The following is a 54,640-nucleotide window of genomic DNA, read 5'->3' on the forward strand; positions in this document are numbered from 1 at the left end:
GGAAAACAAGACGTTTGTTGAAATCTGTTATGACAGTACTGAAACCCAAGGCCTTCAGTCATTGGGGATGTCCAGTCACTCAGAGCCACAGAAACATGACCAGAGCACAGTCATCTACAGCATGTCATAGACTCAGTGGGCAATTTGAGGGGGTATGAGGGGGAACACCAACCACCTTGTTAGCAAAATGAACAAAATGCATCCCCCTTGTTAACCTGCCATCCCTCTCCAGGTGTGAAGGGTTGTTGAGCGTATAGTTAAATACCTCGATCATAGGAAGGGCTGGATGGTCTACATACCATAAAAGTGTTCCACACTGTGGTGGTGGCATGCCATTCATCAAACAACGCCATTTACGCGATGCCTAGATGACTATGCTCACAGGCCTGCTGCAACCCCACCAGTTCAAGTCAAATGACACAGAGGAACCATGACTGGATATTTTTTTATAGCTTAAGTAAACATGCTTTCTTTTTCAGTAGGCTACATCTGTTGTAGCAGTTGTCAGTTTCATTTATTTTCTGTTGGCTGCTATGTTTTTCATGTGTTGTTCTATGTAACTTTGAGAGTCATGACATGTTTCATGTCGTAAAACTGGCCCATGCTATGCCTCATCTGATTGTGACAGCATGAGTTTCAGTGTCTGTTGATTGTCACTAAACACTTCTGTCTTAAATTAAAGAAAACATTCATTTAAATTCACGTGATTAAGTTATATGGGAAATTTAGGAAAACCATAGTAAAGGCAGAAAGGAAGATGCAATATTTTTATTTCATATTTCACAGCACTTACTGTGGAGTGTTTCATGACATCTTTCATGAAAGATGACATGACAGCTTTCAGTCTATCTGACCTTCATCAGAACATACATGCATTGTATTCATACATTGTGTGCTCTGATGAAGGTTGAATAGACCCAAAGCTCAGCAATAAAGTGAGACATTGCATAGATGTAAGTGTGCGGAAATCTTTTTCTACCAATCTGGACTCATTGATGTTTTCAGCACCTTGCCAAGACTGAGCCGGGTGGAGTGGTAGCTATTCTGGATTATGACATCTTTGGGAGAAATACTATTTATTCTCACACATGAAAATGGATAGTTGTAACTTCTTGGGAAGCAGTAAAGTTTTCTGTGCCAATGCAAGTGTCTGGCTTACAGAGCAGAATTATTCAGTGATACTGATTTTCTCACCTAATTTAACTTGCCTGAAAGTTACAAGTCTGAGAAGTGGCACTACACCAGCACTGGCTGGTAGGCTATACAATCTGGTTATCTGCAAGAATTAAAGGACGGTAAGTATGAGGGAACAACATTGTGATGAATGTTTTTTTTCATCACAATAAAATCATGATGCACTTAAAATGCATTAGATCACATAAACAACATGGATCCAGAATATGATGCAACATAATACAAATCAGCTTTCCTGGTTATTTCTGCTTCATGCAAAGAACCAAGGCTATGATATTTGAATAAGCAAACTAAAGTAGAGATAGTATTTGCTTTGTGTAAGAAAAACAGTGGGGTAACAGTTGAGTTGTAGATACACTGCCAGAAGAAGGATGAATGACAGGAGTAGGTAAAGGAAGTAAAAGGAAAGAAAAAGCAGTACAGTGAATTATAAGACACTTTTTAATTAATAATATTTGAAGCTATTTTAAGCATGACTAACACTTATTAAACTGTTTATTTATTAAACTGTTTACAGCCGTTTCCTTCTAACGTCACAGTTAATGGTACCGGAACTTGCTTATGTGCTTGCGTAACAAAATAAAAGCTTGTGTGACCGTTATGAAGCACTTTGAAAAGAACGTTAGAAACGTAAAAAAAATTGTATGTCTTGTCTTAGTTTAGTGTCCAAACATCTTAAAAATTGAATTTGTTTAATTTTGTTTTATATGGAGTTATGTCCGTGTTATTCAGCATAAATCGCCCGTTGTGAGTGCTGTCGTCCCTTTTTTTTCGAAAGCTAGCACCGGAAGGTGTAGCTGTGATTGTGACTAGCCTGACGGCGGTTGTCTCAGCTGGGTATCTGGCTCTCCTCACAAGTTGAGCAACAGCGGTACGTCGGGAGCGAGCAAGTTGCTGCACGGATTTCCCGGAGCTGCACTTAACTTGAGGTGAAGTTACACTTAAAGAGAGTCATTCTATAGAATAGTAAATGTATTTTACAAATACTGCACGTCTTCAACCTTGTTTGTTAGACACAAGTCGAAAGCGGTTCTTTGTAACTTAACGGTCGCAGTGCGGGTTAAAACTTATTCATTGTATGTGGCTGCCTTACAACGGTTGTCCGCGTCGACACCGCAGACAACGGGTTTTAAATTTCGATCCAAACGCCGTCGTGTCTGGCTGGTTTTGTGCTTAAAAATCCACACGACGTCAGAAACAGTGATTTGTCTGAGCTGAAACTGGAAGCGTGTGATTGTGTTTGGTTTGAGCCCGCAGCTGAAAGGTGTATGGTATGGTTAGCCAGGGTCCAGCAGCGTGGTGCTTTCTGGAAGTTTTTCCACTCTGCGTCGCTGACTGCAGCTCTACCACCAGGCTCCCTGCGCACACTGATGTGGTGCCAAGTGCCATGGTGGCAATAACTTTACAGGCTTACAGACCGATATAACCTTCTCTGTCCAAGCGAGAGCCTTAGTCTTAATTGGCTGTAAACATTTGGCGCTGTGTTGGCGAGAACCCCGCTGCTTTGACACATGGATATATGGGGGTGGAGGCGTTTCAGGACACCCTGTTTGGAAAGTTGCTCCCAAACTCTTCCAACTGGCAGTGGCACTGACCATTTTAGATGATGGTGTTGATTCTTGTTGTTTTCATACACTGGTCAAGTATTCAGTAGGTTTCAGTAGTGTGAGAGGCAGCTAAGCTCAGATATGCTGATGCAGCTGTGAACACAATCCTTGGCAAATGAACGTAGTGACATTTTTGTAGTGAATTTAAGAAAGCTTAACAAGAAAACATTCTTTGTAAGCCTTCTGTAGCAAATAGCTGTGCAGAAATTCCAGTTTGGATGTGTAACTCCTAGAACAGATGGGTTTTACTAAACAGCACTTCAGCAGTGGTTGTTGAAGATGTTGAATGACTCAGTGGCAGCTCCTGCGCTATTTCCAACCAGCTCTCTGTCAGAAACCTAAACATACTGGTTTAACAGACTACTCACTGACTGAGTCTCTCCTTGTTGTAGTCATCACTGGGAACAAGTATCAGAAATATATTCTTTACAACTGTAAATGGAATGACTGACACATTTTAAAGGGAAACACCTGAATTAAGATTTCCAAAATGGTGTTTCTACGACCCAGGAAAGGTTAATTGATATTTGTGAACATGAGCTACTCCCTCTCAAAGTCTCAAACTTGTGATGCCATTGGGCACTAAGTCTGCAGCTGCTCCATAGACAATGCATGGGAGCCCAATTTAGTGGACCTATTTATTTTTATACCTAAATGAGCTGTATTCTATTGTAGCGTTCTCAGTACTGAAACAGAAAATGTACCCATGTACCCAGAACATTCCCCTGGGTGCTCTCAGTGTCATCTAGAATAGGGTTGCAACGGTATGAGATTTTAATGGTATGATAATCATCTCAGAAAATATCGCAATTTGAAAACGGAAATGGCTATTGTTGATTTAACGAATGTTTTATTACTATAATTGGAACTTGCAACCATTTTGTTAATGGGAGTATGTGTAAAAAGTCTGCCCTTAGAAAATGACTAAAAGAAAGGAGGGATTCAATGTTCAGTTTTGAAACATGTATATCGTTGCAACCCTTATCTAGAACTTTGGTCTGTAACCCTTATGGTGTCCTCAGAGTTACAGGGGGCGGGGGGGAGTTATTGTTTGAAAATATAAGTTTCAGTTTACATTTTTTGTTGTTGTTTTTTTTTTACACAGCATTAATGCCAGGCTAATTGTTAGGCTAGCCATGAATCCTTGTGCAATCTTGAGCTAGTTAAAACTAAATTACTGTGTAGCATTTAACCATAAAGGCGAGGTGAACTAGTTATCCAACATTTATGTACCAATGAATCATATCGGCCAGTTAGCTGTATTATTATGCCAAGTGTACGGATATTCTTGTGAGCCACAATGAATCATTTTATAACTTTGCCAATAAGAGACTCTGACACACTTTCCAACTCAGAAACCACTGCCGAAAGAGCAGAGGGTGAGGCTAACACACCGAGCCATGCTACAGCTGCTGCTGACAAGCGAAGATCTGACAGTATTCATAGAATTATCTCAAGTGCAGCTAAACTTTATCCAGTATATGTAGTAAAGGTCCCTGCTTTGTTTCTCTTTGACCTAAGGGGTCCTTGGTGTAAAAAAAAAAAAAATAAATTAAAAATTCATTGTCTGTGACAGCTCCAGACGTCATACTTGATATAACCACAAATTTGAGTTTAGCACCTCAGTGTTTGGATTTGGCAGAAAGTTGTTCATGTTTACTAATATTAATGAACTAGGAATAACATGTATGATTTTTGAAAATGGCCATAATTCTCCTTCGAAATCTTGAATAAATCTTCATCTATAACACTCTCAACTAATTGGGCTTTACTGCCTGTAAATAATTTTATTATTATTGATGAGTAATATCTAATTAAAGCATCTATTATTGGATTGGGGTTAAAATATGAAAGGAAAATAGAAAATAGGTGACACTGCACTGCTTTTGTGTCTTTGTTGTGGAGTAACTTTTTATTATTTTGCTTACTTTAATCTCACTTTGTAAAGCGTCTTTCTAATTTTGATTTCTTTACTCAGGAATGTAAACTACATTTTTTTATTAGCAAGCTGCAACATTCTTTAAAAGTTTCCATGTTTTTGTGTTTGAATCTGTTTTTTTTTTTTTTTTTTGGCTTGTGCTAGACCCTTTGAGATTCAAAGCCCACATTAAGAAGGAAGAGGATCAAAAGGTTAAACAGCTCTAACCCATGACAGAGGGACTTTTATTGTCACCATGACCGTGACTCTGCCGTTACACAAAGACCTCTTTCCCCTCTCCATGGACCACTCAAGTGTGTTATTCATTCTACCCTGGAAAATAGACTCTTCGCTTTAGCCCTGTTGACCTCGGCATCTCTTCTCTTCTCTTCTCTTCTCTTCTCTTCTCTTCTCTTCTCTTCTAATCTCTTCTCCCTGTTTATTTCATTTTTAACAGCCCTGCAACTTTGTTTTCCTGTTTAAAATTATTCAAACTCTAATTGAGTCCTCTGTTAGTCTGTGTGAAACTAGTTTTCCATGTGAGATCCCTTGGGTGTACTTCGTTAGCATCATAATAAAGTATGACTACTAATAATCGGCAGCTAAGAGTCATTCTGATCAGAAAGGCTGATCTCAGAGCAGCCACATTTTTAGCACTAACTACTTGCTGTGTGTCGCCCTAGGAGGAGTTTGCGCTGCTCTCTGCAGAGCTCATCTGCTCCACAGTGATAGAAATGCTTCTTCGCTTAGGATGCTGTGGCTAGACCAGCTGGCTGTTCTCTAACTGCTTTCTGACAGTCTAATATACCCCCAAGCCAAGCGCAGGATAATCACCCACCGTCGAGGACACCAAGCTACTTAGGCAGACTGAAGGCTTTGCAGTTTTAATCAGTCGTAGGCTGTTTATCTCCAGCTCCGAGTGCTCTCTGTGCTTTCTGTGTGTACCTGGATTCTCAATGAATTACACTCACCTTCTGCATATGTTTTTTGAAGACAGGTGGTGGATTATGTTGTGGGTGTGATTTTTACCTACCTCTTCCTAATGGGGAGGGCCCTAAGAGCTTTTTGCTGGAGGGGCTTTGGGTTTTTTTTTCTTTCTGTTAAGCTCTGTGTCCTCTTCAAAGCATTGTGAGCTGCTGTTGCTCTGGTATCATGTGTAGCCATGAACAATCACAGGTATGCGATCTGTACAATGGTTGTCTCTCACATCAAGTGCAGGAGACACTCACTTCAGTGGGAAAGTGCTCCTTTATGGCTCTCATGACAATCGGGTTTCTTTACATTGCTTTCAGGTCTAAACTTTCATGTCCTAGTTTAGTCAGGTTACTCAAGTTGTGGTGCTTTAATAGCCTATACTTTTATCTTTTTTAATAGTTTTTGTTGTGTATGTCACAGAAGATTAATCCTAGTTGTTGCTTATGCATTATATGACTTGTTGATTTTCTTTCTGCAGCAAATTAGATGAAACCTTGTCTGCACTTAAGCTGGACCAAGTGCCTTGGGATTTTATGTAAACTGAGCTGTTGGCTTTATATTGACAGAATCCGTCAGGCTGCCGCTGTTTTCTTTGTCTCTGCATGAACTCCGCTGTAGTTCATTTCTCAGATATGTTCAGTGTATTTTCTTGTTTATCTTAAGGCAAACTTTATTCAAACCACTTGGGCCTCGCACATTTACTGCTGAAGTGAATGTGTCCCTCAAGCGCTAATCATTGTAAAAACAGTGAGCTCATTTGTTGAAACAGGAGGGAGGGGGGAGAAATGGTAATGGTAAAAGAAAGTTGATGGAGAAAAAAGTGTTAGATTTTTTTATTCTGTATGTTTTCTCCTGGAGGACAACCACCACCAATCAAAAGTCAACACAACACCTGCTCACAGACTGGGAAAATCTTGCAAGTGCTGGAATGCACATTATTAGACCACCATAACTCACTAACAGCGGGGGAATGGGCTGAATATTAAGCAACCTGTCTGGTTCCTAGATCTCTCATTGACGGGAAGCAGAGGAGCGCACACGTTTTTCAGAGCTCTCTGCAGGCTGCGGGGTCAAAGTCCAAACAGTTTCTCTGTAATAGTGCTCTGCAGCCAGCTGGGTCAGAGAGAAAGACCGCTGATGGGCTCCCCTAATGGGCCAAAGCTAAAAGAAAAGATGACAGCTACCCTACCACCCTGGAATGTCACCTCTGTGACACTGTTATCATTCAGCGTTTTCATTGTTTTTGACATTAGGGCTGCTTTCTCACAGTTGCTCCTGGGAGTTTTACAGACCAGTTTCCTTGTATGTTATGACAAGGATTTTATTTAGCATTTGTAAAATATCTGTTTTTAAGCATAATTTATTGAGAAATATAACGTACAAGCACCTCTCTCCCTGTGGCATAATGAAAGTCCTCTGACAGTATGATGTGCACGGCTGAACCTCTGTCAAGATCAGAGTTCCCTAGGGACCACTACCAAGATCATGGCTAACTTTAATTGGTGTGAAAAGGTGAAGGCATGTTCAATTCAGGCATCTAGGTTATCCGTGTTCTTTTAATATCTAGTCTGATTAAAGCCATGAATATTCCTCATCTTCTCTTCAGTTTTTCATGAAATTGCTCCATGCCAGAGTGTGTGGGTGTGCTGGCACTGGCTCAGTTCTCTAGTGGCTTGCTTGGCCAACTGGTTTTCTTTTAAGTCCTAATTTGTTGCTTTGTATATTTGTCATTCAAACTTGATTGCACTGTAACACAATGGGTGAAATACGGCTACTGTGTAGAGTTGGGTCAATTTAACTGGATTGACTTTATGCAAACTGGCTTAACATTAACATTCATCATTATGGCATGTTTTGGCAAATTGAAAATAGCCTACAGCACCCTGTGCCAATGGCATCACAGTGCTAAATCCAACTTGTATTGCGTTAGTAATAAGCAATATGACAACATAATTAACATACTTTGTTTATAAATGGACTAATAGAGCCACTGGTGTCTGACAGACCATGCACAATTTACTGCCAAGTTAAGGCTGGCAACATGATGGAGATCAAATTTTAGTAGAGGGGGGAGGGGTGAAGATGTGCACAGTGCATGTCATGTTTACTTGCAAGTAAGGGTGTAATGGTTTACAAAATTTACAGTTTGGTTTGATACAACACAGTGGTGTCATGGTATGACACATTTTTGATACAGCAAAATAAGTAGAAATGCCATTTCTTTTTCCTTTTTTTTCTAATTAAAAAAATGTTATTTTGATTAATTTATTCATTAAAACTAAAATTATAAAGTATGATTCTTTTTTTTTTTTTGTCTTTGAACAATAATGGCGCTATACCAGAGTGACTCATCTTCTTGGGTGTCTTCTTTGCAGCATGTACAATAAAATCAGCTCTTTATAAAATATAAAATGTAGTGTTAACAATGAAAATGAAAGAAGCTATTCTGTTTCTAAAATGTTAGAAAGTATTATTGTTTTTTTTAATGTATTAAAACTATAATCATAACTTGGGCTTTTGTGTTTTTTGTACAAAGCTGGTGTTATGGCTGAAATGGGTTTGTGAAGGAATATTGTCACGGGCCTCGAATACATTAGGCCTGTTCATACAGCCTGTATGTTCCTCCATTGATGTGGGTCTCATATCTGTGGCTATAAATGTACCAATCGTTGATTTCTCTTGCCATATCTGAAGCACTTGGGAATGGTTGCCTAAATGCTGCAGAGATCATGTTTGCTTGTAGCGTTTGTGTTGCATTTCGTTTCCTTTAGTTCCAAGGATTACCGCTTGATACACTTGGGTGAAGTCAGCATAAATGAGCTGACATGTTTTAAGTGTTCCCACTGATGTAACCATAATTGACCTCATAATTCTCAACAAACCCGAAGTGGCTTCAAACACCAGACCTGTACGTTATCGGAGGATCTTCTATTTCTGGTCTGGTAATGGTGTTACTAACTGCATTGCAACGAGGTAGCTTAACGTAGTGTGCCGCCCAGCGTGTCTCACTGGTTTGGGGTGGGAAGGGCAGACAGCACGTTACCTGTTGACACTGTGTTGGCTTCCTTATTGAGCACAGTGGCACTGGGAACACTATAGTAAACACAACCGAACCTGTGTTCCATATGTAATAAGATACTTCAAGGCATCGTTCGGTTTTTAATGCATACTCGATTTAAATATGTGTTTTGTCACACCCCTGCTAGAAATTTCAGTATACCAGTCTAGTCTGGTGTTTGGCTTAATATCAAACCAGTTTGAACACTTTTTTTGACTGGCCAAACTTAGTGTGTAGCAGTTTCTAAAAACAGAATAATTTGGCAAATTATGAGAACACATAAGTGGCATTCATTTGGAATGGCTGGCAAAAGTAACTGTCGACTAATTTTTGTCTTTCTCCTTTCTGCAAAATGCAATTTTAAATGATGGAAGGATACTCTGTCTTTTTGTTAACGCCATTAAAACCAGATTGAGGCAATTTCAGTGATTGTTGCAACTGTCATGTTAGAATGCAAAGCTTTATAATTTTGGTTTAGAATGCTTGAAGTTTTTTAAGACATAATCTGAAGCAAAATGTTGCTTTGTTCATGGAAATTAGACCACTGAAGTGTTTCCACAGTCCAGTGTTTTTTTGTCCCAAAGAGCCTCTAACTGATCTCAGAACTTACCAGGAACTGCAGCTCTTCCTGTTGCTTTGCTCCAGTCCCCTTTTTTCTCTTGTCTCAATACTTTCATAAAGTGGAGTCCAAAAGCCTTGGGATGGGTGCAAATTTCTGTAAGCCAACATGACACACCTAAATTGCTGACCAAACTATTGGTTGTTGAGTTGCATTGTGTGTAATGCAGGCGCCTAGTTTTAACAAGGAAGAATGCATGAACTAAAAAAAGATGGTATCTCTGGTTTTGCTCCATCAATTTTGATCCCTTTTTAAACTGTGCAATGTGAGTCCAACAATGTTAGCAATATTTGATCTGTGGAGTAGTCTTTTTAGTGTATCAGTAAATTGTGCAAAATTCCTGGTGTCAGACAAGTTCAGAATAAGAATGGTACTGGCAGAAGATCCTGTTCATAAGGAATTAATGTATGTCATCTCAATATCAGGACCTCGCCTCTGGTTCTTGAAAGTGTTGTTGAATGTACGCCTAGATCCTCCTTCATCAACTCTATCTGAGTGCTTTTGAGAAAAAAAAAAACACAAAACAAAACACGTTGCTCGTAGCTAACAGGGCGGCACTCACTTCCTTTCTGGCAAGAGAAAACAACAGGCCCAACAGTCTATTTTCACTCTTTCACTCACACCCCCTCTGCCAGCTTAATTGAATTTACTGACTTTACTTAGTTCTGCCCACATGGTTCAAGTGTGGAGGGGACTGCATGGCACTGAAGGCAAAACAGCCTGAGGTCCGGTTCTCACGAAAGGTGGGGAACAGAGGGCAAACGAGCCTAACGCTTTCCTGTAATTCCCCATTAATGAGAAGCACTACTTTGAGAGTTTGACATGGCTGCTAAACCACAGTTGAAGTCCAGATGAGACAAGTACAGGCCCTGCAGCAGGGATAACACAGGCTTGTCCTTAGACATTTTCCCATGGTGATAAGGACTTGGCCAGATGTTTGCAATACATATTCACACTCTCTCTCTTTGACTGAAGTCAGAGAAGCCCTAGAGAGTGTGTTAAGTGGCAGATCTAGAAAGGGCAAATCTGGTAAGGCGTTTAGTGTGCCAAATTATGAATGACCCTGCCACCTCCTGATAATTCCTTACTGAAACTACCAGGGAACACACAGCCAAGGGAACAGTGAAAGGTTTCCAACTTGAATTAGCTCTCTTTGAAGTTTATCTCTGAATGGGAAAACGGTATATTATAAGATACCACAGTATTCTCTTTCATGTAGCAAGCTGAAAGGGATGCTATTGAGTGTTTGAGGGAGACCTTTGATATGTGAGATGCTCTGTGCCTTGTGAAAGGATCAAGCTTATGATTTGAGTCAATATGTGTGTGGATGCTTTGATGCCTGCTCCTGTTAGTTGAGTGTTTTGTCAGAAATCTTTGGTATAGCAGGCTTAGGGGATCAGCCATGATGGTCCCTACAGCTCACGTGTTAGAAAGACGCCTGCTCATGCACACATGTGTACAGTAACACACAGATGGACATAGCCACATCTAATGAAATTACTGTTCCACCCTAGCTGGCGGTAAACAAGGTCTCGTTTGTGAACTTGTTTGGGTAGTGTGATGTTGAGCGATCTGTCCAAGGTTGAGAGGACATGATTAAAATGAAGGAAGAAAAGATTTGTCTTGATTACATGTTTCTCCAGTTGGCAGGCTTTTTGTCTTGTAGAGCTGATGATTGACATTTCTTATTCTCCCAGAACGCCCAGACTGTTAGTCTGTATTTATGGGTTGGGCACACAAAGATAGTAACTTTGTGAAACGCTTCCTATTGTGTAATTGTGATGGGTTTTTTTTCTTTTTGCTCCGTTATGTTTTTGAAGAAAAGGCTACATTAAATTTGATTACACTGCCACTGCTGAGCACTTCATGACTGTGGACAGGATGTTTATTAAAATGTATTTAAATGTGTGTGCTCAAGATTAAGCATATGTGGAGGGTCATGGTGTGTGTTTATGTGTGTGGGTTCATTCCTTCCTGTATGTGCTACTGGTTTTAGAGAGAGAGAGGACTTTGCCCTTCGCTTCCATCCTTACCATCTGGTTTGTGTAGCATTTGACTGAGGCGTTAATCATTGTGCCTTGGGGCCACTACTGCTCTGACAACAGCTGGAAAAAGGAAATGGACCTGTTGATGGCCATATGTCCTTATGTCTGTCAGTCCTCTCTATGCACTGCTGTATAAACTGTATCCATGCAGCTGGAAGGTTCATGTCCTTGGTGTTTCTAGTTTCTTGAAAAACACCTGAAAGGCAGGCCTCCCTGACACTATTTCTATTTCTATACGTGATGTCTCTCAGCCCCCAACTTCCTATAAGTCACCATGTTTTTTTCCCCCAAGTATTTTCTGAGTTTGCTGACTTGACTTGATTTAAAGATTGCACAAACACTGTAGGGGCTAATTCGTGCTTGACACATGCATGTATCTGTCAAGTCCTAGATGTGCTAGAAAAGCAAACTGGATGCTTGTTATGTGTGCTGTATGTATGCACTGTATGCTCTGTCCTAGGTCCTATTCTCATTAAGTGGTTGATCACACCATTTTATTTATTTGACTTTTTTACCTGTTGGTCAGCTAAATACAATAAACAAAGGAGCTCTTGATGTTGAAGATGTGTGGAACTGGACTGTAGACGCCTGATAGTAGTATAGAAACTTGTCCACTGTCTGCCTGCAAGTCTGCAGCTCTATGTGTTTACATCCATATTGAGTTATGAACAAAGTTAAATGCCTCCACTTGTGTCCTCTTCCTTGTCGCCAAGAAAAACCCTCACAGGCTAAATAAGACTTGGTTACATAGACTTATGGGCTAAATTGTGTATTGGCTCAGCATCATAAATGCAATGTATGTGTATGCAATTGTCATATTACAAACAATGCCACGTATAAAGTAGACTTGCACCGATTACAATGTTTTGGGCTGATACCGATTTCCAATGTGTGTTTGGATGGCTGATTCCGATTTAAATTTTTAAACGACTTTACAGCACACAAGATATTGTAGTATTTTCTATCTTTCCTTTTATTAGAACATTTTAACCTATTCAACCAGCTTTTCAATAATCATCTCAAACAAACAAACAAAAACAGTGACACAGGTTAAGAAACATTTTCCTTTTTGCTCAAATATAGCTTCAGGTACAATATTACAATAAATAAGTAAAAAAGCCATACATAAATAGAAACATGGATAAATAAAATAATAATTCTTGATGTATAGCATTTGTGGGTAATTTCTTGAATAGACAAAAAGTAAAAATATCTCCTGTGGAAAATTCACACAGGTCTTCAGGACATGCCCGCAAGTAAGCGCACAGACACGGGCATCTCCGGCATGCGGACACGCGCCTCGTCAGTTTCAAACAGCACAGTGCAGCAGTGAGAGCTCTGTAGTTCAGTTTAACACGGACAATTAACAACTCTCTCTTTCTCTCTTTTGATATGTGTACGTGAATGATTAAGGTGAGAAGCCGCCCATGTTTCACTTCCTCACATCGCCCAAGCCGTGAGTTGCACATGTGCCTGTGTGTGCGTTGCTTATGTTACGCAATGTCAATCATACGGCGCGGTAGAAATTTGACTGCCGTTTTAAATTGGCATATTATTGACTGACCAGCCCCTTGCAGGTCATGGCCGATCATGTGTAAACTGGCCCAATTCCGAGCACTGCCGATAAATTGGTGCAAGTCTAGTATAAAGGCTAAATAAGCCAATCATGGCAGGCTATAAAGATCATTTTACTGTTTTATGTAACATGGAAACTGGTGCAGTTTGACTTTGAGATTAGCCATGAAAACCCAGTCTGGTTTGTTTGATAAATAACTTAGGCAGTGCCTTGCAACTGTGGGCAAATTTTTGACACTTTCCCAGACCTGGATCAAGGCATCAGTGAGCTCCTGGACAATCTGTGGCAGTACTTGGCGGCATCAGAGGCACCTGAGGTACCGTCCCATAGGTGCTCAATTGGATTTACGTCAGGGGAACGAGAGGGCCAGTCATTGGCATCAATACCGTCGTCATCCAGGAACAGCCTACGCACTCTGGCCACATGAGGACAGGCACCAGCAGGAACCTAGGGCCTACTGCACCAGCGTAAGGTCTGACAATCACGGTTACCTCACAGCAGTCAGGGTACTGTTGGCTATGACATGGAGGTCTGTGCGACCCTCCAAGGATATGCCTCCCCAGACCATCACTGACCCACCGCCAAACTGGTTATGCTGGAGGATGTCAAAGGCAGCACATCATTTACCACAGCATTTCCAGACTCTTTCATGCCTGTCCCATGTGCTCAGAGTGAATCTGCTTTCATCTGTGTAGAGAACGGGGCGCCAATGACAGACTTGCAAATTATGGTATTCTCTGGCGAATGGCAAATCGAGTTGCACGGTGCTGGGCTGTGAGCACAGGTCCCACTAGAGGAAAAAAAGTCCAAAAAAGTTAATAACTTACAAATTATGGCGAAAAGGTAGTTTCTTGCAACCCTAAAATTAAGATAAAAATATTCCCCAACGAAAAAACATTTCTGGTTGCTGATATGTAGTGTTTATTTAACTTTTGATTTAACTCTAAAAATTAAAACCCTCGGTGCGCACTGCAGCGCAAGCAGACAGATGCGCGACTCAGAGCAGCATGTGTCACTGACACCAGATTCAGAGCGCAGCCGACCGGTGGAAAATGTCACCATCAGCATATTATTTTACATTAATAAAATCTATTTTATCATTATTTTGAGTCACATTGTTGAAAGAATTTAGTTGTCTGTGTTCAAGCAGGATAACAGGTCTCCATTCATTGCACGTTGGCCTTTCTATTTCCTTGTCAGAGATGGTATTGCGTTCAAGGTCCCCCCCCCCCCCCAAAAAAAAAACCGGGGGGAAAAAAAGGCAGAATATTCCAAAAAAAAAAAAAAATTCGCAATCGAATCCTGTGCCATCGAACGAAGCTTCGAATTTTTGGGTCAGCCCTACAAACTGCCCTCATGAAGTTTGTTTGTGACAGTTTTATCAGAGACCTCCTGACCAGTAGCCTGCGGGAGGTCATTTTGTAGGGCTCTGGCAAGTCTTCTCCTGTTCGCCCTCGCACAAAGAAACAGATATCTGTCCTACTGCTGGGTTGATGCTCTTCTACGGCCCTGTCCAGCTCTCCTTGTGCAACGGCCAGTCTCCTGGTATCTCCTCCATTTAATTGAGACTGTGCTGGGTGACGCAGCTAACCCTCTTGTAACCGCACATATGAATGTGCCATCCTGGAGGAGCTGGACTACCTGTGCAACCTGACTGGGCTGCAGGTACCACCTTGTGCTACAAGTAGTGACAAGGGCACTAGCAGAACACAGACTGATATCACTGAAGTTTAATCGACTTGGTGTTATACTGTGACGATTAGCCTAACTGTTCCCTTAATTTCTTTTTGACCAGAGAATATTATATCTTGTGGTTAGAGTGCAAAAGGCTCAGATTGTGACAAAGATTCTTTGTCTTTTTGCGAACATGGCACTGCTTCTTGTTTTTGCCAGACTAGCATCAAAAACATTATTCATCTGATAACATCACAAATGTTGAAAAACAAAAAGTTGAAAATAGCCTAACTCTTTTGACCAACTTAGGTACATTAACAGTGATGTTGATGACTGCTAACAACAAATCTCTAACAACAAATTGAGCTATGTAAATTTAAAAGATATTGTTTCAGAATGAAACAACAGAATGAGGGTTCCTTCTTGTAAACACAGTAAAAGGCCCTGTTTATACCTGGTATCAACATACGTCTTGGTCAAGTGTCAATGACCAACAAGACACACTGTGATTTGATCACTCACCACTTGCCGAGGTGGTCTGGGACACAAGAACTACGTCATCACTGTAGGACATGGTGGCTGTTTTAGGGACAGTGCTCCAATGCTGTATAACTTGCTCATTTTACAACAACTTGGAAAAAGTGTTAAGAAGTTTCTCCAGCTTTACCAACACAACTGCTAATGTGACTAGTGAGCATGCTAGTGAGAGTATGTATGTAATAACTGAATGTGAGGCCCTTTGACCTTCTGGCACAACTGACATAGGCAGTCACAAAATCCGAACACAAGTGGTCAGCTGTAGACACATGATAGACATAGATGTGAATGACGATGTGTCTTATCTGTTCACTTGGGTTTGGATAACCAAAATTCATGTTAATAGATTGTGTTGCTCAGTGTGTGTTTAAAGGCATTTCCTTCTGAACCGAATGACTGTTTTTCTGTTCTGCTCTACAGTAGCCCATGCAAGTTCCTGTAAGGACACCTCTTTTCTCAACCGAAAAAGACGTCCTACAATAAGGCCCCTTTTCAGAAAGAGCTCATGCCAGCAAGTAATGCCCTTGTTGTCTTTTTTTTTTTTTTTTTTTTGTAACTTGAAAGCCCAGCTCTTTCAGTTCCTCTTTTTGATGTTACATGTCCCGCTATTAGTCTAACTAATGGATCTAGATGTATTGCAAAATGATGACCTCAGTGGTTCTTCATGCAGGATTTTCTTGTTATTATACAAAATATCATGATAAAATTCACTAGGAGAAGAGACTAATGTAGCTTTTTAATATGATGTGATCCCATTTATTTGCCTGATAGTTTATTTTCCAAATCTGGTAAAAAAAAAAATCCCCTGTGGCAGAGGAAAAATTACCTTTTGTATTGGGCCATTTGCAAGATCAGTTTAATGTTGCATTAATTGTCGTTAGTAAGACATTGATGAAATTATACATTAGAGATAGTATTGTGTCAGTAATAATATGACAGAGCAGATGTTTTTGACATCTCTGTCGTGGACCTGTGTGTGCTGATGATTTTTTAAAATCCAGTATTATCAAAGCATGTAATAATACTAGATAATGCATTCTTTGGGGAAAACCCTGCATATCCCGCCGCCGCGTCAAATTTTCCTTATGGTTTAAAAAGTATCACATCATGCATTTGACCTGAAATTTGGTACGTAGGAAAAACCCTATAAACTTAACTTATCTTCCCCTCTGAGACGCAGGACCAAACATGTGTATAGTAGCCTTGTGCAAAGTATGACTGATCTTCGAAGGGATGTAACATCATGTGTGCCTCTTGGCTTTTGCTTCATGGATCAATTCAACATTTCATAATTGAATTTTCATTATTTATGATACTGAAGCAGCTGTGACAGTGTGGTGGTGTACAACAGATGGTCTCGTGTAAATAAAACACTGATGGGATTCCTGAGCCTTTAGGGACTGTATAAAAGAGTCTTGGACCATCTATGTTATGTCCTAGTATAGATACCTCCTGGAGAATGTTAACAGTCTGGTGCTAGATGGAAAGTGGAGAAGCGCTAATCCTGAAGGCGCTACATGCTAAAAGCTATTGGGTATGTATAGTACCTCTGTGTTTAATGTGTTTAAGCATCAGTGTCACGTATTTACTTAAAGGTTAATTTGCTGTGGAAGCACACAATGAGTGATTGATCCTTCCCATCCCATCCTTCGTGCTATGTATAATGTGGGTGACATTTAGGCTTTATTGGGTCCCTGCTGCTATGCCAAGACTAGTGGCCCTTGAGTTCTATTTCTGACACGCTGTTTTGGTTTCCTGGGTTTATCAAAGCAGAGAGCAGTGTGTCGTAGCTTATTATGGGCATGTTGGGTTTGGCCAGTGCTGGAGAGGCAGGGTTTGTGGAAAAGGCTACCATAGAATTAAAACCTTCTTTGCCTGTCCAGAATGCTTGTGTCCTTAGCCCAAAGCTGTAGTCAAGCATGCGCACACACACACTCACTCACTCACACACCATGTTAACAAAAGAAACACTGCAGCACAAAAGCTTGAAGATGTTTAATGTTTTTGTGCTGTATCATTTTATGCAGCAACAGAGTCATTAGTAGAAAGGGCTGTCAGCTGGTTGGGAAAAAGTGTCTGGTATGTGTGGAACTTGAGGTTACTGGAGCCTCCCTTTTTTTAATGATATCCCTCACTATTCATACAGTTCTCTTGCCTACACCATGAAAAGCTTTTTTCCTTGCATTTTCCATTCCTAGTTAATTATTAGACTACTATTAGGGTGTGTGTTTGAGATATGCATATTTGTACTCTGGGTGGGTAACACCATTGAGATAATAGCTTACCTTTTTTTTATCTATTGCCTATTTTGAAAGAAGGGCATTATTAGTTTTGTGTGTTCCAGATTTATCTGAACAAAAGTTTTGTTACGGGTAAGACATATTCGGTAAGTGAGCACACAGAGACCCGGTCTTTCTCCAAAATAGGATTTTCAGAATTCTCTTAATTCCAGGCAAGCCGCTCCTGTTGCAGAGGGGAAGTGCTGCCAGCAGCCATTCTCTGCACTCTGTCTTCATATTGATCTGCCTCTGGGCTCCAGAAATGGGGATTCCTTAAAGCCAGCCATAGTCTAATGACATTACTCAACACCCCCTCCCCACCCACCACTAACCACCCTCTCCATTTTAGAGCTCCCTTCGCTCCACTTTTTTTTTTCTTCCTCTCACTGTTATCTAATTAAAAGCTTTTCTATAGAGGGTTGGTCTTGGCCTCCAGGCGTGGGGTACAGACATGGCAGCCAGCCGGGGGTTGAGTGATTGTGTGTGTGTGTGTGTGTGTGTGTGTGTGTGTGTGTGTGTGTGTGTGTGTGTGTGTGTGTGTGTGCGCGCGCAAGGAACCGTGGGTGTATGTCTGCGCGTGTGTGCATGTACGTGTCTACTGAAATGGGCTTATTGCTGGTTGAGCCAGTGAACCTGGAAAAGGGTTAAAGCAGTCCATGGACAAGCGGTCATGCAGGAGCATGAGCTTAACTAAGACTGGGCTGCAGGAGGGGAGGTAATGAGAGAGGGTGGGAGAGCTGCCCCTGCCCTGATAGGCAGCTGAACATGATACTGGGTCAGGGGGTATAATACAGAACTTTTAGGGAGTGGTTATAGATAGTGAGAGAGAGGGGGTGGGGGAGTGGCCTCAGTGTGGGGTTGTTAAATGATGTCAATTCATTCTTTGTTTCCTAACCGCCTGTTGTGCTTATGTTATACAACACAGGTGAACATGTGTCTCTCTCTATCCGATAATTCAGGTCAAGGTTTTGGCTTTGCTCTGAATTTTTTTCTTCCTGATAAAATTTTGGGGGTAAAACCGGAACGAGTCATTTTTTCAGACAGATACAGACAGACAGAGAGCGACAAGATTCCTCAAGTGCTTTGGGATTTTCCCAATTCCCACCTTACAGGCTGAGGCACAGAAGAGAGGGAGGGAGCGAGAATAATGGGAGGGATGCAAAGGAGGTGGGCTAAGTAAGAGAGGAGGGAACAGGGGACACAAAAAGAAGCCAAATAAAAAAAGAGTCAGACTCTTGAGCATAGAGTTGAAGCAGGTGGTCAAAAGAGTCAGTGCAGATATGCTCTGCAAGTGAGCAGTGTGTTGATTGGATAAAGAGTGTGAACTGCCTTTAAAATAGATTAGATGCTCAATTTCCAGCCTTGCAAAAATCTGCAGATGGACCTTTGAGCTTTGCTTCTTTAGCTGGTGAGTATCATTTTGCCAAATAACTCACATCATAGGTGGCTCATTGTGTTGTTTTGCTTTTATCACACTTTTCTCTTACATTGCCTTGCCTTAACATGTGGAAGACCAGAGGTACAAATAGGTAATGGACATGATAGAATGAACTGAATTGAATACATTTCTTTGTAATGCCAAAGATGCACAGTTTTAGTCATGCATTTGGGATTTTTAGCTGCTGTCATTCAGCCAAGCATGATGAATTTTCTCTGAATGTGATGAGCTCATTGTAGCATATGAAATGAAACTGTACCTCTGTATTGTGACTGCTAATGCTAGTGAAAGGTCAGCTGTATCTTTTTTAAATAGAAAGTCTCATTTAAGTTCTGATGTGACCTTTTTATCAATCATACAAGAATGTTCTTTTATAGTATGTGCATGTAAGGGATGTAAATTAAGCCACGGTTTGATTGGAAAAATAAGCCAAAGCAAGCTGATTCATCACCCTGATGCATGTTACATTGAAGGGTGGCACCATTATTATTATTAGGCTATTATTTTTTCATGTCCATTAGTGTTCCTGATTATTAAAATCAGTATATTCAAAGTTTGATGGAAGTATGTATGTTGTAGCTTCAAAATGCTGTCTTCCCAAGCCCTTTTAAAAATTTTATCCCACAGGACCTGATGCAGGTTTCTGCTTGTAACTCCCTTGTTCTGTGAGGTAAAATTAGGCCTACTGTTTTTGTCAATGGAGACTGGTAGCTATAACCTAGGTCTCTGCTTTTTTGCTAATGTTGAGTGGGGGTTTCCATTTTAAAAACACAAAAAGGAATGCAGATAGACCCACCCTTTAAGTGTTATAACATGGCTATATTGATAATTTGACTTAAAATAACAAATTTTATGTTACAAATGAGGATAAACAATTCAGAAATATCTGCTGACACTGACTGAGTTAGCTTGGTTACAAAAAAAAACCCCACCACCACCACAAATTGGCAGTGCACAGATAAAATAATTTGAAACACAGCTGTGTTGTTGAGTAACTAATCACAAAATGTCATCATACCGCCCCCCACCCCCAAATTTTTACAAATAAGATTCCATGCTTGCGTGTTACAACACAGTGCTGATCGAAAATACCATCTTACAGCAATTAACTGGTTGTTGATAAAACCTAATTAAAATTGTGACTGCTCTATTAACTAAATGTAAACACACCTGATCATGGTTGAATGAAAACTCATTAGCGTTTGCATTCCCTCTTATTAGTCCTTTCACCTTGACACAATAGATTTTTCAGTGACTGGAAAGCCACAGTCCGTAGGGAGTCACGTTATCAGCCACATTGACTCACAAGAGGCGACACGGCTGAACTCTGCTGCACTCCATTGTTGTGCTATTTGCATGGGCCAGTATGATAACAGTCACCTCCCTGAGCTGGAGCAGGCTTCAGTCTCTCGTGTGGTCAGAGGCGCAGGCTTCCCACTGTTTACCCCTTCACACACACACACACACACACACACACACACACACACACACACACACACCCTAATCCCAGACCAGGGCAGCCCAACCTAGCTTGCATTTCTCTCATGTTCTCCTTCAGATAAACACAGATACTTTTTCCTCCACTCACTTTTCCAAAGTTAGAGTCATTGGTGCAGAGATGCTGTTAAAAAACAGTATTAGGGAATTCCTGTGTTGTGAGTAAATAAATTCCTGAACTTACTTACTCCCCTTTAACTATAAATCACATCCTCTGACTAAAACAATTTTTGAAGACACTAATAGCATTGCTGTCTGAGGAGCCATGAACTATTAGTTTCTTGTCATCTTTTTGGTCTTTTAAACTTAGGGGACTTATTCTGAGTCATTGGCCTAATTAGGTGCAGAGATGGAAAGAGCACTTCACATTTTGGCACTGCAAAGAGTGTCATTAGACCCTCCAGAAATAAGACAAGGTTGTCTTTCTCCATTATAAGATGTATGTCCATCCATCGTATCTTCTCCCAGAAGCGCTACTTTAAAATAACTGGCGACAGGTTGACTTTTCATTTAAATAGGCAGTGTAGTACAGGAGGTGAATATTAGCAGCAGACAGCCGTCCGCCTGCTGGCGTTGTCTTTGAAATGTTAGGTTGGTCACATGATTTGCGGTGAAAGGCAGGGTCAGGGGTCATAGTGACGGATGTGAGCTTAAGATTACAGGCTGGGGGGTAGGCTCAGAACAGTCAGGCTGCCTTTCAAGTGAGCAGAGACAGAACACAAATCAAACTCTAAACTTTTTTTTTTTATTGAGGTAGGTTAAACAAGCTCCGTGTTATTATCCAGTTGTGAGTAACAGAGGGAAATGGTGTGTTTGGAAAAATGGTGCCAGAGGTCTGATGGTGTCGTCCTCATCTGGATGACAGGTCATGGAAAGATGCAGAACACCTGGTAGAGATGACCAAAGGAGATACAGAGTAGCAGAGGGACTGAAAAGGAGTGGGAAGCATAATAAAATGTCAATAAATTAGAAAAGGGTAAATTTCTTGAGAAATTTAAGTTTTCTTTCTTATGCCAAAATTCCATTCGTGGGTCAAAAGTCTTGAAATAATAGTTTTCACGTGAAATTTTGTAAGGGAACAGCAGTTGAGGTGTCAGTGTAAGTGTATGCACTGAAAATGTTTGAAATGACAGTCTTAGTATTTAAAAGGCTGGTGTGTTATTTGAAGTGTAACTGTGTGCTCTGATAGTGTTAAACAAATTTTAGAGTGTATACAAAGTCAACGTGAAGGTGCGGTCACATGCAAAAACTTTAACTTGATAGAAAAATGTGTGCGTATCCTGTGCCTTTATGAATCTGCTTCATGAACGTGAAGATGAGAAGAAAAAGGAGAGTGACTGGTGGGAAATGATAGAAGGAACTGGAATTTTGAAAGTGTTGAGTTCAGTCAGATGCTGAGTTGACATGACATCAACATAGATTTATAATAATACCTAGATACCAGATGACAAGATGGTGCCTATTCAATCCAGTGGAGCTGCTCACCTGGCGCAAAAGTCAAAAAAGTTTCTAGCTTCTGGGTTTACTTCCACAGTATGTGGCCCACTGAATATGCGCAGTAGCCGCCCACAAGTTTTAAAACGTTTTTCTCGGCTTAAGGAAAGTTTTAAAAATATAAAAGTTTCATGGACCAAATATTCATAAAAGAAAGATTCATAATCGATCGAGATTGTCAATTCTTTTGTTAATCATGGTGGACTGAGGGGAAAATACATGTTTCGCTGCAATACTGCCAGAGGCCACTGGGAAAAAATTAGCTGCAAGGCTGAGCTGCTTTCCTGGGAGCCTGGGCATCTCACTGAATATGAAGCCAATATATCTTGATTACCACCTGGTGGCTGGCTTCAGTTTAGGTCATATTCCATATTCTGGATATTTTGGCTTCATTTTTGTATAATTGGAGTATGTAGAAATGTGTTGGCCATCTTTATATACAGTCATTTAGCTGAACACAAACATACACATGGCCAGTATGTCCATTGCTAGCTAGCATATTCTAGTGAAGTACATTGGCCTATTTGGGGTGAATACACACTAAAAGTTTAGTGCTCAAATTTGTGCAGGACGTGGGACAAACATTTTAGGTGTGGAGAGCAACTCAGAGTGGACAAATTAGTCTCATCAATCCAGGTATAACATATACAACACAGTCAAGTCAGTGCACAGGTCTGTTTATTAAGGGTTTGTTGTGAAGGCATTTATCTTTGAGGACATGTTGATGGGGACTGTGTATAGAAGAAACCTGTCAAGGGCCCTTTGAGTGTGACATCATTCCCATGACCTCCACGACAATGCCAAGTTGGCACTGTTCACAAATGCTGCAGTAGTGATATTATGGCAGCATTGTAAGCAGAGCACTGTTCATTAAGGGTTGCTCCATCTTAACTTGTTTGTGTTAATCAGAGAGCAGAGAAGGAGAAAGAAAGGTTTGCAGGAAGTGAGCCAGGGAAGCCAGTCAGCATAAAAGCTGGTCGTGCTGTCCCCTCATGCAGACTGTCGGGTCCATTAATGTGCAGGAACTTAAAGGGAGGAAGGCCACAGTGCTGCAGCCATTCAGTTTGAGCCAAAGACACAACCAGACCCTCCTACTGAGGTTTCTGCAGCCACAGCCACGACTGTGCTTGTGGCTCTGATGTCATCTCAGAGCAATTCTTTTTCTTCTTCTGTTCCAAACCCTGCTGTCTCTGCTGGGAGACCCCCCACCCAACTACACACACACACACACACACACACACACACACACACACACACACACACACACACACACATACATTTTCTATATCCTACCATCTATATGAACAGTGTGTTAATAAAGGACTTGGAAATGGACTTGATACCTCACTATATCACATTACTTTCCCTGGTACAATGTATACAAAGCCCGTTTTGTATTGTAAGAATACAGCTCAGAGTCATTAGGACCGATTTTTGGGGGGCCTGCAGCTGAATAGGGCATGGTAATGGAGCAGTGGGAGAGCTGACAAAAGCAGCCCACCACCACCACCACCACCACCCCTCCTCTCACCATCCTGGCTCAGATTGTAGTGGTTAAACACGTAAGGTGACGAGGAGAGCTGTTTGTCTAACAGTGTGTGCGTGCGTTTGCGTTTCCAAGGCTATGGGAAGACGACGTAGGGCATGACTGGAATACATTGTAGAGTCAGATGTGTCATTAAGCGAGTGGTGGAATGACTGTGTGGGTTGCCAGTGTGTGTGCTTCTCTGTTCTTTTGCTAAAACTTAATCTCGAGAGTTCTGTTCTGCTTCGTGCCAATGCCACAAACCTTGAACTGGCTTAAGAGTACCATACTTAAAACAAACAAGTGGATTTTATTTTTATGTTTGACTTTGAGGTGGACAAATGGACTGATAAATGCTTCTCTGCACTATTTTCACTGTTTTCCTCTAGCCGTGCCATCATCTTTCAGTCCTTCCATCCTCCTCCCTTGCCCCTGTCCAAACTCTGCCTTGCCGCTCCTACTCGGGTCAAGACTTAAGCAACCATTCATTTTACAAAACCCTGGAATCTGACTTGCATTTGGGCAGGCGTCCAGACAAGCCGCAGCCGCTTGGGCAGACAAATCAGATTTCTCTATTCTTGCCACCGGGGGCCCTTCTGTTTTCAGTGAGAACGTCTGACAGAGAGTCAGCTGGGGCTGCAATAGAAAGCATTCACACTGAGATTCAGAACCATAAAGGCATAACCAGTCATGGGCAGATATGTCAAAAGGGAGCTCTTAGAATGCAGGTCAGAGACAAAGCTGACCTCAGGGGTTGAGCAAGGAAAGAGATGAAATGCAGAGGAGAGGGAATGTACATACACACACACACACACACACACACAGATAATATGTTGGTAGGGGGTTGTAGTGGCCAGACAGGCCGTAGGGGCAAAGGCTGGTCCCCTGATGGGTGTCTTTCTGAGTGCCCAGGCTGGGTGGGAATGAGATCTGACGGGTGTGAAATGGTCCTCTCTCTAAGTGACCTAGGCCCCTGCTAGGTCCAGCCTGCTAACACTGTCGCTTTGTCCCTCACATTCTCAAAGAGCCTGTATATCAAAAGGACTCTTAATGACTGAGCTGGGAATGTACGCATGCTGTAGGAACTCTGATTGCATCATTGATGACATTCATTTCACATTTTTGATAGTAACGATGTAAAAGGCACAGGAGGTTTTAGAAGGGCATTGTAAATCTGGGATTATAGTGATTTGCTCAATTGGTGCTAAAACATGACTTAAAAACATTAAACTCCTGAGCTGATAACAGAAACTACTATGAGCATCTCTAGTTTTTTGACAAAAACAGCATGTCATCTATTTTGTCTCTACACTAATGCAAGACACATCTCACTGGAATACTGTATGAATATGATTAGATCACTCTCTGATCTGAGCACATTTCTGTGATTAACCACGTCGTGTTGAGGATGATGACATCCATTTTGTTAGCACGGAGAGAACAGATGGGCAGCATTGGCAGAGAAATGTCACACCAAATGCAAATATAGCACCTCGTTGTTTCTGTGTTTGCGGCTGTTCTGACTGTTCTTGCTCTTTTCCTCTGCTTTTAAAGAACGCACACCTCATTGGCGGATGATGACGACAATGGTAATCGCGGTCTTACTTTTTTCATGTACAGGGATCTGACTGCACACAGATTGGAGGCTGCCAGATATATTTTTATTGTATGTAGGCCTATATAATATGCAGTTGTATGCCTCCTGTCCAGCGATAGCCGTGGCCGGAGGCATTATGTTTTTGGGTTGTCTGTCCATCTGTCGGTCCGTCCAGTTATCATGAAAGTGATATCTCAAGAGGGCCTTTAGGGACTTTCTTCAAATTCCGCACAAATGTCCACTTGGACATCCACTATGAGCTGATTACAGTTTGGTGGGCAAAGGTCAGTGTGACCTTGTGTGTATCTCATTCTCATGAACGCAGTATAAGAAGGCCTTGAGGGAATTTCCTCAAATTTGGCAGTAAACGGTACTTGGACTCACGGATGAACTGATTAGAATTTGGTGGTCAAAGCTCATTCACGATCACTGTGACCTCACAAAACATGTGTGTTTGTGTTTCATATTATGCAGCTTCTGTTCAGCAACATTTGAAATATTGTCTACTGTCATTGCTGCATATGAGTCTGGACAGACATGGATTTGAACTGTAACTGCGGCTTGACTGGTTCGCTGAGGCATACAACCGCAAGGTGGTAAATTCTACTGTGTCTTTAGGATGACAGTCATACTTCATTCCTTCAGGTGACTATAAGTAAAATGTAAGACTGTAATCCCGTAAAAATGCAGAACTGGTTTCAGAGTGAATGGGGGTTGGTCACATGCATGGTCTTTTGACAGTAAACCATGTAATGGAGAATGTCAACTATTGTCGCTGAAAAAACCCTTTAAGGTACAGTTGACTTGTTTGTTATTGTAGGATCGTGTGCAGAAAATACCAAGGAGACATTTGTTTTGGTTGGTTTGATATTCAAAGCTTAGAGTCAAGTAAGTATGGCTGTAGCTCCACCTCTTGCTTAAACATATCTTGACAACACAGTTGATGACTTTGTCGTCTCTTTTCATGTATTTGACACAACATAGCTTTCTGTGTTTAAACCTAGCATGGTAAAACCTGCTGCGTAGTGTCATCCCTCTCACATGTGACTTAGTCTACCTCCTGCCGTATAGTCTTTTTCTAGTGACATGTCTTTCCAGGTGCTCAGCTGAACAATGGCAGTAATCTGCTAGAAATTCCTGGAAGGAGGGCTTGCGCATGTGACTAAAACTGCAATCAGAGCTTAATAATACAGATAATTACAGGGTCAGCCAAGGAAAGGCTCCTACTAATACTAGAGTTATTATGGAGAAGGGAAAGGGAAATGTAGTAAGGAGAGAGAGATGGGAAAATTGGAACTTAGACTCCTTTTTTAAAACACTGATCTTTAAGCATTTACCATGCATGTACTTAGACTTAAATAAAGGGAAGCAAAGTAGCAGAGAGAGAGAGAATTCTCCTGGCAAATGGTATGGTGTGTTTGCCACGTCGCTCTCCAGCTGACTCATCTCCTCTGTCCGCCTGTTGTTGTTACTGCTGTCCTGAAGGTGCTGGTGAAGAGCTCCGAGAATACATCAATATCATATCCTTGTGACTGTTGCTGCCATTTCCATGTTCCTGGAAAATGTATTGGAATGTGCATTGATTGGATTCTTTTGTAAGAGAGCTGTCAAGCTGACACCCCCCTTGCAACCTGAGGCCGCTGACATCCAGGTGTAGTAACCTGGAAATGACCTGTCTAATGGCATGCCTAAGCTCTTACTCACATTTTCTAACGGTCTGAAATAACAGCAAATTATATACTGTGTGACATGCCATGCAGAGACTGTGTGAAAGATGTAGCATATTTAGATGTCGCTTTCATTTCGCTGTTCAAAGTTGCTAAAACTTTCTTTCCAGTTCTCACTGCTCTCCTTTCCTCTTCTCTTACTTTACAGATCCAGAATGCTGAGAAGAGGATGAATCCTCCAGGTCATCTGAGACATCCACGTGTCTTTGCTGCTGTCCCTCCCCGACAGCCCTCTTGTCCCACTGGGGCACCATCTGCCTCCCCACGCTCCCCCCCTTGCCCCTGCCTGGGTCCCTCCCCCCTCCCCTGCCTCCAGTAGTGGCCATCCCAGAGGGGAGGAAAGGCGAGCCGGCCCCTGTAAATATGCCTGGATGGAGGTCTCAGTGGCGTCTCGTCCTGCTGAACTCCCTGACTTGTGGCCTGGAGATCTGTGTGGCAGCTGGGATCACATACGTGCCCCCACTGCTGCTGGAGGCTGGGGTGGAGGAGCGCTACATGACCATGGTGCTAGGTAAGGGTGGGTTAAGACTGAAAGAGTGAAATCTGGTTATAAGGCCTCTGTTACTTCACAGTGTTATGTGTGTTTTTATGTGAGTGCATGTGTTGCTGTTTCTGCCTCATTCTCTCTCACACATATGCATAGTCTCTCATCATTTCTCCCTTCCTGTCTCTGTCTGACAAGGTATCCATTAAACATGAAAGGCTTAGTTTTTCTCGTTCATATGCACACACTCCCAAGGATAAACTGCTGTATTGCTAGGGTTCGACCATCTCCTCTGTGGCTTCTTTATTGACCATGAGTGAGTGTTTCTCGTCCAAGTATTTCAAATGATAGATTTTTATAGCCCTCGAGCTCCATTCATTGACTTTGCAATACTTAGTGTATTGTCATAGGGCTTAAAAGTAATGGGTTTTTATTTAATCAGTCTGAATGCTTTGTTTGCTGTGGTTACACTAAAGCCATAACACAAATGAAAAGTTATTTAATTAGTTGCTGTTAACGCCATGAGAAGAATGGGCTCTACCCTCCAAGGAATTAATGTTTTGATACATGGGTTATTTTGCCTCAGAGCTCTCCTCTTCTTTCCCATTTAGATCATAAAGACATAATTGAGGCAGTTACACAAATCAGTGGACAAATCACTTGTTTTTTTGTTTTGTTTTGTTGTTGAGGCGGTAATCTGCGCTAATTGAAAGGCAGCAGGAGAGCAAATTTCCAGAAGGAGCCACGATCTTCACTTTACACTGAACATTGTAAAACAAGGAGCAATTGTGATTTCATTTAAGGGGAAATACACCTATTTTCATACGATTCATACATGTCATTCCTATGGTCTAAGACAGTCCAAAAATATTAGTAAAAATGAACAAGTCTTCTAAATGCAAAAACTAGAGTGCCAAAACTCAAATTTCTGATGTCATAGGGTATACAGTCCATAGAGGATAAATGTTGGGCTAGACTAGACCAGACTAAACTGGACTGGACTGGACTAGAGATCTTATTGTCCACCAGGGGTGGAAATTTCTCTTAGGCTCACCAGACACAACAGACAACATAGTAAAAAGCAGACAAATAGTCGGTAAAACAAACATACAAAACACTTTTAGCTCATAATCTGTCTATGGTTTAAAACAGTCACTTTGTTGAGTTACGAATATTGATGGCACTTGGGATGAAGGAAATATGTTTTAGATGACACTGAGAGCTGTCAAGGGAATATTCTGAGTATATGGGTACAATTTTTGTTTTAGTACGGAGAACACTACAATGGAACAAAGCTCATTTGGGTATAAAACAAGAAAACAAATATTTTGTGGGTCCACAAGATCAGGCTCCCATTTATTGTCCATGGAGCAGCTCCAGACTTTATACCCTATGACATCACATGTTTGGGACTTACTTCTGTGGTTTCTGGCTTTGATGGAGAGAAGCTCATGTTCACAAATATTCATTAAACTTTCCTAGGCCATGAAAATAACATATTGTAATCCTTAATTTAGGTGGTGTTCGCCTTTCCCTATTAGTTGGATCATACAAACATTGTAATGATGAAACAAAGTAAACAAAGGAATTTTGGTTTGTTTGTGTTTATAGGGCAGATGCATAAGTATATTCACTGAATGGACCATTTCTATTGCTAATATTAGTAATAACAATCTAAGCTAATGCTTGTTCCTTTGCAGTTTATTTAAAAAAAAAAAAAAATACATATACATATATACCGATATTTGCACTACATATTATAACTGCGCAGTGCACACTTCCAGTACCATCATAGTAGTAGTCATCATAATTCTGCACTAAGGGAAAAAAAACAGTCATTGTTTGTATTTCTTTAAACCAATCACAATGTCTTGGGCGGAGCTACACCTAGGATGCAGCAATGGTGCTCTTGCAAAATAGTGTTGGGAGGGAAATTGTATCGGTGGAGAGGTGAGCCCTGGCATTGAAACATAAAACACTCCAAGACGTTTTAGAATGTAGGTTGCTAGTTCGGGAGTTGTTGTTGTGTAGCATGTTACCGTCTGAGATAGGCATCCAATGACAGGCTTTATACCCACAGTCTACATTCTGTGAGCCAGACTAGAGGCACTGTAACCCTGTTGTTAACAACAACAACAACAACACTCATTTTATAAAAAGTGCAGGAGGTTAGAATGATGAGTCCTCAAGTTTGTGTTCCTACACTTACACTTAAAATAGAAAATAGAGTTGCAGAAGCTAGAAAATACAAAAAAATTTTTTTTTTTTTTTTTTTTTTTTTGCTGGCTAAAAGTATCTCTAAGGTGTGGACAATCCAGCTGGAATGTGAAACTAAAGTTTAAAATAAAAGTATCATGCAATCAGCATGTGTTTGAATTCAGAACGTTCCTCTTCTGTTTTGTCTTCAGGGAAATGGTTTAAACAGAGAAATGACAGACATTTCCCACAGCATAATCTCACTGTTGCTAAACTTAAAAGTTTTAAACTGCTGTTGTGTCAGACCGCTGCTGAACCAAACAAACATGTTGATTACCAGAGGCAGTGAAAGGCACCAGTGACAGATACAGGTGGTGAACCTAATTTGAGCAACAGTGATACCACAGATACCACTACAGTACAATCCAGTAATAAATCTGTGAAGCTCATAGTATACCAGTGTTGCTGAGACTTTGCAAGAGAGGCACTGATCCAACTATATGGTCATTTAAGTGTGAACAAATACAAGGCAGTGTTTACAATATAATGCAACCAACACACCACAAACTACAGCCTCAAAAAAATGTACTGTAGAGATGAATAAGTGATAGCTTTAATACAAACAGAACAATGTAAACCTGGTTAATGCGTATTATCTTTCACTTTAAACACACATGATAAAAACATTTTACTGATATCATCTTTTACAATGAAGCACGCCATCATATCCAGGAATTCAAAGATGAGCAGTGAAAAGAATCTATTTTTGCTCTGTGGTCTTGTGCTACAGCGGATATACGCAGCACAAGAAAGAATGTGTAGCTGATGACCGCTATCTCTAGCTAACATATAATTCAGTTTGGCCTCTGGTTGTGTATTTGTGGCTTCAGTTGCCACAGATCCTTCAATCTGACAATAGTCTAATAGTCTAGTCTTTACTTACATTTTCCTAATGCAAACATTAAATAGGACCTATTATGCTTGTATCGTTTGTTTTTACCAGAACGTGTTTGTTCTAATGGTCAAAAAAACCCCACTTTATTTTCCTCATACTGTCTGTGCTTCAACACCTGTATTCATTCTCTGTCTGAGATGCTCTGTTTTAGTGCCTCTCTCTTCAAGCAGCCCCTCTCCCAAAAAATCTGCTTTGATGAGTCAGCGTTTCCGGTTCTTCCGTCTGACGCCTCTGCACCGTCATTGCTAAGAAATGACTGTAACAGAGAATAAAGCTCCTTTTTACTGTGACAATCACAAATAAAAATGTCAAAACACATCTGGACATGTTCCAGCAGGAAAATGATCTGAGATGATCTTAAAAAACAACATATTTCCCTGATATTTTTTTTATTTTTTATATAGCTTCATGTAGCAGTGGAGGCTATGTAATATAAACACTTACCAGTAGGATGCCTGGAGCAAATGACCATAGAAAGAAATCCGGCACACTCTGACATCATGCTGCAGCCAGAGAAGAGAAACCTGTTAGAAACATGAAGTTCAAATCGGTAAAAAACCTGAGGTTTTGCTCACGAGGATTGTTTATGCATCACCTTACTACATTATTTAAAACTCTGGCCACATTTAATATGAACATCCTTCCGTATAATATTATGTAGAAGACACAAAATATGGAAAAGTACAGTGTATATATTTGCACACTGTAACTGAGTTTACTTGTGCGCAATTTGAATAGTTGCACTATCCTTTCAGCCTAAATGGCATTCACATGGTCTTCACTAAAGGCATCTCTTTGAGAAATTGTCTTGTGACTTTACCGATGATAAATACAATTCCACTAAACCAAAAGGCTCTATTTGGGTGACGGAAGTGGCTATTCAAGTATAAAGAATAAAACAACATACATTTTCACTCTCCCAGTTCTGTAACAGCTGCTGGTGATATGAGGAAAAATGATTTCATTGTTGAGTTCCTCCCTAACAGCCTGCACTGTAAGCCAATCTGGAAATGGCACTCAACCTAATTCTCATCTCCGTGTATTACAATGGAGTGCCTGAGTGTTATTTGAATGAAGATAGATATTGTGTCTTGGGAGGGTTAAAGCTAATTTCCCCCAAGCACTAGTGTCAGGTTCTCAGATGGCTGCTTTCGACTTTATCTAATAGCCATTTGTTGGCTGCTTCATCCTCCAGTTGTTACTCTCTTTCTCTGGTTTCCTCGCTGTTAGTGGAGAAGATACTCTGTGCTTTTAACACAGAGGTGTCTGTTACTCCTGGTATTTTTAACCATATTTAGGTGTGTATTTAAGTAACAAAGCACACTGAGGAATGTGACATGTTTTATATTAGGTGGGATCGTATGTGGTGTGTGGGATAGGTTAGACACCACACTGAGTGAGTGAGTGAGTGAGTGAGTGAGTGAGTGAGTGAGTGAGTGAGTGAGTGAGTGAAAACAGAGCTGGAAAGCAGCTTGCTTTGTATTTGGAGGCTGGAAAGCATACTTGGTGTGTGAGAGATATATAGTGTATCACATGGAGCAGTTACTGAGTGGAAAGAGTGTGTGTGAGACAGTAAGTCTTACAGCTGTAGATGGTAAGGATTGTTATGATGAGCCTCCACAGCTGCAGGAAGAAGAAATGTGGTGGAGGTGCTGACTGCCTGGCTGCAGTCGACTTGTCTGTCTTTCTCAAATTGCCTGCTTGTCTCTTTGTCTGCACTTGTGTAAGGATTTTGAAGTACTCTTCAGACACCAGAAATACAAATGTTGTCTGTGTTTCAGTTTCTTGTCACACTGTAGAAAGTGGTGTAGTTGCAGTCATGCTTCTTTGCTGTGGAGTTTTTGACCCCTAGTGGTGCTGTAGAGCAATGTTTTTGATGAGGGGGCCCTGTATTGTTTGTATTTTCTGTTTTACGAGCATGTGCGTGAGGACAGCATGAATTCACAATGTGCCTTGTGATGAGGAACATTAGCCTAAATATAGATGAATCATGTTGTCTATAATGAAACCTCCACAGGATACCTTTTAAACGTCAGACTCTATCCCCAAGATTGGGTTGTTTTCGATATTGCATGTGCGTCATGTGAACACTTCATGTACCATGGTGTGTTGTAATTAGCCAGACCCAACCTCATGTGGAGGACAGGCTGAGGGTGGGTTACCTTCAGGCAGCAGGCCATCTGTGGGAACCATCACAAGCAGTCGGCGATAATGAGAGAGGGGCACACGCAATTCACCCCCTGGTAGGGCAGAAGCAAGGCGGACCAATAAGAGGCAGGCTGAAAAAAACACATCAGCCAACCAGTCATAAAGGCTGGTGTAAGCCACTGTAACTAAACAGAGATTTGACAGACACCTGTGTTTTTGGCGTGGGATATTGCCAAAATCTACTTGGAAAGTATGAGTGGAAATGCAATGTGTGATTTAAGGATTTCATACCAATTTTATAAGAGCGACAGTGTCTGTGTGAAGAAAAATACCTTGTTCCCCTCAAAGTATTCTATTCTTGTTTAGTGTTGTCTCTGACTCCTTCTGTGTCTCACTGGCCGTCCACAGGTATTGGTCCAGTGCTTGGCCTCTTATTCATCCCTCTGATTGGCTCAGCCAGTGACCACTGCAACAGCAGTTATGGCAGACGACGGCCTTTCATCTGGCTGCTGTCTTTAGGAGTCCTTCTGGCACTCTTCATCATTCCCCATGCCGATGTACTGGCTGCACGCCTTGCCTGGGGTGGGCGCACCCTCCAGGTAGCATAACTGTTTATTGTTTGTGACTGTTATTTTGGTAAATTCTACATGCACAGTACACAAGATAGAAATTAACTTCTACCATGGTTATGATTTAAATATAACTTTCTTTAATGTCATTGCTCTGCCACAGGTGGGATTCCTTATCCTTGGGGTGGGCCTCCTTGACTTTTGTGGACAAGTGTGCTTCACACCACTGGAGGCTCTTTTGTCGGACCTTTATCGGGACGAGGAGGACTGTGGCCAAGCCTTTGCCATGTTCTCCTTCATGGTCAGCTTGGGAGGCTGTGTGGGTTATTTGTTACCAGCCCTGGACTGGAGCCGCGGCCTGCTCTCTGCTTACCTAGGAGGCCAGGCAGAGTGCCTCTTCTCCCTTCTCATCCTCATCTTCATCTCCAGTGTGCTCATCACCATGAAGGTGTCTGAGGAGCCCTCGTGTGCCAGCAGTGGCTTGGTGGGATCTGGATCTTTACTGGAATCAGGAGCAGGTGCAATAGAGGCTGGCCGGTGTGGCGTGCCGCGGTCATGCTGTTACCTGCTGAAGTGCAAGCTGAGGCTGCTCAAGTCTGGACCTTTGCTGTGTCTGCTGAGAACTTGTTGGTCCATGACCCCAGCCATCTACAGGAGCTACTGCCATGTCCCGCGGGTGATGAGGCAGCTTTGTGTGGCTCAGCTCTGCAGCTGGATGGCGGTCATGTCTTTCATGCTTTTCTACACGGACTTTGTGGGGGAAGGCCTGTACGAGGGCGTGCCAAGTGCATTACCAGGAAGTGTGTCCAGGCAAAGATATGATGAAGGTCAGATATCCTTTATATATTTAATGATTTATGTTTTAAGCTTATTTCTTTTGTCTTCAAATAATATTTTCTGAATGTCTAAGTAGCTCATTGTGGTATACACGTTAGATATTATGAGTCAGTGTCAGCCTTTCCAGGGTTGGGCATCATCAATTGCTGATGGCCGTCAGTCATTGACCCCTGAGCCCGACATTGTGATTTAAAAGCCCCTGCTGCCCCCGTCCATTTGTCTGTCCGTCCATTCACATGCATGTTTCCAGCCATGTCATCCAGTTAAGTCCGGCCTGAAGATTTGCCACTTTTATGATCAATATCCAGTGCTGTTTTTCTTTTTCTTTTTTTCTTTTTTTTTACTTCCGAGTCAAAAAGTGACAAAGCAGCATTTCAAGTACCGGTAAATCATTAATAGCTTCCATTCCATAAAAACTTGTATTGCTCTAGTGAGATTTAAGACATGTCCTATCTTTTGTCATCATGGCTTTACCTCCACCACCTGCCCACATAAACTGGCTTAGGATCCATCCTGGCTGTGCTGTCTGCTCTGTCACAGCTGGCCAGGATGCGCTCGCATTCCTCAGGCACAGGTGGAGGACAGAGACAGAGCCTGTGTTCCTGCATGCCTTCATGCCTTCCTGCTGCCCTCATTTTGGCTCCTGTCAAGGTATAGGACACATACAGCAAAAAACAGTCGTTAACATAGATTCTGATGCAAGACTTTACATGAGGGGGTGAACATTTTCTGTAGTTATGTCACTAAACAAGCAACAAATCCCTTTGGTAAGTATGCTTAAGCCAATGTCAAGCCAATCCAAGGAATTCCAGGTATTACTTCCCACCTCCTGCACTGAAATGGTAAACAAACACAGTCTTTATCCTTTCCTGTTCCTGCTCTGTAAATGATAGAGCTGTCACTAATCCTGCTAGACAGTTGTATGGCTATATTTTCTAGCTATGCAAATGCTTAGCTGTATGATTCTACCTTAATATAAACGTTAGATACACCTGACCAAATCTATTGTCTCAGTGGTGTAAGAGGGAGACTTCTTTCTTGGTATAGTGGTGGAAAAAAGTTTTCGGACACCCTTAAAATTTTACACAATCTCAAATATTATCATGAAATATTTGTGGAAAAATCTTTTTTGTGTGTCAAAAGGTGTGGCTGCATTAGACAGATACAAACAAATACAAATTATATTTTTTTGTTTATTGTCTACAAGAAAAACTAACAAAACTAAATTCTTGACAGTTTCAGTATGTCAGTTCTCAACATTGTCGGTATCAAAGTCAACAAATAACAGAGAATGTGTTCAAAACTGAACAAAAAATAAATAAACCATCACATCATCAAATTAATATTTAGTAGTCCTGCCACTGGCACGTAGTAGAGCTCTAATCCTGGCTGGCATGTTCCCCACGAGCCTTTCACACTGTTGAGGGGTAATCTTGTCCCATTCTTCTTGAATTACTGCTTTTCATTCTTCTAAATTCTTTGGTTTATGCTTTGAAACAGACCTTTTGATAATCCACCACAGATTTTCAATGGGGCTCATGTCCGGGGATTGAGCTGGCCACTCTAAGACCTGGATACTGTGCTCCTGCAGCCAAGTTCTACTGGCCTTGGATGTGTGGCAAGGGGCATTATCTTGTTGAAACATCCAGTTTTTACCTCGACGGAACAGTGCACGCGCAGAAGGGAGCACGTGGGTTTCAAGAATGGTACAATACTTGGTAGAATTCAATGTGCCATCACAGACAGTGAGATGACCAACACCAGCAGCACTCATGCATCCCCAAACCATGATACTGCCTCCACCATGCTTGACAGTAGGTACTGTACATGCTGGAGATAATGCTTCGCCTGGCCTTCTGCGTACCCTCACATTAGTAGGAGGAAGATAAAGCTGGAAACTGGACTCATCTGACCACAAAATCTTCTTCCAATTCCTGGCTGTCCAGTTCTTGTGTGCCTGGGCCCAGCGACGCCAGGCTAACCCCTGTCTCTCATTGATCAGGGGCTTCTTGATAGCCTTGTAGGACCTTAAGCCATGATCTAAAAGTCGGCCACGTACAGTGCGGGTGGAACACTGGACACCAGTTTGGTTTGACCACTGCTGCTGAAGCTCCTGTGATGTCATTCGGCGGTTTTGCCCGCATGCGGATCAGGATGCGGTCATTTCTTGCTGAAGAAACCCTTGGGCGCCCAGATCTTGGTTTGTCTTCCAAGCTGTTGGTTCATCTGTATTTCTGCAGAGTGTATCCAACTGCTGAAGGACTGCATCTGCACTTCCTGGCTATCTGGCGGCAGCTGTACCCTTCCTGGCTGAGAATCTTTATCTTCAGGCGTGTTTCCTGCATTAGGTTCCTTGTTTTAGCCATTTTTGTGTCTGAAGAACTTTCAAATGTGCTGGCTTTATGTAGACACGAAGCTTGGCAACAAAAATTGTGTCTTTTAATAAAAAGAATGACCTTCATCACTGGTACCAAAATGACCCAATGCTCAAAATTTCTCATGTATTTTTATGGAACCAATCAATTTTAAGTTTTTAATGGCTTTTTTGGGAGTTATTTAGTATTTTGGCTGTGACTGTACTAAAAGAAATTGCACTTGAAGACCCAAGAGTGATTCTTAATGCAATATTTCACAAATGCATGGGGTGTCCGAAAACTCTTATCCACCACTGTATATTTTACCAGACAGTGTTTGAGAAGGAACAGTAAAGAGGAAGTAAACAGATGTGAAGCAGACCATCTTGTCCATGTTGAGAATTCGCAGATGTGTTAACACAGTGGTCCCTGTTTGAGTCAAGTGTTTGTAGTCTCTTCTTGTTTACTGTTCAGCCAGACTCCCTATCTTGCACCTCATGTCTCTATCTTCTGGCTTTTCCATTATCTCTCATTACCTAATTATGTACTCTTCAGCTTCCTTCCCATTGTATCTATCTATCCTTTCCCAATACTGTCCACTGTTTTTTTGTCCTCTAATCCTCGTTCTCAACTTGTCTTCTCTCTCACCATTCTCCCTCTTTCATTTGACATTTCCATCCATCCATCCACATTCTTTTCTCCTCTCTCTTTCTCCACCTCTATCTCCCTCCCTTCTTTGTTTACTTTTTACTTTTCCCCCCATCTGTCCTCCCTGTGCTTGCTGGACCACGAGGAATGTCACACTCACAAAGAATTAATGTCAAGGAATCGGCACACAAAGAACATGTTCATTCAAGTCAGGTAGACGGCCAAAGCACACAATTTTGAGGTCTGTCTGAGCTGCGTTTGTTTAATCTGAAACACAGTGGATGTATTAAACCACATCATTCAGCCTGCAGATGTTCCTCTGCATCAAGGTAATCTGCTTTGTCTGTAGTTGCATCAACTTTTTTTTTTTTTTTTTTTTTTTTTTTTAACTTCACTGGTATAACAGTTTGTGATCATCTTTCCTACTGGGAAGGATTGTAATGCAAAGTAATTATTGGTGAAGCTTGTACTACAGGAACCATTTTCCCATACTGCAGCAGTTCTCCTATGTGCACAAATTCAGTAGCATTCTGGCTCGCTCCCATATCTCGGAGGGCTTAAATTTCGGTCCTCATTAGCTTCTGTAGTGTTTGTAAAGTGGGCTCGGCAGCTTTGCTTTCCAGGAGTAATACGATCCACATACTCCTTTCACGTAAGTGATTCTCTGCTCTGCTGCTGAACTTCTGACCCACACTGTTCACGGAGAGCAGGCTGAGAGATTGGGCTGATAGCAGGCAGAAATAAATAACAGTCCAGACATGACGTCACTCCAGCTTTCATGGATTAATACTGAAATTTAAAAAAAAACCCTTTAATTAAGAGGTGAAATAAAAATGCCGATAAGGTTCAAAGATGGATAAAAATAAATAAATAAATGTAAAAACCATGTCACTAAAAAAAAACCAGAACTTTCAACAGAGATGTGAAAAAAAATGTTTTTCAAAGAATCCACACTCAAACAAGATTATCAGTCTTTGTGTCAATAAATTATTTGTTTTATTTTTATTTTTAGTATCATAATTTGACCATATGACTTGATTTCATTACTCTGAATGACAAACCACTTCTATTAAAAAACTGTAATGTAATATGGCACTGATGGAAACACTCAAACATGCATACAGAGAGAGAGAAACGGAAAGAAAACCCAGCAAGATCCTGCAAAATTCCAAAGATTGACCACTGTGGAAAAATATAACAGACACAAATTAAAGCAAATGACTGTTATTGTGCAGTTGAACAGAACGCTTGAAATATCATTAAACCTGCTGCACGTCCTTTCTTCTTTAATAGCTTAAACACAGAATTTAAATAATTTTAACAACTGGGACAGAGGGAATGTTAATAAATATGGAGCAGCTTTCCCACAGTGAACAAAATCCCATAGTTGACTAAAAGGTTTTTAAAATGTTGTCATTACTGGAAGCTGTTGCATTCTGTGAATCCGTCAAAACCTGGAATTCTCATTCTAACTCTGCAAGTCTTCGTCTGTTGTTTGAACTTAAAATTCTGCCTTTGTCAGGTTGTGAGGCCTCATCCAAATTCCTGTTGTCTGTCTGGCTGACCAGGCCAGACACGGGCTAAGGGGCACATTGCCTCAGTAAACAAGGATGTATTTGAGATTAATGCCGTCTGTGATGGTCCAAGTTAGTCATCCCTAACAGTGTGTCCGTGCCACAGTGCTATGTGAATGTCTCCCGACCGGATCTGTGTCTGTGTTTTATGAGCTTGAACAAGCAGTAGGGTTTTCTATCTCACCCAAAGAGCTGTTAATGCATCACAGTTTAAATTTAACATACGGTTGGCAGTCACGCATGCTGTGCATCCTTCACTGGATATGGCCCTAGAAGGAAATGATTAGAGATAATACAGACGTCAGATAGCTCCTGTACTGACGACAAAATAGGCAATGTACAATGTTTTGTACCAAGGCAGCCATCGTTACGGTTGTGCCTCATTCAGAGAGATGCCATGAGTTTTATGGGCTTGGCTGGTTGTAATACAAATTCCATTTTTCTTCTTTCAGGTATCCGTATGGGCAGTCTGGGCCTGTTCTTGCAGTGTGCTACCTCAACCTTCTTCTCCCTGGTTATGAGTCGTTTGGTTCGCCATTTTGGCTCGCGGCAGGTCTACATGAGCAGTATAGTGAGCTTCACAATCTCTGCTTTGGTCATCTGCCTGTCCAAAAGTGTGGTCTTGGTCACTGTAATGGCAGCCCTCACTGGCTATGCGTATGCCACACTGCAGACTCTGCCCTACACACTCACCTGCCAGTACCACAAGGAAAAAGAGGTAAGTAAAGATCTCATAATTTTATACACAAGGAGAGGCAAAATCTGGATGACTGAGAAGTTGACTCTTCCCTTGTGTCATTTCAGGTCTATATGCCAAAAAGGAAAACCAAAAGCGAGCGTAAAAATGGTATTACAACTAAGCAGGACTCTGTGTATTTGACTCCTGTGGAAGAGGAGGGCGGAGTGAACCACAAAACAGGGACTCCCTATGGTCATGCTTTCTACAGCCAGGACAGTTACGAGTACTACCCCGGTCCACACAGCCAGAACGGCTCATCTCTCAGCGCCAGTGGCTGCGAACAGGAGGAGGCCGAGTCTGGGTTTGAGAAACGTGGTGTGGGTTTGGACTTTGCCATCTTAGACAGTACCTTCCTCCTCTCTCAGGTTTTCCCCACCCTCTTCATGGGCATGATCGTTCAGTTTGCACAGTCCGTCACTGCCTATATCGCCTGCTCTGTCATCTTCGGTGCCGTCGCCATCTATCTGGCCAGTGAAATCATCTTTGACCAAAAGGACCTCAAAAGCTGAGACTTGGATGCAAAATATGCGGGAGCGATTGGAATCACAAGTAACCAACCAATCATTCAGGTTCCATGGGTGGAACGCAACAATGCACTACTGTTTCCAGAATGCCTTGCTCTAGTACCGTGTGTTAGCTTTTATAAAAGCTCTGCGTTGGGGAAGTGTGTGCCAGGTTATTAGAGAAAGTGGCTCACAAAAGAAAATGTAACAAGAGACGTGTTTTCTGCCAACGATGTGCAGTTTCTATGGTAGAGCAGATAGAGTTACCTGCCACCTGAAGAGTCGACACCAACTGTGTGCTCAGGTCAGGTGTGATACTCTCTGTACTAAATGCAATTGAATTCTATAGAAATCTCTTCAAAAACCTTGTGTTTTGACATCTTTTCTGTCCATCAACTTTTTTCCTCAGGTACCACAAACAGACTTACTGTAGAACTCATCAACCTCAGATACACACCTTCTAATCCTTTTTTAATGGTCTTATCCTGAGCTATCCACAATTTTTAAAGTCTGTTTTGTACGCCAAACAACATGTTAAACACAGTGTTGGCTTGTTCATACTCATCTGCAAGATCTGGAAACTGATTATCAGTTGATTGAGTCTGTTTTTATTCACAGTGGCAAAATGGATAGATTAATGCATTGTTTCTACCCGTTCAGAAAATAGAATTACAAGTGGGACCATTGGACTTGTCCGTCCAGGATGAAAAATACTCTCAAAGGGGTACTCCAGTGATTTATTATTGCATCTCCATAAAGTTGGGGGACTTGTGAGAGAGAGATTTGAGAAAAAGAAAGGTGAAATTATCTTTGTCTTTTAGTCCCTACAATGGGTCAATCTTCAAAAATAGTTGGTCCTATATAATACAACTCAACATCATCTTTCATTAGACCTTCCCCACGTGTTAATTGTCATCATATTTTAAACTCCATGCCCTCAATCTGTATTGCAATTTCTCTTTAATGCCTTACATGTCAAACTGACGTCAAAGAAGTGGCGATGAAGGTTGATGAATGCGTCCCCTCACGTCGCCTGTGTTGTGGCCATAAAAGTTGCACTGAATATGGTGCAAAGACTACAGCCAGTGACCAACTAGCATGCACAGGTGCCTGCAAACAAAGGAAATAACTCTCCGTACCAGCAGGTGGCGGTGGTCTGTTTTCGTCACTCACAAAGGGAAACTGGAAGACTGACATGAGGATTTAAGACGCTAGTTAGCCAGTTAGCGCATAAACAACACAACTCGATGTTGTGATCTCATGCCCTTTTGACTTTAGCTGATTGGCTTAAGCACTTCAGTTTCTCTTCTCGTCCACTGAGCTGAACTCCCAATCAGAGTGATTTCATTCACAAACAGGCCTCACTGTCTCTGACACCGATTCAACATGCTGAAATGGTGAAAATAAAAAATAAAAAAGCCAGCAAGGGCAGACTAGTGCCCATGGTGCGGGATACACTGCAAAAACTAGGGCGACAGACACTTACCAACATTGATCAACAGCAGACGGTTGGCTTGGTGTGTCAGGGCCTTTACTCAAAACAACCCTGATGACATCACTATGTCATCATGCAGGTTATTTTCTCATACCTGTCAAAGCTCCTCCAGTGCCAAAGAGGACATTAAACAACAGCATTCACAGGCTTAACAGTACTCCCCATAACATGTAAATTGACCTTTATGTGTAAAATTGGTGGAGTACCCCTTTAAAAATTCAGCTGTATTCTGATGCTGGGCCCCGTCTTATGTGCCACCCCCACATGTCCAGTGTCATCTATTAATTAATGAACAGTTCTACTGTAAATATTTTGTATACAAATTTACTGTATATCCCTATGGGAATTTTGTTATGCAACCTGTTGAGGTGAGGTCATCGACTGTGGTGGTTTTAAGAATGAAGCTGTTTACTGGAACTGGAAATATTGCATCAAACCTTTTCTGTCTGGATAATCAAGAGCAGTTTAGTTGACTGCTCCTCCTGTCCACCTATGCTTCTGATCAGGACAGTTGTCTCAGGTTAGCATATTGTTTTAGGATCCCATCCTGTCCTTATACCACTGATAAAACACTTTCCCTGCTGCCTAAACCTTCATGTTTTACTGTGTTCTCAAATGACAATCTAAGACATCCACATAGGCTTGTTACGTAATGCTGTGTGTAAACATGTAGGGGGATGTCTGATGGAAGCCCACTTCATAGCACCCAAATCCTGAAAGACCAAAAAAATGTTGTGCAGTAAATGGAAATATTTGGTTACTGAAAATAATGGGAGAGAAGGCGGTGTATGTTTGGCGCTGAAGGCCAAGCTGAGGTGTGTGTCTGTGTGTGTCTGTCTTTCTGTCTGTGTGCGTGCGTGTGTCTGCATATACATAACATGGAGGACAAATAGTGAGAAAGCATTAGAAATATTTAAGTGCAAGGCTAATGAAAAACGATATGACTCAAGTGCGTGCAGATTTTTTCTCACCAGTTATAATAAACTATATTGACTTCAGCCTGGCCCATATGATGCTGTGTGTTACAATGTATCGTGGCCTTCAGTTGAGCTTTTGGCCAGCCGGTTGGTGTAAACACCATTCTTGTTTCGCAAGCGGTAAGAGAGTTCATTTGAGCCTTTTGTATCCAGGTTGTCTGATCCCACACAACGGGTGATGAATTGGGTTCTGCAGATACAAATAGTCCCCGAAGGATCTTTTTGCCTGAGGTGTGCTCGGCGTGAGAGAAGGAAAAACAGCAGAGGATTTGTTTGTCATGTTGACACCACTGCAGAGCAGAACACTCAAGCAGCTGAATTATCCTTTTCACCCCGAAATGCACAGAAAAATATTGTTTAGCAGTAGCTGAAGTGTCAGGAGAAAAAAGGTTGTTTTACAAGTGCCTGTACATTTTTTCAAACATTTTTTGTACATATGTATTTATTTATTATGCTTTTATTACAGAATAGCACGTATTAAACTATTGGCCTCTTTGGCATCGTTCATAGGTGCAATGGTGAAGGCTGTTTCTGTGAAAAAGATAAATTATTTGTATAGATGTGGAATAGAGGCATCATCAAACTATAATTTATTTTATCATTACACACTCTATCCTGTGGCTCTGATAACATCACAGAGCATATGGCAGATGAGAATACAGAAAGTTACCAGTATTCCCTCTTTGGTCATTTTCCACATAACCTGTATGTGCTGAAAACTTTACTCCTGTCACACAACTGAGATGCTTGTGATTTTTTTTTTTTTTTTTTTTTTTCCAGATGCAAATCAGAAACCGCATCATTGTGTCAATACTGCTTTATCTGGGTCTTGTATAACCACTTGTTTGTTCTTATCAGAGATCTGTGCTGTTGTTGAATTTAACAGATAAATACTAGATATCTTTACCTGGGTCAGTGGAGTTGCTTTCAGTCCCCGTTGCTCTCAACCAAATGCCCTGTTTCATTTCAGACAAAAAAAAGTGCCAATGGTCTGACTATCTTAAAGGCCAGAAGTGTTCTGATGTCATTGATCAGGTTTTTTTTTAATGGCTATTTGTCATACGATTTTAGTCACCTGTGTTGTCATCATAAATGCATTCAGCCATAACAAAAAATGTATTTCATTTCCATTATACATCAGATTGTGTATAAATATGCAGTTACCAAATAGATTTTATACAAAATAAAAGAGCTGCATTGTTAATGAGATGTCCTGGAGTAAATTATTGGTCATTTGTGCATACAGTATTGAAACTCAAATGTTACAGTGGTCTCTTCATTTTATTTATGTTTAAATGTAATCTGACGCACTCCGTGATCTGACTCTTCATTTTAAGTGAGTGTTTTGCAGTGCAAAGTATCCACAAATCTCTCTGCAGTTTGACTTACAGACACTAAGGACTAAGGGTTGTTCAGCAGTGGTTGAAATGAACTTGGAAATGGTGCCATCCTTTGGAAATCTGGGGGAACTGATGTGTGCAAGAGAGACTGCTGGTGCGCAACTGCACTGGCCTCACTGACGCATGGGCATGCTGCTGGTGGCATTATCTATTACATGGAAAAGACGATAGGCTTTCATGTTGCAGGGAATGGCATGCTGACAATGTGAGCCATTTCATGACGGGCCTCTTCACTTTGCTCCTCATAGTTCTCACGAATGCACCACGGGAAACGCACGGGTTATGGTGTACTATAAAAACATGATACTTTATTAAAATGCCAGTCTGGGCCTCCGCCGTGCCGTTGAACTGAAGGGGAGTCGGTGTCTTGCTCAAGGACACGTCAGCAGGGCAGATGCTGGCCGACACTGAGGTCTTGAACCCTGATTTTCGCGGCCGGGGCGCTGCGGGCACCCTGCTGGCTCTCTGCTCCAACTGATGCGTCATTTTATGCCTAGAAAAACACAGATTTACTGGGGGAAGTTCTTGAGCGGCGCAGCAGAAGAAGTGGGACCACAAGAGCCCTGTCATTGCTCTCCGGTGACAAGTGGGCCTGTTTTTACACCTTCCTTCTAAATAAGGAAGCGGCCTGACAGACATATGACCACCGACCCAATTTGGGAGCAGCCCGAGTGCCCCATCGCGTCCCACGGCCGCTCAACGCCACCAATAAGCTTTCTCCCCTTCCAGTCCAGCAGTGACAGTAGGCTATTCCCCTCAACTCTCTGCAGACTTGGTATTTTTCCTGCTGTCAGCACCCTCTCTACCCTTGTATTGTCCCAGCGGTGAAGTCAGCATGATGTCATCTAGGGATGCGATAGCCCTGGCAAGGTTGAAACAGGGTTTTTGGTGAGTGGTAGAGGATTTATTCCGAACTCCTACCGAGAGGGAGACAGAGAGGGGGGAAGAGAGAGAGAAAGAGAGAGTGTGTGTGTGAGAGAGAGAGAGGCGCGGAGGAGCTGCAAAACATGGTAATCACCACCACCAACATCACCATCACCATCACCATCACCTCCAGCTCTGCCGCGCACTCTCCCGTCTCCTCTCCTCCTCTGCACCGGGGCTTGCGTTTCATGCCCAAAGCCCTGATCTGCGCTCCAAAAATAACCCTCAGCCAGCATGCCGAAGGAAGCAAAACAAGAAGAGCGGTATTTTTAGGGTCATTAATTTCGACCACGTGGCCCGAAGGTAAACCGGATGGCCGTTGCGCAAAGGCTCCTCGTCAGTATGTCCTGCGAGGCCGGCACGCCGCACTGGACGCTGACCGCGGTGGTTCTCCTGGGCTTTCTGCTGGGGATCGTGTCAGCGTACCCTTTACCGAGCAGCAGGACAAATGCAACTTTACTGGAGAAAAGATGGGAGACCCTCTTCTCCCGCTCTGTACTGGGGATCTCTGGGGAGAAACCGGAGCTGAACTGGGAGAGTGACTATCTGCTGGGCATCAAAAGAGTGCGGAGGCTCTACTGCAACGTGGGCATCGGGTTTCACCTTCAGATCCTCCCCGACGGCAGGATAAACGGTGTACATAATGAAAACCAGTACAGTGAGTTATACCTCCACCAATGTAATGCAATAGACATAAAAGAGAGGCAGAGTCAATAAGCATGGATCTGTGATGAGCAGGGCTAGTCTATCCCCTCTATTAATTTGCATGATCATGTGTCATCCGTCTCTGAGGGAGAATTGAATTTCTTCCACGGCAAATACAAATCTATTAAAAAATAAGTATCCATCAGTGCTGAGCACCCCCTTCCTCCCCCCTCCTCCTCCTCCTCCTCCTCCTCCCCAAGCTCAACCATGACATGAATGTATGGACGCTTTTAGACACAACTTATTTTTACGCAGCCCTGTGAGGGCGGTCCCGAGACCAATAGCCGTGCACGTCAATGCAATTACTGCAATTATTGCAATAACCAGAATGCGCTTAATTGACACGCGCCTGGGGCGCAAATGTAAGATGGGGTGAAAGATGCAGAACAAAGGCTCGGCATGCTGCGCAGCAATCTGCAAGGTTACACCCATAGACGCAGAGAGAGCACAATGCTACAGTCACCATGATAAGACACTGAATGAGCCAGGATGATCGGTTGGTATTTCATTTGATTTTTTTTTTTTTTTAATTTTACTCTGATGTAATATTTCTTTATCTTGTATCAGGTCTAATAGAGATCTCTACGGTGGAGAGAGGAGTGGTGAGCCTATATGGGGTGAAGAGTGAGTTGTTTGTCGCAATGAACAGCCGTGGAAGGTTATACGGAACGGTAGGTATGCACAGTATTCCATTTATTGTCCAGCAATGTTAGTTAATGGGATCCTGGAAATAGGTCGCACTTGCAGCTGGATCCGCCTTTATTCCTTTCCTTTCCTTTCTTTCTTTTTCTTTAAAAAAAAATGTGCCAGTCATATTTTGGGATGCTGCCCTCTCTGCCAGCAGGGGGGCTGCTCATTACGCGTTGCGAAATCCCCAATATTTTAATTTCACCAGGAATTTGCAAAGCTCTATTTAAAGCGAGGCCTGGTGGCCTATGGGTAAATAATGATGAGGTTAACAGATGCAGGGTTCAGTGCACACGCCTGTAATGTGGTCGTGTGTGAGTGGGAAGGAGGGAAAACCCCCTGACGCAATGAAACCTGTCAGCAGGGCTGGAAATCGATTTTAACGGCAAAGCGTTTATTTTGCAGGGCAGTGCACATCAAACACATCCTGGGAGGCAAAGACTCAACTCATCCAATTCAGCAGCAGCTTCTCCGTTCTCTAACCTCCAACACATCTAAAACACACATTGATATTTTTTGATAGCAGAAATACATTGTAAATCTAAAAATGTACATGCCTGACATCACATCTGTGTCCTAAGAGGTGTTGCCTGGACAGTGTTACTCACACCTTATAATTGTACAGAAGCTTCCAATACTACAAAACATGCTACTGTGTGTAAAATATGCACGTTTGAGGCATTGTGAGCACTCCAAGGAGGCCTCAATGCACTGCAGCTTTGGGATTTTGTCATATCTGATGCATCCTCAGATAACACCTGTATCTGAAATGTGGAAATATAGGGCATTCTGATTGTGGTTATAGTGCTATATATTGATAAAAGAGATGGGACTATGGCAGATAAAGGATTTTGTGCAAGGTTTAAGATCATCAGTGATAATGTATGGATTTCTCAGCATCATTATCAGGCTTTTAAGGCAGTAAGGGGTGTTAAGATATGTAATTTTGATGGTCAGAGATGAGGCCTATGGTTTTAATCAACACATGGGAAGGAACTTTAAATTGCTGAAGTACACACAGCAATAATGGACTATAACTGAAACTAAAAAGCAGTGTCACAAATTCCCACTGTATTTTAACAATGCTTTTTCTCAGTGTGTGCGTACTGCTGCTGAATGTGTTGGATGTTTTATGCATTTCCTTTGACATATAAAATGCTGCTGGCAGTTTTACAGAGAAAGAGGACTTTTTATGTGAGGTTTAGATCACAATAACACATATATATATACACAGATCATTTATTGCAAGACGCAGGTTTTAGCTGTAATTTTTATGGTAGAAACTGAAATTAAATTAAACTTGAGCCTTTTATCCTCATAACACAGATAAGATGTATTTGTAGAATTACTGTCGATAACCTTTAGAAGCTGTGATTTGTTTGCTTCTAGAGCAATGACAGCTATTAATAAATGTTCCTGGTGGTGGGGGAGGAAACATTGTGTTTAGTAGAGCCCTGCTGACACATGGCTGCTGGTTTGCTCGCTGCGGCCAACATATTTGACAGACACAATGTGAGTCGGTTATCTGGTCATGAGTGATGAAGTGTTAGCCTGTGAGCGGGCTGATGATCTGATAAGAGATTGAATTAGGCCACATGGCTTCTGACGGCGTGTGTTTTGCTCTGCTACTGCACACTGTACAAGTCATGCACTGTCAGCACTGAGCAGTCATAGTGTTCTTCATAGTGGCAGATACTGTTTTCAGAGATTGTCTTATATAGAGGGGCTTTGTGTGGGAAATTGTCATCAGTGTTACTCTTCTACCTAAAATCTTCCTGATATTGTAGAATTCATTCAAAGTTTCTGTGATTGCAGTGCTTCATTGTCATTTTTTCAATGTGTCCCCAAGCTTTTACTGCATTCATTATAAAGGAATAGAGACTGATACCACTCTTATTACTGCCTGTTTAAGCTGTAGCCAGGAGAGGATGATCTTAGTTTAGCATAAAGACTGTAAACAGGAGATAACTGCTAGTCTGGCCAGCCTACTCTCACCGTAAAACAACCACGTAGTTACATTAATTGCAAGGCGGCTGCCTCTAGTGGCTGTAGATTTCATCACAGGAGAGAGGAGAAAGCGAGGTGATGCAAAGAAAGCCTCAAAGTCTGCGTAATGTTGTACAACTATCGAAGAAGCCCCTACATATATTGTGGGCAGGAGTGGCGGTGGATGGGTCAAACAAACACAGGACTTTTGCCCAGGAGACCGATGTTTTGGTCCTGAAGAGTAGCATGCTATGCTAGTGACGATTGTACGTGTCATATGTGAGTCATGTTATGTGACATAACACGTTACATCATGGACAAAAATACTTATTTAATGCCAATCTATGATGTTTTTCCTAAACCTGAACAAGTCATTTTTGAGCGGAACTACGACTGTTTCATCTTGAGGACGTGTTTAAAACTGCGACCTATACAACAGTAATGTATGTTGTTGGGTCCGGTCATATATGACTTCTTGGAAGTCAGTGGAAATGGACCCATTCTGTTGTTAAGCTATGAGAGAGTGTTGAGACTGGCTCTGCAATGGTTAAAAACTCTGGAATTTACAACACCTAATGAACATGTCATATCTTGTTTGTTTAATCTGTGCAATAACCACTGTGAAACAACAGTGACGAACGAAAAGGTCATGGTCTTTATGTGGTCCTATTTGCTGAAAGATTAATTAAACAAACAAGATATAATGGCAGATGTTGCCTTTGAACACAGTAGGCTAGCTGTTTGCCAGTTTTCAGTCTTTATGGTAAGCTTAGCAAATGTTCTCCTGGTTATAGCTTCATATTTAGCGTACAGACAGGAGAGTGATGTCAGTCTTCTCATCAAACTCTTGGCAAGAAAGTGAATGAGTAAAATTTCTCAAAATGTCAAACTATTCCTTTAAGTCCAGCAGTTTAATTTAATTTAGGTTCTGTTTTTTCTGTAAATAGACCACCACTCCAGAGAAATTCCTTGTATGTGTTAAATATCAGCAGATAGTATACCGTACTTAAATTAATACCTTCTTTTAAAGGAGCAAACTGAATACACCTGATATTTAACAGCTGCTGTGAGATTGCACAAAGATAACTCCACATTGTCAAATCGTAAATTCATTGTTCCCATTGCTGTGTGTAATCTAAATTTAGCTTTATATTTTTGGTGCATTGCACAGAATCTTTTTAAAGAGCTATTTAATGTTCTGCCATCATACTGTAGCTTCAAACTGTCTATTTCTTGAGCAGCTCATTAAAATGCATGCTCTGTGTCTCTTTGTCCTCTCCAGACAGTCTTCCATGATGAGTGCAAGTTCAAGGAGAGCATGCTCCCAAACAACTACAATGCCTACGAGTCTCTGGTTTACAGAGGCTCCTACATAGCACTCAGCAAGCATGGCCGCGTGAAGAGGGGCAACAAGGCCACCACTGCCATGACTGTAACGCACTTCCTACCCCGAATATGATGAGCAAAAACTGGCAATAACAAACTTATTTGCACATGTGGATTATTTCCCAGGTAACATAAATACCGTATACGTACGTACAAACACAAAAGACAAAAATGGACTGTAAAAGAAAGAAATACCACTATATCTGATAGTATTTATTCAAACTTTATATGTATATTTGGGTAGCTTCCTTTGTATTAGAAATTATGGAAATGCCATTCTTTGCTGCTTTTATGATTTTCATCATTTTGTGATATGACGGGGATGGAGAGGTGTCATTTATCCCCTCGGTTTATATGGGTGCTTGCTGGAATTGGTTGACTCCTTGCCCTGTCAGTGGAAGACAGTTCATCCTTTTGGAAATTAAATGGATACGTTATTACCTCAAAGCACCATACCCTGAGAAGAAGAGGAAGAAGGAAAAGAGAAATGTGTGCATGAATTTCTACGGAGAAGAATGCCTGTCTACTGACAATGTTTTCATCGCCCCCCATTGAGGACTTGAGCATTTCCCTTCCTCTATGTTCGATTGTCTCTGTCACTGTCAGGTCAACTTAGAGCACTTGCAAATATGGCGGTGGTTTTTCTTGCTTCGTCATGGGGTGGCGGTGCCTTGAATTCCTACTTGCGGCCCCCTTACCCTTGCATGCGAGAAATGTGGTGCTCAAGTCAGAAATAGGAATGAAACGCAAGTCATCACTCCCTCAGACACCACCGGGGGGCTTTAGCCCAATTCCTAGAGGGCCAGAGGTTTCTCCACTTTATTTTCTTTCCATAATTAGATCAATTAAGTAATTGAGACTCTATGCTGCACAGGACCCAGTGGAGCCTCTTGTTAATATGGAAAGCTAGATTTAGAGTCAGCACTCACACCCGCCCCCCTATCATGTCCAAGGGAGCTTTGACAATCCCAGGTTTTACTTTCACAAATTTTGTAGCCGGATCATCAGGCCAGATTGAGTGTGCAAGTGTGCAGTATACGTGTGGGCATGCATTAATTTCAAGTATGTATGTGGAACTGCTCGGTTTGAGAGCTGCTCAATTTTAAAGGTTTTTTTTCTCATTGTGGCAGGTCAAGGGAGCGTCTGTGTAACGGAATATCATAGACCTGACACTATGATGCAACATGTCCTCAATTTCTGTATATTCCCCCCTCAGTTAAAACTGAGTTGGTGAAATCTGTTGCATCTGGTCTGTAGCCTTGATATTTTGCTAATTTATTCGATTTGTTTTTGAAAATGTTGATTTTATAGCAAAAGTATGGAAGCCAAGAACGGCTTGCCTGCAATTATTTTTTTAAACGCCGTTAACTCAAGATCATGAGTTAATTATTTCCTTATCTCAAGATAACAGAGCTTGTTTTCTCTCAATAACAGGTTGATTTATGTTGATTCTCTAGAAAATTTCACTAGATAATGATCTCAAGAAAACAAATGTTGGTTTCTTGTAAGAAATTATCTTGTTATCCTGACATATCGGCCTTTTGTTTTCTCGAGAATCTACACACTTTAAAGATATACTATGCAGGAATTATCAGTTACTGTTTGTCAACAGCATCTCCAGTGAAACTAAAAGCTTACCCCAGATCGCTGTCGTTTTGGAATGAACTTTGATGGCTTGGCGTTTCGTGTTGCTATATTTGCTTTTTTTTCTGGCGCTGTGTCCACGATTTTCGTAGCTTCATCTTAGACACATGCTGCATTTGATCTGGCACCTGGTTCCTATCCTTTTATATGGTCACCTGCGTGCTGTGCCCTGGAACAACCCATACATTGCAAAATAAAAATAAAATATGATGATACAGGCAGAGGGCGAGTCTCTGCAGATGAATACACCACCACACACTTCTCGTGGGTCATAAGTGATGAGTCTATACGTTATGTTTTAGGAAAATCCTGCACAGAATACCTTTAATCCATAACCATGAGAAAACAAGCTTTGTTATCTCGTGATAACGGCATTAAAAAACATAACTGCAAGCACGGACGTTTTCAGCTTCTGTACAAATGTGACGAGGGGAGCTGTTTGACCTTCACAGATTTGTTGATGATGATATTTGGCACTTAAAGTAACATGTTTATGCAGAAATGAGTGAAGTTACAGTGGATGTTCTTGACCTGTCAGTCCGCTGTAATGTTGTTCAGCTGCATTCATTTAAAAAAGTGTAGATACGGTAGTTTGGTTTCAAGAGAACTGCTTCAGAGTTCATGTTCCTGGGATATGTGAACAATACTTCAGGTTATTCATTCTGTCTGACATTTACATGATGTGGATTGCGCTTATTGATCCCAGATTTTTCAACTTATTATGCATCATCCAGATTGATCGCTGAGTCACAGTATGAAGTCTTGAGAAACATGAGCAATGTTGCAAAAAGCAGTGAACCAAAGGGTGATATTAGCGATGTTCATTCAGGCTTTGTGTACGCAGCACACCATACTTGAATTCAACAACTGCTCGCGCTCCTCTTTCAGATACTGTAGTTTTCCATTGTGGAGACAAAAGGGGGGAGGGTGAGGAGGACAAAGAGCGAGCGAAGATGAAGATAGCAATGATGTACAGAGGACTTATATGGGACTCTGCATGTGGCACTGGTTGTTTGTTTAACTTGGCGAGGATGTGAATAATGTAGGGTAAAATACCTGAGCATCAGACAAGTGGGCCCCCTCGTTTGTTGATGTCAGACTGGACGGTCAGCGCAGGGCCCTGGGATTCTTGTTCCATTCATCTGAGCCATTTTTGTACCAAGGTCGAAGATATGGGCTTTCTGTCCTTTGTGCTACTGATGTAGGCGTGTTTTCTGCTCCATCTCAACAACTTTCGTTCTTTTATGGAGCGCTGCACCTGTTATGCTATTTCTTGCTCAACTCAAAAATGGTCGTCTTGTAATGTGCAATGAAGATATGAAAGATTCTGCTCCTGTCTCGTACTACTGGTGCAATTGAGCTAGATTTTTTTTTATGATTTATGATTATATTTTGGTCCTTGACCTGCAATATTCTGTAAGTAGCAAACCACCAGTCAGGCCAGTTTGGTGAAATATGATCAAAGAAAAGTAGCAAGCTATAGATATATGTTATCATATTTTACCTCATGCCCTTTCTAACATTACTGTAACGCACTGACAGAATGTCTGTGAGCAATGGTTTACGTGCCCTTTAAGCTCCAGCTTATGTCTAGTAGCAGAGGCGAATGTGCAGTATTTGGTCAGAGTGAGTGTTTGTAGCGCGTGTGTGTGTGTGTGTCCAACTGAGCACGCTCCTGTCATGTTCTGTTTCTGCCAAAGCGACAGTAGAGATGGTATCAGATCAATTTACCTTGAGTCAGGAATAACAGGGCATTGTCTGACTGTGCAAGCTGATGTACTGTGCTCTCCCTCAAAGGAGAGGATGAAGATGAGAGGCATGGGAAGAGGCGACACAGAGGCTACTGAGGGATGTCTGTCAAAAGAAAGCACTGACTGTGATTTGAGCTGGTAGTTATGTAGCAAACGGCCACTTAAAAAGAATCAAATGCTTCCAGGAAAGGGACACTTGAGTCATACAAGTTGTCTGGTGGACTGAATACTGTGATCCAAGAGAGCAACTTGACACTCCCAGGATGTTTATCGTTTTTAAATATTGTCACCACTGATAATTGTGTTTGGGGGGTTTTGCCTTGAGCATCTTGTTACTCATTGTGACTGGTGAGCCTTTATGCGATCACTATGATAAGAAAATGATCACTTGTAGCTTTTTTTTCTGGACTGATTTCGTGGCAGTGAGGATTTGGTTGAGGATGTATTTTGGCTGATTAGCCAAAATATACAAAAGGTGCATTTTTATTTAATTTAATTTTTTTAATGGAGTGCAATTTACTGAGCAGGGATGCTGTTTTCCCTCGCTACACTTTCATCAAAACAAGCCGACATGCAAGATCACAAGCACTTGTTTTTGATGACAACATTGTGTTTATTACTGTATGTCACTTCTGATTTCTTACGGTATGTTTCAGAGGACACTGTTGACACAACCAGCCATGAGTTGAATGGGAATTGTAAAGTCACAATGGCTTCTCAAGTAGTAAGGGAAATCTGATAAGTTGTTTACTCCAAAAACAACTCGGCACGGTGTCACATTTTCAAAGCAGAGAAATATTACTCTGTTACAAGTCCTACAACTTTTGCATGATGTTATTTTGGAGGCAGAAAAGGTTGTACTGAGAGAATGTCGTTAATGGTGTGTCACATTTCAACGTGAACCTTTATTTGCTTCATTCTGCATTATGCATATAGAGTTCTGAACGGACTACGTAGCAGTTCGGCCGTTTGATTAAGGATCCAGTGTCTGGATTCTGCCATTGTGCTTATCATACCTGTTCAGCTGGTTTTAAAATGTGTTGGTTCACAGGGAACTGGAGGTCTGTTGGAGGATCTGGGATCAGATTTGTGTGTGTGTGTGTGTGTGTGTGTGTGTGTGTGTGTGTGTGTGTGTGTGTGTGTGTGTCCCTGTGTGCCGGCAGCCTTTGTGTTTCTCTCTCAGTTTTCTATTCCTGCACTGAGGGGAGAGTGCTTCCTCTGAGTCCCCCTCCTCTTTTTTAACATATACCTCACCTTCTGCCTTAGTTCCGATTATTGAAATGATTGTAAATTAGTTTGAAACAACAGACTTCTCCAATCATTTGTTTCTGAAAAAAAAATATGATGATGAGTACGTAAAATACTATATTACAAATGGTTTTCCTTTTATTTTTGTACGTATGTGCTGTGCACAGCAGTCAACTGTATTCCTGAGATGATAATAAAAGACGTTTTGTAAAAGCTGTTGTGATTTAATGCTTTAAAGTTTGCTTCGTCATGCTTCCTGACCCTTGGACAGATTTATTATAGGATTAATATAGGGACTGGGGAGGAAAATGTTAAACCTAAAGTCAAAGTCATGTTCAATGAATTACCATGAGCCAGTATGTGGCGCCCTCTACTGGTGGAGCTGACAACTGGTGGGAGGGCAACATTTTGACAGATGTGAAAGTAAATGTGAAAAACTGAACTGAAACTGAAACAGAAATTAGTACAAATTGCAGTAATAGGATTGTTTTTGTCATTTCCTGGTAAGCTGGACATAACTGTAATTTGGCTCGTCCACCATGAAATAAATGCTAAATTAACATCACATATAGAGTCTTTTAGTCAGTGCACAGTTGGTCAAGGGAATGTTAAAAAATGTCAACAACAACAACAAAAAAGTCATACTTCAAGTCAACATATATGAAGAATA

At 41.6% G+C, this 54,640-nt stretch overlaps 2 protein-coding genes across 3 annotated transcripts; both read left to right on the forward strand.

Annotated features, from left to right (window-relative positions):
* Positions 1-2,027: 2,027 nt before the first annotated feature.
* slc45a3 (solute carrier family 45 member 3) lies at positions 2,028-43,443 on the forward strand. 2 transcript variants are annotated; one of them, XM_049573097.1, is made up of 6 exons: positions 2,028-2,123; positions 26,909-27,271; positions 32,952-33,142; positions 33,276-33,939; positions 38,978-39,243; positions 39,330-43,443. In XM_049573097.1, the coding sequence occupies exons 2-6, from the start codon at positions 27,124-27,126 to the stop codon at positions 39,771-39,773; spliced, it is 1,713 nt and encodes a 570-aa protein (XP_049429054.1). In that variant the 5' UTR covers positions 2,028-2,123; positions 26,909-27,123; the 3' UTR covers positions 39,774-43,443. The 2 variants fall into 2 exon arrangements, with proteins under 2 accessions (XP_049429054.1, XP_049429053.1); XM_049573096.1 differs by lacking the exon at positions 2,028-2,123 and adding an exon at positions 18,775-18,890.
* A 910-nt stretch (positions 43,444-44,353) lies between these two features.
* On the forward strand, positions 44,354-54,163 carry LOC125886792 (fibroblast growth factor 6-like). Its single transcript, XM_049573113.1, has 3 exons — positions 44,354-45,221; positions 45,836-45,939; positions 49,224-54,163. Exons 1-3 carry the CDS (start codon positions 44,876-44,878, stop codon positions 49,398-49,400), a joined length of 627 nt encoding a protein of 208 aa, XP_049429070.1. The 5' UTR covers positions 44,354-44,875; the 3' UTR covers positions 49,401-54,163.
* Positions 54,164-54,640: the final 477 nt, after the last annotated feature.

This window comes from Epinephelus fuscoguttatus, linkage group LG4 (genome assembly GCF_011397635.1).
Source record: "Epinephelus fuscoguttatus linkage group LG4, E.fuscoguttatus.final_Chr_v1".
NCBI classification, from domain to species: Eukaryota; Metazoa; Chordata; class Actinopteri; order Perciformes; family Serranidae; genus Epinephelus; species Epinephelus fuscoguttatus.

Coding starts and splice junctions, on each gene's coding strand:
- slc45a3 (XM_049573097.1), top strand. CDS start 27,124: ATGCCTGGATGGAGGTCTCAGTGGCGTCTCGTCCTGCTGAACTCCCTG. Junction 33,143..33,275: donor GGGGTGGGCGCACCCTCCAG/GTAGCATAACTG, acceptor GCTCTGCCACAG/GTGGGATTCCTTATCCTTGG. Junction 33,940..38,977: donor CAGGCAAAGATATGATGAAG/GTCAGATATCCT, acceptor TTCTTCTTTCAG/GTATCCGTATGGGCAGTCTG.
- LOC125886792 (XM_049573113.1), top strand. CDS start 44,876: ATGGCCGTTGCGCAAAGGCTCCTCGTCAGTATGTCCTGCGAGGCCGGC. Junction 45,222..45,835: donor ACATAATGAAAACCAGTACA/GTGAGTTATACC, acceptor ATCTTGTATCAG/GTCTAATAGAGATCTCTACG. Junction 45,940..49,223: donor GTGGAAGGTTATACGGAACG/GTAGGTATGCAC, acceptor TGTCCTCTCCAG/ACAGTCTTCCATGATGAGTG.